At 38.0% G+C, this 60,948-nt stretch overlaps 2 protein-coding genes and 1 pseudogene across 7 annotated transcripts; 1 reads left to right on the forward strand and 2 right to left on the reverse strand.

Moving 5' to 3' along the window:
• Positions 1-7,100: 7,100 nt before the first annotated feature.
• Positions 7,101-9,373, reverse strand: LOC104591969 (uncharacterized). Its single transcript, XM_010251127.3, has 2 exons — positions 7,574-9,373; positions 7,101-7,479 (listed from the first exon to the last, which is right to left on the reverse strand). Exon 1 carries the CDS (start codon positions 8,727-8,729, stop codon positions 7,704-7,706), a length of 1,026 nt encoding a protein of 341 aa, XP_010249429.1. The 5' UTR covers positions 8,730-9,373; the 3' UTR covers positions 7,101-7,479; positions 7,574-7,703.
• A 31,262-nt stretch (positions 9,374-40,635) lies between these two features.
• LOC104594913 (adenosylhomocysteinase pseudogene) lies at positions 40,636-41,248 on the reverse strand (annotated as a pseudogene).
• A 1,586-nt stretch (positions 41,249-42,834) lies between these two features.
• LOC104591976 (suppressor-like protein) lies at positions 42,835-60,408 on the forward strand. 6 transcript variants are annotated; one of them, XM_088899690.1, is made up of 7 exons: positions 42,836-44,050; positions 45,671-46,009; positions 48,301-48,422; positions 49,383-49,549; positions 52,149-52,398; positions 59,851-59,946; positions 60,116-60,408. In XM_088899690.1, the coding sequence occupies exons 1-5, from the start codon at positions 42,861-42,863 to the stop codon at positions 52,326-52,328; spliced, it is 1,998 nt and encodes a 665-aa protein (XP_088755816.1). In that variant the 5' UTR covers positions 42,836-42,860; the 3' UTR covers positions 52,329-52,398; positions 59,851-59,946; positions 60,116-60,408. The 6 variants fall into 6 exon arrangements, with proteins under 6 accessions (XP_088755819.1, XP_088755816.1, XP_088755817.1 ...); XM_088899691.1 differs by having other exon boundaries at positions 59,870-59,946; XM_088899689.1 differs by having other exon boundaries at positions 52,149-52,351.
• Positions 60,409-60,948: the final 540 nt, after the last annotated feature.

Genomic DNA, 60,948 nt, shown 5'->3' on the forward strand with positions numbered 1-60,948 from the left:
CACTTATGTTCTTATCTTCTATCAATGGATCAGATGTTGGTTCAATCCAATACAAATTCATTATGAATGGATCAGGTCCAATCCAATATGTCATATTGGTTCGTCCAATTCATCCAAATTCAATGTCTTATTGGTCCATCCAATCCGTTCGAATTGATTTTGATTTGAATGGAGTCCAACCCAAAACCGGTCCATTAATATTTGATACCCCTAATTCTACCAATTACTTTCGTAGAAGGCTTGTTGCATCCTATTGCTCATGCAATAGGCTTAATCCTCTCTAGAATAAGCGCTTCTTGTGTTTGCATGAAGTTGGATAGAGATGGCAATTTTCCTTATTCCTGACGGGACCTGACTTCCCAATCCGATGGGGTCGGGAATGGGGATTGTTTTGGCGGGGTGGGGATGGGGACAGGGACGGGGTTGGGATGGAGATTGAGGTCCCCACCCCACCCCACCCCACCCCACCCCACCCCGACCCCAATTATATATATTAAATGTTATTTATATTAAATATACTATTATATTATTTATATTATATTATATATATCAAAATACATTTAAAATATTATTTATAATTTATAATTTTTATTTATTAAAAAAATACTATTATTTGAATACATTTTGGGGATTTGGGTCCCCATGGGGAATCCATCCCTGTCAGGGATTGGGGACGGAGGCCAAATTTTATCCCTAGTGGGGATTAGGGACGGGGATGGGGGTTAATTTCAGAATCGGGGTTAGGGACAGGGAATATGATCCCTGCCCCCAAACCCACCCCGTTGACATTCCTAGAGTTGGATAAGCACCCTACTTGGGTGTGGATAGGTGTCGGTCATAAAGGTCTCTAGAAAGAAGTGACCTATTGCATGAATTGCTACAAAGTAGGTCATGAGGCTGGCTCCTATAAACACGTTAAGAAGAACAAGCATTCAAGCAGATCTCAAAGTATAACTAGTTGATAGGTAAGGCCTCCTGATAGTCGTAGTAGAGATTTGAGATTTAATCCTACCTGCATTTGGGTTTGGGGATGGGCTACCCCCCATTGTGTAGCCCTTCAAAAATTTTAAAAAAGAAAAAAAAAATCAAGCAGATCAATCGGCGACCACTCATAGAATCGATGATGAGTCTGGCAATAGTGAGGTAGAGGATAGGTGTGTTTCATGGTTTCATTGTTGTTGAAAGGAAGAGAAGGGGAAGCAAATCTAAAAAGGAACAAGAAGTAAACTAGCGTGGGGCGCTCGTGCAGGGATGAATACCAAATAATTAGAAGAGTACAAAATGAAGAAAAAGAATAATAAAAACTATACTGCACTCCACCTCAGAATTCTAAATTCTTCTATAGATTTGCAACAATTCAAAATTTCAAATACCACCACCTATAACACCAATACCTGCCCGTGTATTGATATCAATTCCAAACCAGTACCTACCCCAACTCTACGGTGAAACTAAGATTTATTAGAATGAACTGAATAATAAAAACCCCAAAAGAATAGCATAACTGATTAAAAAATTAATTAAATTTATTCGATTACAAAGATCTTGTTAATGCATAACTCTTTTAGCATGATCTTATAAAAGTTGCAATCATTATTCACGATATAAATAATTTGGCAATATCCTATTCATAATTAATTATCTTTTTTATTAGAAGAGATTGCAACTTGTTAGAACATACTTTGGCAATGCTTATTGCTCATCTTATGCATCGGTGTGGAATGTAACAATTTGCTTCAAAGCAACCAAGCAGATAAATACCTCAATACCAAAAATTGCATTCATTTGAATTGCAGCAGTATGAAGGTTGGCACTTGATTGGTCATCGTTGTATAAGCTGGCAAGTTGCAAATAAATAGTCAAATACATTGCTTGTTTCACTTCTAGGGTTATATTTCCATGGTCGGACCTAAAGCTATATGTTCAAAAATAAAAACTAGATATCTGCTGCATTCTTGATGTTAATTGTTTCATTGCAAATAAAAATTAGCTTTTGGGGTGCCTGCTAAGTTTTGTGGGGAATAGGGTTGTCAGCAGGTTGAATCCGGGCTGGAGCCAGCTAGTATTGGAACTGACCCGAATGAAATATTAAGGATTCGGAACCGAATCAGACTTGATAGGATCTGTAAATTTTAAATATATTATACATTATAGCTCGGTTCGGGTTTACTGGGTCTATCGGGTTGGACCTGATTCATTGACAGCCCTAGTTGGAAAGGATTCCTGACTCGTGTGTAGAGTCAGGATCTACTACGACAAAAAAGAAAAAAAAATGTTCACATGGCATATGGCTAGGGGTGTCAATGGATCGGTTTTGGATTGGACTCCATATAGTCCAAAATCAATTTGGATGAATTGGACCTGATCCATCCGTAATAAAATTATATTGGATTGGGTTGGATTAAGCTAATATCTAATCCATTGATATAAGATAAGAACATAAGTGTCAATGGACCAAATTTGGATTGAAACCAATCTAAATAAAAACAAATTTGAACAAATCAAATGATCCAGACATTTAATTGGTCTGGTCTAAAATACTCATTGATTTGAATTGGACCTGGTCCATTTAAAATAGACTCACATTGGACTGGATCGGATTTCACCAAATTCAGTCCAATTGACACCCCTACATACGGCTATACATCAAAAATATTATCTGTGAATGTATGTTAAATTTATGAGGACATGATCCCATACTTTCACGGTGTGCATATATATATATTTGCAAAGGTCCTGAATGAGTGAGGTGGGAAAAGCTGAAGTTTAGTTGCAGAAAAATGACTAACTTGACTCTTAGCCTATTTAAATGAAGACCATTAGGACAAAGGTGAAATGGGTTAGCACAAGTGACATGTGGACTTTGTAAGCAGTATTCCTCAAAATGGCTTGTAGCTCTTCATTGTTAATAGTGTCAATAGAAGCATTGTGAATTTGTGATGACAATTTTCATTTTCCAGTGTTCCATATGACATCAACAAATGGTGGGGGATTATTCTTTTTTAAAAACTTGTAGGTGGGGGATTTTTCTATTTTGGTTCTTCAAAAGTCAAAAGTGTTTTTGAACTTTTTTGCTTTTCAAAGATCGTTTTGATGTACTGGAGGCTACCTTAGTTGATCATTTATCATTTTTACAATATACTATTCCTAGTTCGAATGTACCCTAAACCACTGCTACTTTTTGGGGATCAATCCTCAACTGATTATTAATTATTAATTTGAATAATTAGATCAGTCCCGATCAGACCTGATTTTAATTCACATTTATAATAATCTATGACGATAATAATTTGGAACTTCATTTTTATAATGTAATCTTAATAAAAAATGATAGTAAATAGTAAGTTGTTTATATGTTGATAAAATAAGTGTTTTTAACCGAAATTATCTTAGATCTTTCACGAAAGTTACCCTTTTAGATATACAATATAAATAACATTATAATATAATTAGGAGACCTTTTATATATTTTTAATTATGAATTATTTTTTATCTTAATCGATTTAAAATAGCAAGAACGGGTTCCAACTCTTGAGGTTGTGTCTTATTTTTCAACTGTTGGATTATTTTTAATTTAACGCTGGGTGTGCTCCCTCTTTAGGTTAAAGAGGGTTTTGCATATAAAACCTTTTTTTTTGGTACGTAGAGTCATGTTTTTGAGAGAGTGAGAGGTAGAGAGAATGTGTAAAAGTGAAAGTTTCTGTTATTTTTCTTATTCGTGTTGAGAAGAAAAGGAGAACGGGTATACAAGGGTTAAGGGTTGGTTTGGGTTGCAAGCCACAATGTACCCGTACTATTTCTCATTTTCTTTCATGGTAAACAACGGTTTTCATCTCTAAATCATTTGTGTTCTTAATGGTGCTTATTTTTATGTCTTTACTTGGATTTTGTTATTATGTTGCTATTGTATTATTCTTTATTGTTATTTTTTATATACTTTATGGTTTTGTTCTGTGAGTGATTTGTTGTGATGGCCCAACACCAACCCAATTAGGGATGGCAATTTTCCCCATCCCTGATGGGGACCTGACTTACCCGACCTGATGGGCTTGGGGATTGGAATTGGGGTCCCTTTCCTGAACCCGATTTACTATTATATTATTTATATTATATATATATATATATATATTTAAAATATTATTTATAATTTAAACTTATTTATTTATTTTAAATAAATTTACTTTATTTAAAAAATAATTTTATTTGAAATCATTTTGGGGATTCAGGTCCCCATAGGAAACCCATCTCTGTTAGGGATCGGAGATGAAGGAGAAATTTTATCCTCATTAGAATGGGATTAATTTTAGAATCAGGATCGGGGACAGGGGATTTGATCCCTGCCCCAAACCCTCCCCGTTCCCATTCCTATACCCAATTTTCAATTAGGGCACAGGCCACAGAACCATTGACAGCTCTAGTCCTACCAGCACTAACCCCACTAACTGGGTCCTGTGTGTTGCATCCTTCTCTTAATATGGGCTCACAAAGCTGGTTAGTTTTCTCCCACTTTTTGTTTACCAAAACAAATCCTCAACCAAGAAAACTCATGGAATCAAGATTTATGTAGAATGTTGGTACGTGGTATATCCAGATCAACACAAAGAAAATGGAGGCTTCTCTTTGGTTGGTTGGTCTTCTCTAAATTTTGCATTGATAACAGATCTTTTCTGCTATTTATAAGCTTTTGTTTGCCTAAAAAAGGCTATGATTCTTTTTTTAAGTCTCAATAAACCTCTACTTTTGCTGCAAAGTTGAAGAGACTACTCTATTCCTGTATAGTAACAGTCTTCCAAGCAGAATGTTTAAATGTTGGGGTTGATGCCAATAAGCTGGAAAGTGACAAGAACCTTGGCTGGACCAATAGTGACAACCAGAGAGGACCAGCTGCCTCAGAGCCTCTCCCATTAGTCATCAGTTGAAGCTTTGATTGTGATTTGCGGAATTGATCACAAGCCCATATTCCTTGATTTGTAGCAGCTTGGCAGTTTCCAGAGGAATTAATGAGCTTTTGCTCTGTTGTCCAGGACAAATTGGACCCACCCATTGTCCATAAAAGTAGATGTAGTGGTGTTTGATGGTTGGAAGATTCTGGGCTTAGCTTGCAAGTAAAGTCTCCATGCGTCTTATGCAAGAGTCGAGCTGGGATAGTAGCTCAGCTTCACTCCTGACCCTATCCACTTTTATTTTATTTTTGTCCACTTTTAATCTGATTCCTGACTTTGAATCACTCGGTTTTCCAATAGAAATTTCACGTGTACCAGTTAACTGGACGGTTTTCAGGCAGAATGGTCCGACCATCTTGGTCAACACTATTATTACCAAGGCGTGCAACTAAGCTTTCATTTAACCAATGTCCAGACCTGAAACATAAGTCTTACTCCAGGTCTATAGGGCCTGGGCCAGGCCCGGCCAGATTTTGGGCCAATATCTTTCATATAAAATATTACATATCTATAATGTTTTATATTAAATGACATAATATGCATATAAATTTATTTTATACATTATATAATATATAATATTAAATATATTATAAATTATATATGTCATGTTATAATATTTATATATAAGTATATAATCCAATGTAAAATAACATGTATATAATCTAATGTATAAGTTTAAATATATACAGACCGGGACTGAACACAAAACCCAGGCCCAAGAAACCTCAAAAAAAAAAGCCTCCACTAAAGTTCTGTGCCTGTTGGAGTCTTAGGGGATATATTATATTAATATATTAATATATTAGACTCAGAACCAGTTCTAAAATTTGCGAACCTGATGTGGAAGGCCTAGAAGTTCCGAGTCGGGATGAAATGACCACCCGCTATTCCATGTACTACTAAAAAAAACTGCAGCTACCCCCACAGCAACCCCCATTTTGTTATTGTTGGACCAAAAATGTTGGTCATTTATTTTTCCGAATGTACCCATTTTACCCTTATAGAGTTATATCCGTCACCTCAGATGCAATTTACTAAAATACCCCTAAAAGAATTTTTTACTTTTAATAAAAAGAATCACCCAATTCAGATAAAAAATGTTAATCTACTGAAGTCTTCATAAATCAAAGATAGAGGGAAGGTAACTTCATAATTTTGTGAAACCTTGGGAGAGAGAATTATGATTGTAAATTGAGAGGGAGGTTTTTATATTTTAAACTTGCTTAATATGCGTCACAGTTCAGTTGACATTCACTTGACCTTTTGGTTTATGAAAGTATTGACCCGAATCAATCAATTAAACGATTAACTAGTTATCCAGCCGAGCGTGAGCGGTTTGATTCTTCAATTCTTTTATAATATATAATAAATACAAATTCAAATATGTATACTTCACTAATCGAATTTTTCTGTTCAGACTTCAGGCTCATGTACATGAATTAAACTTGTTCATGAACAAGTTTTACTTTCGATGGCCATAATACCTTGATTTTTTTTCATTATTTTAGCGTAAATAACAAAAAAAAAATAAAACACAATCATTGAGTTGGGACAGCAAATTTGAATTCAATTGACACCCAAATGTAGGGTATATTAAGTTATTAACTGATCTTCTCTGTATTATTACTTTATCGCCACATACGACAATGAATATCATAACATATTACTTGGAAATTAACACTAATAATCTATTTGCACCGAAAATATCGGATTTAATCACGTTAGATTCAAATCCGATATCTCGATGTGGGTGCATTGATATTGAATTCAATGGGCCTGGAGTTGAGCTCACAACATAAAAAACTGTCCCAACATGGTATCTGTGTCCGCACATCCCATGATCTTACCATGAAACCGGCGAGAACGGTTTTGCAGAAGTGTATTAGAAACATATCCGTAATTGTACATTTTTTTAATGGAAAGATATTCCCAACGCACGTATGCAAAGGACTATGAGGACGGTCCTGCCAGTACCAATTCCGATTTCCAAACGGGGATTCATCATAAGACTGGGACCCAACATATAATAGCCCTATGCACACCCACATTCCACAGTCCCCAAATTTGGATTTTGGAACCCTATCTGTGTAGCCCAAGAACAAATAATACAGATTTTTTCACCATAGAGCATCCATATTTTCAATATCACACACAATGAAAGCAAAGGATTGATAGATTGAGTTCAGACATCAGAGAAAGAAAGTGAGAACACTCAGAACGAACATCCAATAAAACTATAGAGGGTCGCATTCATTAACTTACATCATCATCAGCAGACGGACAGCTCAAATACACCAGACCAGACATCACAATTAGAGACGGGGCCTTCTCAAAAACTGTAACTGCATCATCCACACCAATACAGCATCAGCTGCTGCTTTCGTGCCCTTTTTACAGTAATATGAAGGTCTTCAATTCAAAAGCTCCAACCATCATCCATCTATCAATCCAAAATGAAAATTCTTCCATAGAATAGAATCCACTTGAAAAAGTAAAATTTTCGGGCATTATCTACCATCCTACCTAAAAACGGGTCCTGCATTTGAAAACAGAAACAAAAAAATTGAATCACTCTAAGTTAATGTCAGAAAGTGATACAGAGCACAGAAAGAAAATTCATGGAAATTTACCTGCAGATGTGGGATTATCTTCTCTATGAGAGAAAGAGAGAGAAGAGAGAAGAGAGAAGAAGAACAAAAGGGTAAAAAAAATAGCATATGAGACCCTTTTTTGTAAGTTCAAAAATTCTCTCTCTTCCATTCAATAGATTCTTCGATGGACCGTCTCAGACTCCAAATAACGCCTGTATGACTCCTGCCTCTGCAGTCTGAACATCTCAATGAACGCTTCAACTCGCCGATTCAAATCGTCATGACTCATTAATACCTCCCTCCTCAGTCCCCCACTCCTCCGCGAAGAATCCGACCCAGACGAAGCGGATGACGCTGACGACGCAGTGTCATTGAACGTCTCTGACTTCCTTAGCTGCCGTCCACCAGTCGTCGTCACCGTTGATTCCGACTCTGCTCCGACCACCACTCGAGGTGGCGTGTCCCACGTGTCACTCTTTCTCAACTGTCGTGCAGTCGGATTCCGTCTGTCTGCGATCGATTTCCACGTTGCATCCAACGTGTCGTTCTCCTCCCGTTTTGCCTCGCTCCCTATACTTCTCACCTTCTTCTCCACCGTCGCCTTCACAACGCGCCCTGGATGTCCCAAAGGCTTTGACTCCGTCGCAGTGTTTCTGGCGGTTTTCAGGTAGGTCCCCGTTCTTTTTACAATGGCGGAAGAGGCCGAGGAGTTCAGCCCCGATTTCCCGTCAGAATCGGTCACACAGGACACATCCGACCAACCCCCCGGTGATGACTCACCGGATTTTTCAACAAAAACCATTCTTTTCTCGTCTGGCTCCACTTGCATTTCTTCCATTTCGTTAATCTCCAACCAAACTCCTTGCGAAGCCTTCCGCCTCTGCTTCTCCGGTCTACTCTCAGCTTCTTCACTTCCGCTCTTGTCCAAGAGCTTCTGTTGGAAGTTAGACAAAGCTGCAATGACTATGATTATAAAATTGAAAACGACAAAGAGATAAGGACGAGCCAGCCATCTCTGGAACGAGATCCATAGACGAGGGAGCGAAGAGATGAAGAGATTGACGGAGTAGGGGATCGCACGCTTCAACAAAAGAGCGGTCGAAACAATCCCAAAAAGCAGGAAGCCCAGTTTCACGGTCCAGATCGCCGTATGGAACCTGTTTTTGGCCGACGAGTAATGAAATGAGTAGGCCATTGCTTCACAAACCGAAGACCGTAAAAGAGTATTTCTGGAGTGAAACCCTAGATATTGATCAGATTCTAACACGAATAGAATTAGAAAAGAACTAGTTCTATTTCCAAGCCATTGCTTCCTTGATCCCGAACAGCATCTAAAACAGCCATTACTGAAGCAAAAACCCTAACATTTAAAAACCAGAAAAGAAATAGAGAAGAACAAAAACTACAGCTAGAGAGAGATTGTACGCAGAGAACGCTAGAAGGAAACCTGAGCCTTAAAAAGTTTCATGAGTGCAAGATCTGAAGCTTCACAAATCAACGAAAGCAGGATAGGATTTAAAGGAGATAGAACGAAAAGAAGGAGAGAGACAGAGACGAAGGGGGGTGGGGAAGAACTCTTGATCTTCTACTTGGCTATCTTTTTTTATCTGAAAATGTTACAGCTCACTCGGAAGCGGACATTAGAGATCGCTTTCAGAGACAGCGAAGCCGTGAGACCGGAACCCAGAGAGTTCAGATTCTCTGTCGTGGAGAAAAGGCGAGTTGCAGAGACGCCATTGTCGGAGATTTGAAGCTTTGTTGGTTGCAGAGCCGGCAAAAACAAAGACGGTTCGAAATCGGGGCGCCTTATGTAGGGGACACGCTTAAACCTCTTGCAGCTTTGGACGGGCATCAAGGATCCCTTACCGTCCGATGCATAGGAACAGCTTGACAGATAAGGGACAATGGATTTATTGCAATTTTAGGTGTTTACAAAAGGGTGCGTCCGCTGCCCAGTTTTATCAAAATTTGGACGTGCCGTTATCAGCCCCCTCTACAAAATTGTAAACCTAACCCTACAGTGCAATAATACATTTAATGACTACTTCACCCTTGAATTTCAAATTTAGTACAGTTAAGTCTTGTACGGTTAGGGGGCCGAGACAAAAGACTGAGTGAAATACGACAGACACCATTTTCGTCTAGAATATACATATGCCACCGTGTATATAACGAAAGCGGATTTTCTAGATTTCGAATTACATCCGATTCTTAATTACTGTGTATAATAAATTGGTGAATGTGGATTGGTTCATGATTAATTCATATAACAACACAGTTCATATTAGTTCATACTTATATTGTCATATTTTGTAGGCGTAGTGTGATCAGTCCATATCATACTTTTTAATTTTATGTATCTTATATATTTATGAATAATCTATACTAACATTTTAAAAAAATGATTTAAAAATTGAATCGTTCTGACCACCAGTTTCGAGGTTGATAGTCCGGTCGTCTGATTCAAACGGATGGCCTGTTCTAACAAACAAATTAAAAAAATAAAAAATGATAAAAAATCAGTGAATGGGTCGACAGTTTGATCGCTATGGTCAATGGGTTATTGACTTTTTCAACGGTTTTTGACCAAAAATCGAGTTTAGGATAAAATGGAACCGCTTGCCTGGACGGTTTCCGGGTAGAACGGTCCGACTTTCCGGGTCAATGGCGGTTCGAAAACCTTGATCTACACAGTTAATCATAAATATCTAATTTTTGCATTTTCTATGATAAATATATTAGAAAATGCATCAATAAATTAATATTAACAAATAAATATTAATTTTTTTATAAAAACAATAGTAAAATAAATAAAATTTCAAAAAATATATTTTACATATTTAAAATATAAGCTTATTGATAAAAAATTAAAATAAAAAAACTAAAAAATTAAGTAAAATAAATAATATTTTATTGACAAAAATATTAAAATGTGAAACAAACAATAGAGTAGCCTTTCAAGGAAAGTGTGAAGTAGAGGATAAAAAATCAAGTTTGGACAGTCCCTAACCACGAGATTTTACTGTAGATGAGAAATTGGGGTGTGAAGGGGACTTGTCCACACTATATTAGGGTATAGACAAAACCGGTCCCATCCACTCCCAGCAAAATGCAACCAAATTACAAAGTTCCAAACACTGCCTAAAGGATTTCAAAATGACCACCAACTTGGACGCGCATAAAAGATTGAGTGTTGAATTGACAGAGTATTGATACCTCGACATGCAAAAGCATAAATAAACGAGAAAAGAAGTCATATCTAATATACGGTTCTCAGTGGCTAGAGTTGCTCATGGGCCGGGCCGGGCCGGGCCGGATTTGGGTAGGGCTCTTGCCTCTTTATAAATAGAAAATGACAGCCCGAGTAAAACCCGACTGGTTAGCGGACTTAGATTTTGAATTCGAGCTCAGCCTTGCATAAACTCCAAAGCCGGATCTTGACAGATATTTTATATTATATTAATTATATATTATATATTTTATAATATTCTATATATTATAATACATAATATTTTTTGCTTATAGTTTTATTATTATATAATATATTATATATTATTAATATATGATGAATCAATTTTTTGTGAAGTATTAATTTTTCGTGCTAAGTACCTCATTATTTGGTCCGCTTCCAAGTGACCGATGACTCAGAGGCCGAAGTGAACTTTTGCTGGATGAGGACCTGGATGCCAAGTTGACCAGGCCGAGATGGGGGCAGATTAGGTGCCGATTTAACTGGGCCGAGCTGGGCAGGTTAGGTGCTGAACTGATTGAGCCGAGCTAGGCAGGTTAAGTGACGAGCTGACTGGGCCGAGCTAGGCAGGTTAGGTGATGAGCTAACCAGAGTGTCGAGCTACCTATTAGGTGCCGAGCTGCCCATTAGTTGTCGAGCTGACCAGAATGCTGAGTTGCCTATTAGGAGCCGAGCTGACTAGAGTGTCGAGCTGGATTGATTGTTGAACTTCTAGAGACCTGCGAGGAACCGATGTCAGAGGACCCAAAGTGGATAACCCGGCGAGGTCACTCCAATGCTTAAGTCATTATTCTCATAGTATACTGCGAGTTAAAAATCACAAAGTATGAGAGGTAGAATATGCTTACTTGCCCCCTATGTCATTAGGGTTGGTGTCTTTATATAGGCATTGTTTGGCGTGGGCTTCACGCACCGCATCTGAGATTTCTACGAGGTCGTCTAAGTGGTCCAAGATTCCCGAAGGTAACTGCCATGCATGTTGACCACCCTCCGGATCGTTCGGCATGTGGGCCAACTTCCAAGGATCATGGGAGTGTTAGGATATGCATGCCGAATTCGTCGGCGAGCACGTCTCGCAGGTAGCCAGGTTCGCAACTGTGCTAGGCCGCCAGGTGGGACACCGTCAACTTGGCTAAGGCAAGTTGTTGCCTAAATGGTTCTAGGTGTCACCTAGTTGTTCTGAGGTGTCATGTGTCGCAATATCATTGGAGGGCCAAATCCGCCCTCATCAATATATATTATATTTTTATTATATATAATATGATTGAGTCAAACTCAAGCTTAGGCCAAACTTAATTGGGAAAACCCGAGCTTGGCTCAAAAAATAGTTAGACCCAATGTTTAGAACTCAAACCTGTGGTCTTAAAACTTTATCCAAACCCAATTTAGAACGGATTAGGCCGGACCAGCCTGTCAGGCTATCGACCATGAACAAAGTATATCATTGGCAAACAACAATTGCTACGACAGTGTCATACTTCTATGCTGAACAATTGAAGTAACAAAATCAAAGCCTTGTTACACCCCACCTTGAATTAGATGAAGTGATGATATCTTTGGTGCTACCATAAATCCGCAATACATCAAGCACCTTGACGGTTCTAGCCTTGTTCTACGATACTATTATAGCAAAAGTGAGCTCTGTCGATGGGTATATAAGCTGCATTTAGCATTCCTTATTTTAAGGACTTATTTCTTTTTTTGCAGTAAAAAATTCAGAATTCCTAGAGGCATTTTAAGATAAGTCCTTAAATGAGGAAGTACGTCAAATGCAGCAAAAATTTATTTAAGGATAACACTTGATCACATTATACTCAATTGCTTTTGCTTTTGAGGGTCAGCCTTAAAAAATAGGGGTTTTTATAGATAATTCCGGGTAGGGGGACCAATAACAACACAAAGGGGATATTGTAGTATAGGTGGGGGTTTGGGACAATACATTCGAAATAACAATAAAACATTGGCAGGGATAATACATCATAAATTTTCCTATAAAATATTTAACTAAAGCAAATAAGAGAGTAAAGCTTCATGCATAAAGTTTGTTCTAAATACCACCTTTTGGTGTTGTTTCACCAAGGCCTCAGTCGATTTTGGGTAAGTTATTTACCTGGGTAAATCCAGTTACCTGGGTAAGTTTTTCCTGGGAAATACTTATCAGGGTACTTACATTTACCCATGTTCTTTTCTTTCTCATGTAAATAAGGCAATGGCTATTTTATTCATAAAAATCCATGATTAAAAAGGGCACTTTTGTCTCATTCAAGTGTTGGCAACTTTTCCCCTAGGTGGGAAAGTTATTTACCCACCTAGGAGATGGGTATCACTTACCTAGGAAAATAAACTTTCCATAGTCTGCACATAAATCTGAAAAAAGAACGGTGAATGGGAACCAAAATCCCATTGATCAACATTCTCCCTTGTCAAAATCCAAAAAAAGAACGCCCCCAAAGGATAGATAAAATAGCGTTGGCTATTAATGAGGGGTAATTTGATCCTTCAATGATATGATGACACATGGCATTGTAGAATAACAGAATGACACCTCGGCACCACATAAGCAAACCGTAAGAGCACTTCAGGCACTTTGTAAAATGCATTAGTAACCTCGGCACCACCCTGTTAAGCCGAACTGTGAACAGGTAGGCAAGACCTTAGGTCAGCTTAAGAGGCGACATGCTTCCACCAATCTGACATGTTTCCAGTTAGCGACCTACCTAATGTGCCGAGTGACCTCCCCCTTAAGTGGGCTATTGCCTCCGAATTCCCCGGGATCATGATGCCAAATAGGAAGAATTGGTTATGACCCCGCCTGCTTCGGGCGAGGTTGCATAGACATTACCTGCTTACACGGAGTCCATTTCTAGGCGTGAAACCACTTCCAAACCCGATGGACCGGAGATCCCGAGCATGTTTCGTGAGACTTACAGTGGCTCACCTATATAAGGGCCTAATCACTCTCACAAACTCTCTCTTGCTTTCTAACTATCAAAAAGCACTAGTTTGCTGACTTAAGCATCTGAGTGCTCGCACCAGGTAACGTAGCCTAAGTACTCTGATCTTCTCTCTTTCTTTACAGCTCGACCAAACAACCTACATAGTTCAACGCCTGAACTGTCCTCCAGCAAGAAGCTTTCAGATTGCACACCATCAACTACCGACATAAATACAAAGGGAGAAAAAGGTCTTATTATAAGACTCGTAAAAAGATGAAGGACTTTACAAGTGAAACCATCAATAAGGAGTTCATAAGAGATGAATACTATGCATTGCAATATCACATGGCCTACATATTTATTTGTTATTTTTGGGTGCAACTCAAGTGGATGGACCAAACTTAACCTTCAACCTAATCAACTTTAAAGGTGTAAACCTCGGGCTTGGTCTTGACCCGACCCAAATTTAATAAGCCTAAGTTCATCAACTTAGGCCCATCTCGAGCCTAACCCAATACAACTCAGGTTGAGCTCTAGGCTGAGTTGCGTTACTCATGCTTGGGCGAATTGGTTCGATTTAAAAGAATTTATGCTTATATTTTTTATATAAACAACTTTGATTGGGCTTTATGGCCTTTTTTTTGGTAGAAACGTTATGGTTCAATTTTTAATTGAAAATATGAACAAGTTTCACTTACAAATTCATATATGCATTAAGTACAAAAAAGTATATATTATTGTATAAATAATGAAATATAATTCTTATGTATTTTTGCATTTGTCCCAATAGGCTCAGGCTGGATCAAGCCTAGGTTGGGTTAGGCACTTAGGCCATGCATGAGTGAGGCTTGGGTTACCCTAGTTCAACGGGAGTTTAGATTAATCTCAAGTTTTTTTTCAACCAAATCCGGCTCACAAAACAAAAACGTAGGCCCAATCAATCAATGCAAGCAAGGTGCCAATCGATTGATTGGTAAGATCTCTTATTGGTTATAGTGGAGACTTGGGATTGAATATCGTTAGCACCAAATGGGTTTATGGGTTTGGGGACTGGGCTATTAGATCCATTTGGTTGTGTAACCCCATAGAGCAAAAGAAAAAAATGTAGAACCCAAATTGGATTCATGTTGGGCCCACCCAAGTTGTACCTCTAATGACATGACCCACTTTACTATAAAGGACCAAGTCTCGTTCCATTATTTCCATAACTTGCTATAGGCGTGTCGTTCAGTTCTATCGTAAACCTTTTTTTTTTGTTTCATATCTAGCTTGATAGTCATATATTATTATGCAATGTCATTTGTTTGTTTTTCCTTTTTTCGGAAATATATATAGCAACTTATGAGTAATCAATCAATGGAAAAGGGTTTTCTAGTTGTAGATTCCAATGATATTATACTAACAAAAAAGAGAGGGTTTTCTATCAACTTTAATTTTATGTTACATATAATATGGTACATAGTTTTGAAAAATACTTTGGGTGCATTAGTAACCACCAACTACTACATCAATTATCACATCACAACAAGTTGATAAAAAACAACCCTTTACCATGTCCGTGTTTAGTTGGCACGAGTTAATAAAATTACCAAATCAAAAAATAGATTGGGTATGGTTTTGCATCCATATATCTTGTCCAAACCTAGGATGGATTTGGATTTGGGTTTGGGTTTGGGACCTCTATCTATTTTATAAAGTTTTGGCAATTTATATTAGTTGTTATCTATTTATAATCAACAAGAAATCAGTAAAAGTGTGAGTGTTTTGTGGATTTTTTTTTTGGACTAAAATTATCCTTTATTTCTTTGTTTGAGAAAGGGTATAAAAGTCATTTATTATAATTTTAATGCCACCTTTAATGGCTAATATAATTGCCATATTTGTGTATTTGACCCATCTCTAAATGTAAGGGTTGAAAATGTAACTTCAATTATTACTTTCTACCTCATTTAATCCTCTCTCATTAAGTCTTATACTTAAGGTATTAAAACCAATTTTCTCTTATTAAATCTTACATTTTAAGTTTTTTTTTTCACTATAAATGCACTAATTAGATTTATGTCAATATTTTTAACAATATAAACTCATATATTTTAAAACTAACTCAAATTGATCAACCATCTAAATTAAATTGATCAACTTATGAAATCGTAGTTAGTTTACAAAAAATGTAGGAAAAACTAGACATATTTATGATATTTTTATTAATCAAATTAGAAAAATAAGTATAATAAACAATAATTATTTTTATTCATAATGAAAATGAAATACATAATTTAGAATTGACAACAAATAAAATATAAAAATTAATAATAAAAAATTCAACTTTGGGGTCAAATGTATTAACCTTTAATGTCATAAATAAATAATAAAAATTAATAAAATATAAAAATACATAAATTTTGCAAAAAAAAAAAACATTTAGGCACATGCATAATATCATGTATTTATCATATTAAACAAAAAGTAAATGTGACATATCGGAATTATGTTTAAACAAAAAAATACAAAAAAAAAATATAGAAAAAATTGAACACATATAATTCTATATTTACACTTCCATGAAAAATATGAATGAGATTGTAGAACTTTCTTTTGGATTTTAATTTGTAGGTCAATGGTTCAACCATCCATTTTGAGCAAGTCAAATCGGTAAGATGTAAAATATAATGTAACTTTTTATTTTGACCGTTAGATTAGGATTACATTGTTATGAGAAGGGAGTGTGAGACTTTGAGAAGGAGGTGGCTGGGTAAAGCTGAGAAGTTAAAAAAAGAAGAAGAAAAAATAAGAAAAATAAGAGAAAGAAGAGTCGCCGGAGGTGGTTGTCACCATGTTCACCAATCATTCTTGCATAACTATTTTGCTTTTGAGAAGAAGAAGAAGAAGAAGAAGCCATAGGCGGCTATCTCCATGTTCATCACCATTGTTGCTATAACACCGTTTGCACTCTTCTTACATTTCTCTAAATTTTTCTCAAATCCCATATCATTTGCTTAATTAGTTACTTGGTGTATCTCAAATTTTAAAATAAAATCTATGTTTAATCTCTCACCTCTTGCATCGATTTTTTGATTTCTTCATTGGAGTTGCATTTTTTTTTGTTGATATTACAACTTAAAAATAAACATAGAAATGAGAAAACTCAAAATTAAAATAGAAAAACTAAAAATCCTAACTAATTTTGACCATTGGGATAATTGAACAAGATTATGAGATATGAAAGTTTTTTCTTTCATTTTTTATTTTCTAAATAATAATTTAAAATAAATAAAAAAGTGGAATTAGTTTGAAAGCAATACGAGAACCGTTAATCGGGTCGAACATTTCAAAAGTTAAACTGCCTCTGACCATTTCAACAACTTTTTGTAAAATAGTGGTTCAGGGCCAAAATGGAACCAATGGCTTGACCAGTTCCCCGGCCAAAATGGTTCGATTGTTCAGTTTGGTCCGATTTTTAAAGTACTGACTAAAACGCCCATTTTTTAATTTAGTCCCTATTTAATTGTAATTGAATTATTACTTTTTACCTCATTCCCTATTTTAATCTTTCATTTTTTTTATAAATGAACAAAATGAAAAAGATACAACAAATTGATAAAACACTACAAAAAGAAGAGTTTAGCCAAACAGGTAGGCATGTCAAAATACTCGAACTTCACAATTTGATATGATTACCACATATTTGGATGAATTGTTTATGTAATCAGATTTGAATTTTACAATTTGCATCTGATTAATAATAAAAAATAAAAATAGATAAAGTTTATAGAAAATCTTAGATATATTATTACTATTATTATCGTCATCTAGAATCACCATGTATAAAGTACATGCACACTTAATAGTAAAAATAAAAGGATCTTAATTCATTAGAATTTAAAGATTAAAATATTTGAACAATTATAAGTATTGGCATTACATAGTACTATTAATACATTCTGATTTGACTTTTGATGCCTGAACCTAACCAAAATATCTCCCTTGCATGATGGATTTCTTAGGAATGCCTCAATTTTTTGAAATGTCATAAATGATATTGCATTTCTAAGAAGTTAACAAATGGGTTATGCTCCTTACATCCTTTTTTTTTTGGTAAATATTTTCAATGAATCTAAAATTTTTGATAGGAAATAAGAGAGCAGCAAATAATATTAAGGAAAATTTATCATCGAGTTTCATAAAATTAAGAAATTTCTTTCAACCATCTCTTTCTCTTTTTATTTTCGAATTCTTGATCTATGTTTTTTATTTTCCAAATTTGATATACTTATGCAATGTTTGGGAGTGCTTAAGTTAAAAATAAGTGCTTATTTGAATAAGCACTTATTTGCATTTGGCACCCAACTTTTTAAAGTGCTTATTTTATATTGGCTGTTTGGTAGTCTTCTTCTCTAATAAGCACTTAAATAAGCATTTTTAACTATTTTTTCCCTTTATTTTCTTTCAAATTTTCAAAATATACCCTTTGAAAGAACTTTTATTAAATTACTTTTACGAAATGTAAAAGTACTTTTATAAAGTTCATTCATAAAAGTGCTTTTATAAAAGTATTTTCTTAAAAATGATTCACAAAAGTGTTTTTATAAAATTGCTTTTACAAAAATAATTTCAGAAAAATACTTTTATAAAAGTGCTTTCGTAAAAGTACTTTTATAAAATTCAATAGAGATAATTTTGGACGAAAAAATTGAATAAGTGCTTATCGTATAATCACTTAAAAAAGCAAAAAATTTGGACTTAAAAAATAAGCCATTATTTTTAAAATAAACACTTATTTTGAGCTTATTTCTCAAATATCAATAATTACTTAATAGCCCAAATAAATAAATATTTTTAATAAACATTTATTTTTAAATACTCCCAAACCGGATTTTTTAAAAAAAATGTAGGATAACGGTCATTATAAATGGAGAAGCTGGCAAGAACTTTGGTTCCTGCCTTGGGGAGCAGCGGCCACTGTTCCTTGTCACACCACACCGCTCCAAACGCGACGCGCTCTCTCCGGGTCTTTGAAAAAAGTATTGCTTTATTAGTGGTATGACGAAAATGTCCCCATCTAATGCAGTCAACCGAAGATTCACGAGGGCATTTTTGGGTGAACGAATTTTTGCACCTGGAATATCATATCCCTGCTCCTCAGTCCAGTGCTCCCTAAGGTGTACAGTGACAGGTGTGCCTCGATGACGATCCAAGACAGTGACTGTGGGACCCACAGTCCGTCCCATGTAGCACATCGGCGTTTGGTGGGGTCTGCTGCAAAATCTAGGGGTGATGGTTTCGAATACAATCAGCGGAATGCCGTATGGAGAGAGAGAGAGGTTTTTTGGTTGTGATGGTGGGTCATCTGATCCAAAGGTGGGGATGTGATGGAATCAATCTGAGATTGTAGGGTGCTTCTCAGGTGGGGGCCACTATGGGGAATTTATGCCGGGGCAAAAGTACATCTTCGTCCTTTTGATAGATTGGCCAAATTGGCATCGGTACCAAGATTTTTGCTCTTTGGCTTGTGTCAATTTGACTTTCCCTCCGGTCACGGTATGCAACAAGGGCTGATTGTAGTTTGTAGACCGTGCTCTGGCCGATCGATTGGAATACTTTGATTTGTAATTGAAAATACAAACCATTTTACTTCAATGTAGATAGAGTTATCAAAAACATATCTTTGCAATACAAACAGTTGGTTGAGATTTGTATTTATTTGTTTTATGATTTGCAGCATCATCCTTACCTTACATCATATAAAATTTTGTATTTTTTTGTCTCATTTATACTTATTAAAAAATACACATTTGGCTTTCCAAAAATTGATATAAAATCGGCAATATCTATGGTGCATCTGCTGCACCATATAGCAGAATACTGAATTGGTCGAAGTTGAACGTGATGATAAATAATCTTGTTAGACGTAAAAATATATTATAAAACGTGAATCAATGAAAAATAAATACAATTTTATCGTAGTAGATTTAAATCTGAATTTAACGTGCAGTTAATATTGATGAATACAATGTAGATGAATTTATAAAGCTCAGTTTGGAAGGAGTACAAATATAAATATGTAGAGTGCAAAACCTTGTATTGTGTATTATTTTATATGTATTTGTACTCCTTCTAAACTGAGCCTAAGGTTGTGTTTGGTTGCAATGCAAAAAAAAAAAAATTATACTAATGCAAAACCATGGCAGTGCAAATGATTTGAGTGAAAATTTTGCCTTATTTATGTTTCAAATCTTAGCTTATTTTGTTTGATTGCAGTACAAATGAAGTAAATTAAGACATGAAATAGAATAAAGTAAAATTCAAAACAAAATTAAACAAGAATTTGCATTTTTTACATTTGCACTCCCATACATTTGTACTGGTGAAAATAAATTTGCACTGCAGCCAAGCACAGCCTAAAGTTTTAGGAATATAAAATTTGCACCCCTTACCCCATAAAATGAAAATCACATTCTTTTACTTTCTATTTTATTTCTCCCAAACGATCAATCTTTTTGAGAAAAAAATAATAAACCAAAATATGCATTAATATAAATAAAGTTTGCATTACAAACAAATAGACACAGGGATGCATTCCATTTATTTAAAACAATCTTTTTATTTCTCGTTTCTTTTTAAAGTTTTTTTTTTTTTTTGATGGGTCCAACCGAAAGAAACACCCAAGAAAATATGGGCTCTGGGAATAACGTCGGAACATGGATCTACTGTATGCTTGTGGATTAGTCTATCTTTGTAATAAAAGCAGACAACAAAGCAACAGTTCTTGAGCATAATGTGGTCGTGACACATCTACAGTGGGCTGCGTTTACAATCTACTTACTCTCCTAGACCTATAACTACATGAGCCCTAGGCATGGGTTTACCAAGTTTTGAAAATGCACCATGATTGCTTTATTTCCCCCACTTGATTTGTAGTTTTCTTTCTTTGAGCTGAATGACTTGAGAAATCATTGAACTGAATCTTTGAGATCTTTTAGGCCATGTATTATTTATTTATTTTTGCTAAGACCATTTGATGGTCTCCATTCACCAAACCATTCCTAGCAAAGAGTAAACTATCGCACATTGGGTATCTCCATTTAAATCATAAAATTTATCAGCAGTTTTACAATGTTCAATTTGTAATCCATATATGGAAGATTTTTTTTACCCAAAAAAATTCAATCTGATCCAATAAATTAATCAATTGCTTGATTTAAATTTTTTGAATTCTTTGAAAAAATGATCTATTCCTTTGTATAGCAATCAAACTGCATGTTTTTGTTTAATAGAGCACCCATGGTTTTTAAAATCGACCCAGAGATCGAAACGGTCAAGGTCCGGTTACTGGTCAGCTTTGTTCTGACAAAAAGTAAAAAAATTAAAAAAAAAGAAAACCGGTCAAAACTGTTCAAACGGTTCGAATGGTTAACCGCTTGGGTCAGTGGTTTACTGACCCAAATCAATAGTTTTTATGGAAAATTCGGTTTTGGGGAAAATAGGAACCGGTCACCTGATCGATTCCCGATTTTTCTGGTCTGAACCGGTTTTGAAAACCATGAGATAACCTACTTGGAGTCGTCAATGCATAAATTCAGATGCAAAATAATTTTTTGACTAAGTATTTGGAATAGTGGGCGTTTATTCGCTAATGTTTGTACTTGATTTGTTTGTAAAATCGAGAAAAACAATAATAAACCCGTTTATTGACACTTAGTTACCACTAGACACCATTAGTCACAACATAAGCAAAACAGTGAATAAATACCTAGCCATTGGGGGAAGCGCTAAAATGAAGCTTCCCCCAATGGTAGGCGCACATAAATCAAGACTTGAGTTTGCAATTCTCTATATGTACGAATCTGCATAATAGGGAAATGCTGAAGTGATATGCCTTTGTGGCAGTGTTTATTCAATAAATTGTCGCCAACGGTTTCAAACACCATCTAAATTAGTTGAAATAATTATTCTAGAAGAGAAAATCTTGATATATGTATTTGGAACAAATAGTTAGAGCTTGTCATTTGGTAGAATGAAACTTAACTTGAAGTGATACAAATAGATAGGCAAAGGAAAACAGATATCAAAATAATTAATTAAAATAAAAAAAAAAAAACAAAAAAGAAGATGGTGGAAATATTTTTGATTTTTCTACACTTCAAGCCTAAAAAAGTAACATACTTGGAGTTTTGCACTTTGTACTACAACCAATAGAACCTTAGCCTACTTTCAGTTAAACCAGACACAAATTGATGTCATCACTTGTACCACAGGCATCACCAACACATAGTTACATCAAGAAGTTTCTTATGCAAGTTCATGATTCATCCTCCTTCCCAAATCCATCGTATAAAAGAATCCTGGTTTTGTTGATTTCACATGGGGTTTCATTCAAGGACAATTACTTATTTGTACTTGTACTCCTTTCCTCTTGTATTCAAAAAAGGGATAAGGAAAGAATGAAAATTTGAGTGAAAAGACAAATTAGGGGTACTCTATAGAACTGCCAATGGGTCGGATTTAGTTTGGGACAGGGTGGACCAGTCCCAAACTGATAAAGTGATAATTAATCGATTCCATAAGATAGACCTTGAAATCGAACCAATTATTATTGATTGGGTTAATCAGATCTGACCCGATTATACTTGGCATGATTATTTCTGATAATCTACTTGGTATGAGTATTTTAAACATTTTCATACCTCTTTTTAGAGTATTCTAAGAGAGAGAATCTACTTGGAGCTATATCAAAATTTTTTAAGGGAGGTGATTAAAATTACCAAATTTCAGAAAATATTCCAAACAACCATAAACTATTATGTATATTATAATTGGTATAGAAAGAACCATTGACTAACCATGAGCATGATGAGAGAGAACCCATTAGCTTTTCATGGTTTGAATTAATGAGAGCTATTTGAGCTTTCTCATTACATCATAACTCTTCGATGAGTCCGTGGGCAGTGACAGTTCTGCTGCGCCCCAGTAATGGCGTTTCCTGAAAATATAAAAAGATTTATGGTACAGAATGTTGGCCTCTCATAACTCATAACGCCACAGCCCTGCCACAGTAACAATAATAGATTTTTGTCTTCTTATACATTTTCTATTGTAGGCAATAGAGAGATTTGAATGTAGTCCATCAAAGCTTTCATCAGAGAGGAACTATCGATACCCTCCTTTCCCCAAGCCTCATCGGCTCTTTACCCTCCCATTTTTGTGAAAATCTTCCTACCCAGAAAAATCTGGTGAATGCCCCAAATTTTGACATCGGAGAACCTCCCAAAAGAAGTGGTTTAAGTTAGGTGTTCGGCGGAGGTTGGAATGGTTGAAAGCTTCCCTGAATAGAGGTTGAAAAAGCAAACTTGGGTCCCTCTAAGGCTCTAACCATGTCGTTTAGTCCTCTTCATTGAGCAATTTGGTCAAGCAAATCTATGAGAAAGAGCCAACCCAGAAAGCAACCTATCTAATTCAATTATTTTGGTTGGGATCTGTCAACCTGAATCCCTGATAAATGAATGGATGAATAAATAATAGGTCGGCGGGCTGCTTCAATATCTACCAGCAGTCCTAGTATGTGGAGGATGAAGATATGTGGCTTTTTGATAAAGCTAGCCAACTTCATCAATTGCATCGATATTTTAAAGATGGGGAGTAGCTCATGCCCTAGTGGCTCTATTATGTGGGGGTCCCAGTGCTTGTTTGAAGGGCTTTCAAAATCTTATCCCTTCAGCTGTGCTTCTTCTCTTTCTCAGTTTTTCTTCTTTTCTTCGAATGCAGATCTACTACCCACAAAAATGCCGCACTTACACGACCACACCTATGACCTACCCATAAGACACTGCAGCTGTATATGGAAAGCATTTTTCATATATACCATTCTTGTGAGTCTGGATCTGCTTATCAGAGAGCATTCCTCACACCCACTTCACAGTATGTGTTGACCGCACATCGAGAGCATCTCTTGTATTTTTATTTATTTTTAATCTTTTAAAAATAGATTCAGAACTAGAACCATTTTGGCCACCGGCTTTCGGGTTGATTGTTCGATCGCCTGGTTTGAATGGATGACCCATTTAAAAAAATAATTAAAATAGAAATGGCCAAAAACCATTGAACAGATTGAATGGATCGACTGTTCAACAACTTGAGTCAATGAATTATTAACCAATTCAATGATTTTTAACTAGGGACTGGATTTGGAATAAACGGAACTAGTTGCTTGAACGTTTCTGATCCAAAACAATCTGACCGTCCGAATCAACAACAATTCGAAAACATTATGTATTATTCATGGGAAAATGTTCCCAATGCATGATAGGATGTGACTCTAAGGTCGGTGTGAGAAACAGATTCCATTTTCATTCTTGTGAGTAATAGATTCAAGTTCTTTTTCGTTTTTTTTTTCCTTTTAATGAAAAGGAAAAAAAAAAGCATTATTTTACATGGGATATTTTAAATGGCCACATAAAAGGAGTTTAGGGCACACTATGCTTCATTTTGGCAGACCAATCAGATCATGCTTGGGGTGGAAGATTAGGGCATCCATTATTGAAAAAGACTAAGCGGTGCACGCTTGGGTGGCAAGCTTTTGCCGTTGGCCACAAAAGGAGGGGGGCGGGGGGGAGAGCTTGTGCCTGGATGGCCCATATCATCATTATTCCATAAGCATTCAAAAGTTAAACACTCGTAACTAGTGGTGTTACTTTAAGCACTTCCCTTAGCTTTAGCCATGGTTGAACAACACGCAACCCATTTGGGATCGCTGAAGCGCAGCGTGGCTCCGGCTTAGGCTTTAAGAGGTGGGCTCTGCACGAACAACCTGTAAGTTATGTTGGGTGAAAACTCTGGAAAGCCAAAATCGGCTATCAGTCAGTGGGCTGTCCACTTCAGCCTCTTTAAATAATTTATTCAGAGTGCTTCAAAGCAGTTGAATCAGCTTGTTGATATTAGTAAAACCCTCATCTGCATCATCTATCTGAGGTGTCGACAAGAACTTGCCACGTGTATCTGCATGTCTGGCATGATTTGTCCTCAACCCCAAATTAGTAGTGCGCCGCAAGCGCACTATTTTATATAGGTCCATAATTAAAAGTTGAGACACTAGACCTTCAAAAATATTGGTTGGTAGGTGTTTAGGGCTTCTTTCTTTCAATTGGCATGTAATACCAAGTGCCTTGATAATTTATTTGTTAATGCAATGATAAGAATCTAATCCTACATTTAGGCACCTAACACCTGATTAAGGTTTTGACTATTTTTTAAAAAAAATTCACTTTTGATATGACACTGTCGTAACATTAGGCTAAAACTAAAGATCATGGCCTTAGATATATTGCAATGGCCCCACCAATAAATCACTCCTTCATGGTGAGGCTGTGGCTATGTATCAAAGATTTTGATTTAAATTGTTTCAGCGCCGCGCTAGTGGCAATTGGCAAATGTGGTTTGCTTTTAAATTACCCATACTAACCAAAAAGGGGCATTACTCTTTTTTATTTCCTTGCTTTCTATTCTCTTACTTGTTGGGATCAGGGACAAATGTATAGAAATTTGCATTATAAAATTATACTTCATTCATAGCGAATGTAGGGTATTTGGTAGGTGTCCTAACATTTTAAATATGCCTCCCTTGGAGAATTGGCAATGAATGTAGAATAATGGGAAAGGAGTATGAGTGAGTTTCAAATGGACCTCTTCCCAGGTTGGACTTTGGGACTTTATATTGTCCCGGGTTCGGATTTTAGAGCATGTCTATTAGAATTTTGGCAAAACTTAAACTCGAAACCCAGCTTATGACAAGTCTATTAATCATTGTAAAGGGCTACATAAAAATACGGGTTTTAATGTTAGAGCAGCCACTTTATACAAAAAAAATGTCAATACCTCCCCAGATCCAGCATTGTCGGGAGCCTCGTACACTGGGCTGCCCTAACTGGAACATTGGAAAATGACCTGGGTTGGTCAATGTGAATCATTTTCTAATTGGTCATTTGAATACGATAAAGTTATGCAATCAGACCCCCTACAGATCATGACGCTATGCTGAAGGGTATCCTTTATCTAGGTTCCTTAAAGCGAGAGTGTAGTTCAGCAAACCACCCAATCAGTCTCCCCTGCAGTAAACCGATAATAAAATCCAGATTGAATTGAATCAACTGATCCAGCTGTTTGGACAGACTGGAGTGCACTTTAGGCCGAATAGGTCCACTATACATTATATGGTCGACTTTGCTCAGTTTGACTAAATTTTATGTTGATCCTGTTAGGTCCCTGTGGGCCAATTCTGATAATTGAGAGAGAGAGAGAGAGAGAGTTCCAACAGATCATCACTTGTGGATAATCACTTTGCGGGAGATTGTCTGATGACTCCAAAAACAGAAGCTTGTAGATTTATGGACTTTTATCCTGAATTGATTCAATCAAAATATGTTCTAAGGTGCAGTGTTGCTCAATGCGCAAAGGAAAATTTTGTAGTGTATGGATGTCAATAGGTCAGGTTAAGTGGTGAACCTGTATTGACTCAACTCTATGGGATTAGGGTTGGTCACCTTGTAAGTTGTAACACACATTGAACCATTTGTTAATAGAACCCCAAAATCTATAGTTGCACATTGGGAACATCTCTTATAGTAATTAGTGTTACCCATGGCGATATATTCACAATGCAACCGTGATGTTAGATGCATACAGATGTGGCCAGCTTTTTGTGATCAGCAGATGCATGATGGAATGAGGCTGGAGAGAGAGAGAATAGAAATAGTAAGAGTGCAATTATAAATCTTGCCTCATCCTTTGAGACAAAGAGTACTCAGACCAGACCAGCGCCCAACTAGAAAAAATATGTCCTCGACCACTTTTGACACTTGTCAAATGCATTAAATAACCCTAAGATACAACCCATGTTTGCTTTGGTGGTACCTACCATAAGATTTGTATTCTTTTGTGTCTGTCCAACACTCTTCAATGGATATTATCAAAAGAGCATGGATAACTGGATAAGTCTTGAGAGAAAATCAGGTCATTACAAAATATTTTCGGTCATTTTAATCTCCTGGATTTAACAGAAATAAATAAAGATCTGCTTATTGTAATAAAAAGTAATTATCATGTTCCAGATGAAGCATGGCTTGTAGAAATCACTTTTAAAATTAATTTGAATATGTCTATCCTTAATGGTAAAATACAAAAACCTCCTCTCAACCTTCCCTATAGTTTCATTTTAACAAAAATCTCTCCTGGATTTTTAAAAAATTGACAAAAAGCTCCCTTTCTATTACTAACTCAAATGGAAAATGTTTACCGAAGCATATATTTTTTCAAATACCCATTTTACCCATTCTAAAATAGCTTGTGTTCAAGGTCAAAATTTTGTCATGTCAGCCACCATGAGCCACGCGTGAATTTCGTCGCTTTGGTATCCAACTCCGTTTAGATTTCAGAAGTATCTCTCTTCTCTGGTTCCTAGAAATCTCTTGCTTAAGTTTATATTTAAGAGATAGGATCTAATCAATTCGAAAGTTTACTATTCATCTTCTTTGTTGAGAGAGCGGCGGAGAGTAGACTTTCCAACACCAAGTAACAGCGGCGACCCCCTCCAACTCTCTCTTATCTTCTCTCTCCCTCTCCCTCTCCCTCTCCCTCTTCCCCTCTACCTTTTTTTCTCTTTCTTCTTCTTCTTCCCACTCCCCTCCAATGTCACCGCCCCTGTTTCTTCCCCCAATCATCGTTGTTGCAATTCTTAGCAGTGATAATTTGCCATCTCTTCCTCCGAGTTTATCTACTTCTTCATTCTGGGCTCTCTCTCTCTCTCTCTAATCCTATTCTCCTCCCCCTTTCGTTCTCTATCTCTTTCCCGTCTCATCACCGTCGTTGCAACGGTGGATTTGAGCTCGACGGCAACCTCTCCTTCCTTCTTGATCTCTTTTCTCTCCTCTAGTCACTTTATTTGTTTTGTTTATTCGCTCTTTCTTTCTTCCTCATTCTTTCCCTCACTCCACCAATGAGAATCCCCGATTGGTTGTCCATCTTCTTCGTTTGGGGGGCGGCGATGAACAAAGCTCTCAATATAGAGTAGCAGCGGGAGTTCTATACGAACGTTTGGGTGGTTGTCAAAACTGGTAATGGAGCGGCTACTGATTTGGTTTCTTATGAAAGCTTCGACACCACCCAGTCTCACCATTGTTTATTCATCGATGAACCCGTTTCGAATTTGCTAGAGAATGGATCCCCCCTATGTAATTTTCTAACAGAGGGAGGTGGAGGATCTTGGGTCAGGGGTGAAGCAGGAGGAGGAGAAATCCTGTGGACGAAACCAATGGAAAGTCGCCGATGTGGAAGAAATCCGATGTTAGGAGTCAATTCGGTCACAGAAATTAAACCTCCCATGAGTTTAAAGATGATAATATATCGATTGGGGTATTTTAATAAAAATTAATTTATAAAAGGGTAAAATTGGTATTTGAAACAAATTTATGCATCCGTAAACGTTTTCTGTTTGAAATAATAATAGAAGGGAGATTTTTGTTACTTTTTTTAAAAATTCAAAAAAAGTTTTTGCTAAAATGAAACTACAGAGGACGCTTTTATGATCGTCAAAAACTTGAGAGGCTTTTGTATTTCACCCTTAAAAAAAGGGTTTGCCTATATTCCATTATTAATTATTTCCTTTTTAGCATGTGATTGCTGTATTAGTTAGGCAAACTAAAAGATATATATGATGGAGCTCTCAAGACTAAAAACCTTACATATTTAGACTATAGGGCACTAATTAATTCATCCATTGAGCTGAACTAATCCTCTATCCCCAATTTGGTGGGCCATACACATAAATGAACTGATGTGAGGATCCTTTTCTTTTCTTGATTCATGAACATATCCCCATCAGGATAACCATCAAGCACAGTCTTGTTACTCTTTAGAATTTTAAATATTAACCAACAGATTAAGTTCGTCTCATCTATTTAAACTTATAAAGCTGACCCCTATGATCTCACCATAGGCACAATAAAAAACCCTAAATCAGACGGCTAAGCTGTAGCCTACATGTTTGATAATGCCACAAGTTTACCTAGCACTCCATGTAGATCCACTTGAGATGCATCCAAGAGAATTTGACAAAGACCTTGGAGTATGGGTTTTTAGATTGGTTACGCCCCAATAATGTAGTTTACTGGAATAGTGAATGTAGGATTAAAATATTCTGTCACTGGGTTTCAATACATATAAAATAAAGAAAAGAACTCTATCACCAACATGTTTAGATGCAGTATAGCAGCTGGGTTGTTATATCACTTGGACCATTAAAAAAAAGCACTTGTATTAGCTTGCTTGCATGCAAGAAGAATGATAGAGTAGGAAAGCCAATCATAAACTATACTTAAGCATTTAAAATTCTATCTATAAGCATAAGGGATTGATCCCTATAGATTATAGTTTTTGGATGACACAATAATATTCCTATATATAGGGAAAATGTGAGGGTACACTCCTATACCATGATTAGGAATATGTCAAAATGCTATTGGTCAGATTTCTCCATCAAGGAAGGGAATTATCTCTTGGTGTAATGGTATTCATCTTGGTCTGACAAGCATAAGAATGTGGGTTTGAATATGACATTGCATCATTGTATAATGACCCTTCTTCTATCAGATTTGTTCCATTATTGAATCCATATGGTTTTCTTGGGCTGCATTTGGGTGTGATATAAATCAAGAATCGATGTAAAATTTATATTGGTTCAATTTTGTAGGCATTTGAAAAGAGGGTGTAATTATTTTTTACGTAAAAATTCACTCCGATTTAGTTTTGTGTGCATTTGGATGGAGTGGGGTTTTACGTCGACAATCGATGTAAAACCTCATCTGATTTAAAGTTTTACATCGATAATCGATATAAAAATTATATCGGTTTTATCGATGTAAAACTCTATATTCTTCCACCTATCACAATTTTCAAAAAAGCAATCAGTGTAAAACGTCATCTGTGTATTTTTACACTGATTCCAAACGCAGCCTTGTGGTTGGGTGATACAGAGATGATGAAATGGTCCAAGTGCCTTGATATAGTCCAAGTGAATTTAGCATAGCATAAATCCAACAAGAATTGATCTCTATAGATTATAGGGTCCTTTTGGTTTGCAGTTGGAATCGGAATCCAAATGGTTTATTCTCATAGTCTGTTTGGTTCAGACAAGAATGGGAATATGAATTGGACTCAGCTGGAATGGGATTTAATTCCCAAGGGAGGGGTGGAGGATGCGAATTCCCTCAAATGTGGGAATACCAATCCAGCAGGAATGAGATTGGGATTCCAATTCTGCCCAACCAAATAATTGGAATCGAAATAGCCCATTCCGGTTCTGATTCCGGACCCTTATTCCTGTGTACCAAAAGGGATCATAGTTTTTGAATGACACAATATTCCTGATGGTGCGCGATCTAGTCACTCCTAGCTAGATGGCAGCTCAGACGTCGGTTGCTTGGTTGGCGAATCGAGCTGCAAGAAGAGGAGAGCTCAGAGAACACGGGGTGGCTAACCCGACATGGTCACTCCGATGATTAAATCAGTAACTGGTTGTGTTGCGAGTTGAATGCATGTAAGTGTGAGAACTAGTAAGCAAGTAATCGTGTGTATCTTTTCCTCCTTTATGAGGTTGGAGGTGAGGCCTATATATAGGTGTTGCTTGGCGTAGGCATTACGCACCATGTCCGATATCTCCAGGAGGTTGTGCCTAACCAGCCTGAAGTCCTCAAAGGTAGCCGTGCACGTAGACCAATCTTCACTCCTTGTTCGGTTTCCTCTAGAACACAAAGCATTCGGTAAAGGGACCAATTTCCGAGAAACCTGGGAGTGTCAGGATATGCAAGCCAAATCGGTCAGCGAACACGCCTAGCAAGTCGCCACCTGGACCTCAATTAGGTCGGCAAACCCTCAAAGGAGGTCGCTCCTCAAGTCAAAGTCACTTCGGCTGGTAATGAGGTGCCACAAGTCGGCCTTGGACAAGGTCGCCAAATAGGTTCCCATTAAGTTGACAGGGTAGGTCTCCAGGTCGTTGGTAGAGGCAAGCCTCCAAGTTGGTAGTAGAGGTAGGTTGCCAGGTCAGATTCCGTCACTTTGGCTAAGGCTAATCATTGCCTAGTTGGTGCTAAGGTATCATCTAGTTGTTTTGAGATGCCATGTGTCATGATGTCACTAGAGGGCCAAATCCGCCCTCATCAATTCCCATGCATAATGTATGGGTAGGCCCTTATACTCTGATTAGGGTTATGTCAAAATGCTATTGATAATCAATTTTTCATTGCATGATGCAATAGTAAAATCTTGGTATGACAAGCATAAGAATATGGGTTTAAGTCTAAGATTGTCAAGATGTCGGATAACTGAAAACACCATTAAACCATAATGGCCCTTTTATAAGATTTTTTCCATAATCTTTCCATTTTATCCTTGTGCAATGATAAAGTACATGTTTAGCATCGATGTTGCAGATGCAATAACGTTTTCTCAGAAAACAGTGCTGCTGACGTGTGGTTGGAAGTGCCTTTACTTTTGTTTGGAATCGTTGCTGCCAGGTAGGATGTTTCCTGGAACAACAACAATTTTTTCTATTTGGTGTCATTGCTCCAGGAAACGTTTTCAGCACTGGTACCCATTATCCAGTGCCACATCATTGTTCTGTTGGCAGCAGTGAGCTGCAACTCTAGGAAATGCCAAATTTGTTGTTACTCCAAGCCATGACTTCTCAATTTTCGAGGCATAACTTAGAGTACCGTTTTTTATGAAAAACCGGTTCCAAACAAATGCCCATTTCCTAAAGTATCATTTTTTTCAATGTGACATTGATGTAACGTCATTGCTCCAGAAAACGACAACAATGCCAAACAAACGCAAAATCTTGGGCTAACAAGCATAAGAATGAAAATTATCAATATACTAAATAGGAGAAACGTCACTGGGTAATAATGTTCTGGCCCTCTGTCAGTTTTTTTTTTTCTTTTTTGGATAATAATGGCTATTTTCTATCATATTATTGCCATCATCTAATCCATTTTATCATTGTGGATGGATTATCAATTAAGTAACTACTAACATTGCGCTCGATTTCATTAAAAAGAAAGTTGGAGACAAGCCCACGTCCTCCCCTCGAAGGCCCATGCAAGACCAGGCCCATACGAGAGTGCCATTGAGAGTCGAGTCACGTAAACAGTAAACTAGCTTCTCTCATGCATAATGTTTGAGTTGCAGTCAAACGAATCGGGATCTGCTCGTTTACACAAGGCGCCTCAAAAACGATATCGCAGGCACATCCCACCGTTCATTGGTAACATTTCACGTAATAATATATAAGTACGGGAGAGTGTTATCAATCCACAGTGGAATGTGTATGTGAGGTCTGTGTGATGCGCCATGTGTAAGGAGCAGATCTTGTCTCCATTCAAACACTTTTTGTACGTCTTATCTCTCATACATTATCTTATTTTTTCTTTTGTATTCTTTATGCCTCGTCGCAGGAGATCACATCTGCACCCCACATGCACATCATGTATTAAGAATATCTTCCAAAATTGTCAGTGGAAGATGTTTCCAATAGGAGTCAGATCTGCGCCCCACAAAAAGGAACCCCACAGTGTCCCACAGCACATCCTGGCCGTGCATTGGGAACATCTCATGATGATGACATCATCGATACTGGTACTATCATCGGGAGATGTTCCCAATGCATGGCAGGGATGTGCTGTAGGACACTGTGGGGCGCCCGCTTGTGGGGTGCATATGTGAACTCTTCCAATGCACCTCTGTGGAGTGCAGATGTGAATTCTCCTTGAAGTCGGGGCCATTTGAGTAGCCCAAACACCACACTTATAACCCCCTCCTCAAATTTGGCAGTAGCAGCATTCAAATCTTTGCCTCTACTGGGTAGTTGGTGTTTTTTTATTTTCAAATTGTAATAGCTTATTTATGTAATGTAACAAAAATGTTTTTTGAACTGCCATTGACCTAGATGGTTGGACTGTTCTGCACAGGAACCGACTAGGCAATTGGTTCCATTTTACCCCAAATCCAGTCCCTGTCTAAAAACCGTTGAATAGGTTAACGACCCGTTGACACAGGCGGTCAATCCATCAACCCATTTGACATATTCAACGGTTTTTTATTGTTTTTTATTTTAATTATTTTTTTTATTAAAACGGGCCATCCATTTGAATCAGACGATCAAACCATCAACCCAAAAACCGATGGCCAAAACAGTTTCAATTATAATTCCAAATCATTTTTTAAAACGTTGGTAACAATTTAACAAACCTCATTTGCATGCTTTACGCGCTTTTGGAAGTATAACAACTGATCGATCACCTGGGCCATTACACTTCCGGTAAGAGAGAAACTTAGTAACAGTTGATCTTGTTGTTCTCAGAGTTCATATTCCAGGACAAGTGTATGTGCTTCGTTGCACTGAATTTCCTTCACTTTTGGTGAGGAGCCATGATAGAGAGTCGTCCACAAATCGCATCACTTTGTATTGTGAGGCAGCAGATTATGATTCAGCATAGTTGAAGAGCTCGTGTTTGAATTGTTAGAGTTCGTGCTAGTAGTTGCCCATCTTCCAATGGATTGACCCAGCCTTCAATTTTACATGGGCTGGATTTTCAGTCTTGGGACTGGGCCTGGCCCAAAAAGTTAGACTTTTATTTTTTGAGATGGTCCCAGGCCTAGCTTTTATGTAGTTTGAATTTATTTCCTTTGAATTTATCTCAAGTTATATACATACATAAATGTATATATTAGATACATATTTGCATATATATAGTAAATCATATATATTTTTTATTTACATTGGTAGAGTCAAAAACTTTTTATGAAGGGACAAAACTTATGAATAGGCCATACGGAGGGCCAACCATTGAATGGGATATGAGGGGAGAGAGAAAACTTACATGAAAAAAGATATTAAGTGTGAAGAATTCTGGACCATATGGGGGGCATGGTTCCCTGGGTCCCCTGGCTCCGCCCTGATTTATTTATATCAAATTTTAGTACGAACCAATTAATCAATTCAAGCCCAATTACATCAAATTTCATTACCGACTACGCTTAGGTTGATCAAATCACGTTTGACCTTAGTTCTGCCTGAGTAACACCCTTAGCCCTCATACCATTAACGATCCCAGAAGTTTGTATTCTCCTTCAGTTAGTTTCACAAATTAGGCTCAATTTGGAAGGAGTACAAATATGTAAAGTGTAAAATCTTGTATTTTGTATTAATTTTTACGAAAAAGTATGTATTTGCCCAATGCAGATTTCTGATTTACACTGCGGGGCTATAAGCATTCAAATGAACTGATACCCACACTCTATGCACCCACGTCCACTCATAAATTAGCATCAATTCCGAGTTGACACCTACCTCGAGTGTATATTAAACTTACAAATTCTGACACTGAGGTATCGGTCATTCTCCCTATTTTTCATGTGTTTGTACTGTGCATATTTGTATAATTTTTCTAAACTGAACCTAAGAACAAAAAGAAAAATATTTATATTTGATTGATGATAATGTGTGTCTAAAATATCTCTTGGCTGTTAGATAAATACGCTGTCCGTAGGTTGTTAATTACATAAAGTTACTATAGATATCAAAACAACTTTAGATAGAGTCGTACATAACCACCCTACCTGTATTGATTACTCGGTTCATGCATGTCCTTATCGGGCTGATGTATGTTGGTTGGGATTGATGCAAGGTTTGTAGTCAGATTAGATTCAGTAAAATTCGAGTCCGATTCGATTATTAAAAACTTACATCCAAATCCAAAATCCGAAATTTAAAGACCTTGGATTCGAATTCTAACGGATTTGAATCAGATTTAAATTTAATCTGATTTTATTTTTTTTTTCTAATATAAAAAAGTAAAAATTTAATTATTTTTCAATTTTTATATATAATAAATTAATATAGTTATAATATACTGAATTTACTATATATAAATCCATACATAATATAATGTATAAAATATTTTTTTTATAATTTTAAATATAATTAGATAAAATTTGTATATTAAAATCAATGTTCAAAATATCGATACAGTCCGATATGCCAGTAGGGCTGTATTGGCCCTCGCTCCTCGTTTTTTTCCCTTTGTAAACCTGGTTCAGAGGGGTCGGTCTAAGGCCCTTCTACCCCCTAAACCGGGTTAAACCCCGAAACACCCCCTGTAGGGGCATATGGGGTGGCTACCTATACAATACGCATCGGCCAATATAGTCCAATACATATCAAAATTTTGAACCTTGATTAAAATTAATAAATTTTATAATATAATTGGACCAAATGGGGTCAAATTCGAATTCAATCTGATTATTTATTGTATGTAGATTGTAGCATCCAAATCCAATATAATTATAAAAAGGGTAAATTTCTTAAACTACCCTTATGGTTTAGCTAATTGAATAAGTGTACCCCTACTATTTAAAAATTGACTGATGCTATCGCTACTATTTTCGACTATTGACTAGCTCTACCCTTATCATTTGTATCCGTTAATATTCGTTAAATTCGTATACAGGTGACATATTTTTTTAAACCCAATTTTACCCTTACCATCTTCTTCCTTACAACAAACCTAACTGGTTTGGTCCTTAACTTGCCATTGTATTAGCCTCCTCCACCTCCGGCTACTCTCTCACACACACTCTCTCCTTCCCCTCTGTTCTCTCTCCCTCTTTTGTTTCGTCTCCACTGTTGCTTGGCTTCCCAATGTCAGAAAAGGATTGCGACCAAAACAGGGTTGTTGAACTTGGTTTAGAGACATACTTTCTTAAACAAAAGAGGGTCGTGAGATCGGTAGATCTAGAGGGTTTGAGTTTCTCATTTTCTATGATGAGCAGTGCATGAGGATTCTGCAGATCAAGATGGTTTGGGTTCATCATTTTCTAGATCGATAGATCTAGAGGGCAAATTCTCAACGACATAAGCATCACTGTCAACTGCTAGACTACCGACAGAAGAACAAGGAGGTCCAGGCGGCCTTTGCCTTTTCCCGTTGCTACAACCTTCGGCATGTTCTCTGTCACCAAATCAGCCAAATGATTTGAATTTGAAGGAATTGAAATCAGCCTTTTCTTGTTGCTACAACCTTCCACCATGTTCTCTAGCACCAAATCAGCCGAATGGTTTGAATCGGTAGATCTAGAGGGCAGATTCTCAACGGTAGATGCATCACCGTCAACTGTTTGACTACTGGCATAAGCACGGGGAGGTTCAAGCGGCCTTCGCCTTTCTGGCATTAGCACTCATCGGAAATCTTCTTTTCCCGTTCCTCACCTTCGCCTTCTTCTTCCGACGAGTACAGGGAGGCTTAGGCGGCCTTGGTTGTTTGATGAAGTTCTTTTCCCGTTCCTCACTTTCGCCTTCCTCTTCCGACGAGCACAGGGAGGTCCAGGTGGCCTCGGTGATCCAATGAAGTTCTTTTCCTGTTTCTCACATTCGCCTTCCTCTTCCAACGAGCACAGGAAAGTCCAAGCCGCCTCGATAGTCCGATGAAGTCCAGTAGGTTATTTTAGGAGGCCCCAAAGATGGGTGACTTTTGCTGATGTCGTCAGTGCTGCCTTTGAAGTGGAGTGTAGGGGTAGCAGTTCTAGTTGTTCTCAAGGAACCCAAATCTGAGATCTGAGAGATACTCTGAATTGAGATCCAGTCATCATCTACTGTTGCGGCAGTTCCAGTAATTCCAGTGAAGAAAATGAGGAGAGGGAGAGATACGAGTAATTATAGTGGAGGGTAAAATAGTTTTTTTCACATTTCCGTTGATGCACGTTAATGACTAAGAAATATTAGTCAATTGTCAGAAACAATAAGGTTAGCATCGGTCAATTTTCAAACAGTAAGGATACACTTGGTCAATTAATTAAATCATAAGGGTAATTTAAGAAATTTACCCTTATAAAAATACATTATTCAAATTTAAAATAATTGAACCGAATGTCGAATCTGCTTGTGTTTGCGGGGTGATCATATTCTTCATTTGTATTAATATGCATAATATATGGGTTGCCACTATTGATAATATCTACAATCTTTTCATGGAACTACAGTTCCCAACAAATGGCGGTAATGTATTATGGGTCTTGTGTGGGAATTTGGGTTGAATTCATGGATAGGAGGTAGGAAGTAGGAAGTAGGCATGGACATGAAAAACAACATGTGCTTGGATATGGTTTTAGTCATATCAGTAGGAAGTAGGAAGACAGCTCTAAGGTGAGTTCCCACTTAATCCTGCTTAAATGGCTAGTTGAATTCCCTTCTTCCATATAGCAAATGAAATCTCTCCTTTCCCTTCCTTTCATTTAGGGGGTATTCTTTTTTTTGGATTTTGAGAGGGGGAAAGTAGGTCAATGAGATTTTGGTTCCCATTTACCAAGAATTCAATGTTTTTTTTTAGATTAATGTGGGGACCACGGAAAGCTTAGTTTCCTTGGTATCATTTACCTGGGACTGATACCCATCTTGTAGGTGGGTAACTAACTTTCCCTATGGTTTTAGTCATATCAGTAGGAAGTAGGAAGACAGCCCTAAGGCGAGTTCCCACTTAATCCTGCTTAAATTGCTAGTTGAATTCCCTTCTTCCATATAGCAAATGAAATCTCTCCTTTCCCTTCCTTTCATTATTTTTAGGGGGCATTCTTTTTTTGGATTTTGAGAGGGGGAAAGTAGGTCAATGGGATTTTGGTTCCCATTTACCAAGAATTCAATGTTTTTTTGTTTAGATTAATGTGGGGATGAGGGAAAGCTTATTTTCCTTGGTATCATTTACTTGGGACTGATACCCATCTTTTAGGTGGGTAAATAACTTTCCCACCTGTGAGGAAAGTTTTCAACACTTGAATAGGACAAAAACACCCATTTTAATAATAGATTTTTATGGATAAAATGGTCATTTCCTTTTTTTACTTGGAAAAAAAGAACATGGGTAAATACACTTACCTGGGTAAGTGTTTCCCAAGGAAAATTTACCCTGGTAATTGTGTTTACCCGGATAAATAACTTACCGAAAAGTGAATGATGCCTTAATTGAAAACTGGATACCATGCAAATGAGCATTAGGTAAAGTTCATATTGTAATTGTTTATAAAACAAGGCTTCCCAGTTTCCATCCACTAAACTTCTGAATTAAAATAATACCATATAGGATGAATGGCGTTTTCATCTTCTTTGAATTATTTCTTCACTTCACTTGGGCTTTAAATAATTAAAATTCTAGAAATTACTATAAAAATTTTTAAAAATATTTGAAATAAAATCTATAATTTCATCTTTCATGCTTTATTTTAAATTACTATGTCTAAGCATACACTCTTTTTAGTACAATTTTATATGTACTAGTACAAATGCATGAGAGTGTAAATGAAAAAAATGCAAATTCTGGTTTAAATTTATTTTGGGTAAGGGTGGCCACGAGCTGAGCTTCTCGCAAGCTATTCGAGCTCAACTTGTGAAAAGCTCGGTTCGACTTGGTTTAAACCGAGCTTTGAGCCAAGCTTGAGCTCAATATATAGGCTCGTTTGCTAATCAAGTCGAGCTCGAACCCAATGAAGCTCGACTCGTGAGGCTCACAGGCCTAATTGAGCCCAGTATAATAAATAAATAATTTTTGTTATATGCATACATACATACATACATACATACATACATACATACATACATACATACATACATACATATAAATGTATATATAATAATAAATAAATTTTATTATGTATAATAATATTTTTTTATGTATAATAGTAATAATTTTTTCTATGTATAATGATAAATAACTTTTATAATTCTTAATTTTTTGTATGTAAAATAAAAAATAATAATTTTGCATGTATAATCTTTTTTTTAGAAAAAATTTTAGCTTGTAGTCAAGCTCTTGATGATCCGAGCTCAAACTTGTGAGCTTTTGAATCGAGCTGAGCTGAGCTTGAACTCAAATCTCTAGCTTGAATTGAGCTCGCACTTGAGTTTAACATTATTTCTGTGAGCTGAGCTCGAATAGCCAAGTAATTGCTTGGCTCGACTCGAATCCGCTCATAGTTTTGAGTTTTATTTTATTCTGCTTCATGTCTTAATTTAGTTCATTTGTACTCCAATCAAACAAAATAAGATAAAATTTGAAAGAAAAATAGGTCAAAATTTACACTCAAATCATTTGCATTGCCATAGTTTTGCATCAGTACGAATTTAATTGCATTGCAACCATACACAACCTAATGGATACATTTGGATGACTCTAAGATTCCAACACTTTGCCCATGTTTTGCATTTCATAACTTCAAAAAAAAATATTTTTTTATTCATAAATACCCTTAAATTCAATAACCAAGCAAAGACATGACGACAAAGTTGGGAGTCCAGATCTCCTGCCCATGAGAACTCTACCCACGTTTATCAGAGCCATACATGGATAACGTCTCATCCTCTGCATGATATTATGTGGGAGGAAATGTTCCTAATTCACGGGGGGTAATGTATTGTGGGTAGGCGTGGGCAGAGTTCTCGTGGGTAGGTGATCCTGACTCCAAAGTTGGCACTCGGCAATACAACCACAACACAAAGAGTACTACTCAACAAAAAACACCTGTAAAAAAAATACAAGCATGCCAAATAGTTGACCCCCTACTAATACTAGCATAAACCAAACACGACACACAACTTCACAAGTGCACCACTAATTGATCCACATGCATACTAGGGGCCTCAAAGGATAATTCAACATATGTCGGTAAGCCGAGCTTAGGTGGTGTTTGGCACATCTTCCCTTTTATGGGAAGATCAAAATACCAAAAAAATGGTATTTCGGTATTTCCCCATTTGATATCACATACATGGAAAGACTCAGGACAAACATGGGGAGAAACCCAAAAATCTGAAAATAAGGAATCTTCAAATGAAGGTTTTGGTCTTTCCACATTGAAAATAACATTTTCCGGCTATTTTTAATAGTTTGATAGACTATGATGTGAACCAAACAGTCTTGGTCTTTAAATACAATACCCCAAAAGTTCTATGCATCTTATTGTCTACTGGCTTGTTGAAAGATCTACCTATAAAGACTTGTTAAACAGCTCCTTAGCCACCAAGTGGACAGTTGGAAGATCTTTTACCCCTTCTAGAAGAAATAAGAAAACTATCTTCAAATCTTCGCACAAATGTAAAATATCATTCATGTGGTTTGTTTCTTCTATATAAAACTTCACAGTCCTACCATTGGTGGCCTTGGCCACAAAATCTCCGAGGCAACGAGTTTAGACTTTAGACAGTAGAAGGAAGAAGCCCAAGCAAAGCAGAGATGAAAATTTGAAATACAATAAGGGATAGAAGAGTCACAAGGTATGTTTTAGTATGTGTTTGGGGTGGATGTTGTTTCCTCATAAGATAGTGCCATGTCAGCGTTACATTATAAATCCGTTTTCTAAGAAAATGTCTGTTGTTTGGTTAGTTTAAAAAAACGTTTTCTTTGACCATGCCTTGGAAATCGAAAAAGGTGTGGTATAAGAAAATGCCCTTTTTTGTGTTTTCCCGTTTTTTCTAGTATTGTTAGCAAGTATGCTGATGTGACACTGAAAAATGCCTATGTGGCGGCAATAACAATGGTACTAATAGAAAATCTGAGAAAACATCTAAGAAAACACAAACACCGCCTAAAAATCCCTATCTTTATTACTAAGGGCAAGTCCATCTAGATCCCTTGTGACCTTGTCCTCTCAATCTTTATTACTTCATGTTTTTAATTTCTACAGGATGTGTTTGTTTTAGGTGTAAGTTTAAATTTACACCGATGGAAAATGTAACCCTGGTTTAGTGATTAATGGAAAATGGAACCGAGATGTTTTGGAATTTTTCTCTCATGTTGTTGGGTTGTTCCCGTGTAAAAGTGAAAGGTTTCTCACTCCTCTTTTCTAAAACTCTCTCTGTCCATGATCTGGTAACACCTCTTGACACCGGTGGTTATCTCTCTAGAAACACCGACCAATATGTCTTTTATCTTGTTATACTTCATCGGATCCATCTTGAACTCATCTCTAATTATCGTGAACATGATTTGGAACTCGATATTGTCTGTTGATGACGGATCTAGCAACTTTCCGGTCTTGGCATACTCTTCTTTTGCCTTCACACTCTCGTGTATGAGCAATGTAGTGCCACCATCGTCATCAACGACGAGATTGGGAACACCTCCAAGACCTTAGTTGAGTGCCCTCTTGGTACAACACCAGTAAAGGGTCTCCCCCTTCCATGTGAATACGAAAGCGTTGTCACGAACGATGGCAACTATGGCGTGGTCTTGAGTGGCGAAGATGTTGCAAGAGCACCCATGGATCTTGGCACTGAGGGCGATGAGGGTTTTGATCAGAATCACAGTCTGGATCATCATGTGGAGCGAGCTGGTGATCTTGGCTCCCTTGAAAGGCTAGGAAGGGTTGGGAGAGGCTGAACTCCCTTGAGGCCTTGACCTTGTATTCATAATTGGAGGAGGTCTTCTTGATGAGCTGCGACATGGTTGCAGATAGATTTGAGATTGAGATTTATTGTCTCTTCTTTTCTCTCTCTAGCGCTTTCTCATCGGAGGATGTGTGGGCAAAATGAACTAGACATTCCGTCGGCTTCAATGACGGTCATCACGTTTCTACTGGCTATTGGACGGAGGAGACCGTTACAGGACAGAAAGGAGCAAAGCTTGTTCGTTTAGAGAGGAGACCATTGAATTGAATGGAATTTTCACTGATTTTGGATGTAAATAATAACAAGAATGGACTTTTACATCGATTTATGGGGCATATGAACCCCTCTACCAAACAAACGCTTGTAAAATTGGTCCGAGATGTAAAATTTACCCCGATTTTCGTATACACCTCAAACGCGGCATAAGAACAATAGTAATGCAAGTATTATCAATCACTTATGTAATACTAAATCCACCTCCAACAATTTGAACTCCAATATTAGCATCCGATACAGTCAAATCCCATAACATTATTGGTAGAATTTCCAACACATAAAAAATGAATAAGAGGACATTTGGATCATCTACTTATCATGTGCATATTTAAACACTTCTATAACCTCAAAATGTCTTTATATCATTTTATGAGACCATCATGTAGAAAACTTTTAAAATTCATAAAAAATAAAAAAATAAAAGAAATGTAGGAAATTGTGGAAAATGCACATGCAAAACACAACAAGAAAAAAAAAAAGGAAAATGGAGCAAAATACAAGAAAGCAGGAAAAAGTTGTAGAACGTACAACAAAGAAAAAGATGAAACATATAAAAAAAAGAAGATACAAAATACTAAAATTTGCAAAAAGCAAAATTAAAAATCAACAAAAGGAAATTAGTAAAATATAACATAAAAAGGATATATACATTTTAATAATTTTATCTTTTTTCTATCAAGTGGTGAAATTTGTCACAATTAAAGGGGCTACTGTCACTCAGACTCACAACTCACTACCCTATCTCTACACATCATTTCCAATTGTTTGTATTTACATCTTTTTTATAAAGTAAATTTTTTTTTTCTTAAAGAAAAACACATCTTCTATTAAAGTATTTTCTTTTTCAAATTACTAATAGACTCCCGTACATTGGTAATTAGATAATGTGCATGCTAGAGGTGTATAACGGGCTGTGCCGCCCTCCCTTGGAATAACTTGGGGGGTCGGCCCGGCACGGCCCACAGTCCAAGCCTGTATAGGCCCGTGCTATGCTGTGGGTTGAATTGATCCGTAAATCGAGTCAAAGCTATTTATTTAAAAAAATTAAAAAAAATCTAAAATTTTAATTTTATATGAGTTTTTATATATACAATTACTTATATATATTAATTAAATAAATTAGTATTTAAAATATATATAAGTAATATATATGAATTGTGCCAGCACACGGGCCGCGGAAAACCCGACGTGCTTTATTATTCTGTACCGGCTCGGCCCACGGACTTAAAACCCCAGGCCCTCAGGCCCAGCACGATCCACACGATCGTACGGGCCTGATACGGCCTACGGACCGTCGTGCCGGGCCGACGCGGCCCGAATTACACGTGCATGTGGAAACTTGACCTACTCCTAGTTCAAAACTCGTAGAACTTTCAAGAGCAGCTGCAGAAGATGGACGAAGTAGTAGAAGCCGAGCCCTCTCCCTTCTCTCAAACCAGCTCTAGCAGGACCCCTGAAGATTCCGTCTTCTACGCCATCTTTCCCGATTTCTCCATCCACTCCTCCAAAACCCTAAAACCCACCGCCACCTCCAACGCCTACGACTGCCTGAATCAACTCTCTTCTTCCTTCCCCTCTCTCCATGTCCAAGTCCTCGATGCAGTGTCCCCTTACCTCTCTGATTATATTTGGCAGCACGAGGCCTTTAATCTCTCTCTCTCCTCCATCCCCAAACCCAACTGTCTCTGCTCTTCCCAAATTCCTCATCTCCATGGGAAGGTCCGCTACGGCGATAACCTGGAAGATGAATGGTTCGTTGTCTTCCTCCTCTTCGAGATTACTCGCAGATTCCCCTCTGTTTCGGTTCGAGTGTGGGATACGGATGGAGAGTTTCTATTGATTGAAGCTGCTTACTCTTTACCTCGCTGGATAAAGCCTGAAAACAGTTCCAATCGGGTGTTCATTAGGCAGGGTGAGCTTCATATTGTACCAAAAGAACGGTTTCCTTCGAATCCGAGCTTGTACGATTCATTGAGGTTTCTGGCGACTGCTGGTGTGGAATCTCGGGCATCGGATTCTGTTCAATCCGTTTTGAGAAAACGGATTTCAGGTTATCCGGAAAGAGCCCGGGCAAATATGCATCAAGTCAGGGTTAGGGTTCCGGTCTCTGTGGCTCAGGTTCTGAAACATGAGCCTTGCTTGATTTCGTTGGCAGTTGAAGGTTTCTACGATCGCGACATTGATACAATGAAGTATGCTGCTCGGATGGAGAAATTTCTAAGTGGGGGAAGTGGAGAAGAACTTGTTCAGATATCCGTTCGAATGTCAAGAGCAATGTATGGGCAGCTGGTGCAGCAGACATTTCAGGCGCCCAAGTGGTACCCTATGCCGCCCAGGACCGATGCGTCTGCGTATATGGAAGCGGAACTGGGGATGAAGATAGCGTGTGGGTTCGAGATGATGTATCAGCAGAGACGTCGCAATGGATTGGAAGGGAAGGGGAGCACCTGGGATGTGTTCCTAAAGAGCCTAGAAAGTAGTGGGTACTTTGCAGGACTTCTTCCTGGATCAAAGGAGTATCGTAGACTAATGGAAAGTGCCCAAGAGTACTACCGAAATAGTTCAGCATTTTCTAGGACCAGGTATTTGCTTTGCGATTTATGTTTCTCTCTATACTTTAAAAGCCAAGGTCTAGGATCAGCGGCTATAGATCCTCTGTAGAGATCACTACGTTACAATATATCTTTTTTTTTGCTGTATATATTACAGGTCTCATACAGTAATCGAACAAATGAATTCAAATGGGCACGTGAGGTGTAAATTCAGTATATTGGAATCTTTAGTCTTAATTGCATAGCCTGTATGATTTAGCTGTGCAGATTCACTCTATTCTATCAATTCCCATGATAAAATAAATCGAAGTTGGTTCTTTTTCTACTACTTTTGGTTCAGATGATGGTCTATTCAACAAGGACCCTGATTTTGAGAGTATATATGTATGTTCTAAATTCTAATCGTCATCTTAGACTTGAAGAATAATGGATTTTCAGGACAGGGAGCCATTATTTTATACGGAACCTAATTCAGTCTTTAGCTAAGGATGTAGTAGCTACCTTTAACTGGGGTAGGAGATTAGTAAACGGGCTAGCTGATTATATGGCTAAACAGGGAATGCATAGAGAAAATTAGAGATCAATTGTTTTGGGCTCGGTTGTAATTACTGTTATTGAATTTATGGTGTCTGGATACCTATCCAGTAAACTTGTAATCTTTTTTCCTTGATCAATGGAATCAGTTGCTTATCAAAAAAAAGAAAAAGAAAGAAAGAAGAATGACAGAAGGTTGATTAATAGTTTCTGGTCTTGTCTTGTTGCATACTGAGTCGCGTGCTTGGTGATGAATGATGTGGTACATGCAAAAGTCTCTAAGAGGGTAATGGAATGAATGAACAGGACATTGGTTGGCATAATGAGAACAAACTTTCCGGATGTGTCTGTTGATGGAAGTTATTGCTATACAGGGTAGAATAGACAGGACTTGTGTAGATGATCCCACATAGTTGGGGTAAAACTTAGTTGAATATTTGAACACATCTGCTGGTTCATTTCTTGCTGCACAATAAAATTAAATGGATCCATTGAAGATTTTTTTTTTTTTTTTGTCAGAAATCAAATAAGTGGTATGGTTAGACCTACCTAGTCTGCAGTATCCTTTTTGGGGCACCAGTCCTGTTTTTAACTTCAGAAGAAAGTATGATAGAATATAAGTTGGACAGTTAGATTTTTTGATTGGTCATGTAGGTATGAATGCAACTTGAGTCAGGCTTGGAGTTGAGCATTTGGTAAATTTTGAATGGGTCCAAGTGTAAAGTCATTGACATTCTTTAAATCTGGTAACTCAACTTGCATCCCTACATGTAGGTTCATGCCTTGCATGAACTTGTGTGCTCATGTACTCAAATAGGGGGTGGGGGTAGGGATGCAAGGATGGTTTCATCAATTCTTAATGTCCAAGGTATTCCCCTGCCAAATGGGTTAAGCGTTAATTCAGACTTGTTATTTGGGGTTTCTAGTGGTAGTCAATTTGACTTGGATGTGCTTTTGGTTTTTCAGTGAAGATCAATTTTTCTTCTAGCTTGTCTAGGTGGTTTGATACTTTGATTTCCTATTTTGTTGTTTATGACAATCAGCTAAATTGTTATTCAGTTCTAATTTTTTATTTTTTATACAACTCAACAAATATTATCATTATTATTGTTGCAGTGAAATGATGAATGCTCCAGTGAAACGCATTGGTGAAATTCTTGCTTTACCCCATTCTGCTGATGACTTCAAGGGTGTAAGCCTTCCTCCTTCGGATGATGATTCTTGGCTCTACAGTGGAGAGGATGACCTAAACTCAGCTATTCTAGAGAGGCAGAAAGAAATGGAATTTTATGAATTAAACCGTAAGAAGAAGAATAAATCAAGTGATCAGCAGGAAGCTGGTTATTCTTCCAGCATGCAATTGGATGATTTTGATCTTGGTGATATAACAAGAAACATGAAAGCATTTGTTAACAAGGTCTCTAGTTATGAGGGAGCAGAGGTTCCTGAAAACAGGTATCATTCAACTTATTGTTGTTTCAGCCTTTTACAAATTATCTACAACCTGGCTTACAACACCGATAAGTGGTGTCTAACTTAGCATATGCAGAATCATCAATATAGGCTCTTTCATATATTATGCAATATGCTTATATGCCTCTAATATAATTTAGTTCACTTTGTGAGGATGTTATTACAAAGAATATACTTAAGTTCCTATTATTTGAAAATTGGTTAATATTGGTAATAAACTCTTGTCTAAATATGCAATACCTATTTAGATAATTATGTTGAAATACATATTTAGATAATTGCATGATTTAACTTTTATGGGTGGTTTAGATTTAGCCTATGGTTACTCTGCTTGAGATATGTTTTCCTAGCCTGCCCCTAGCTCATGGTTTTGATGAGATATATTACCGAGGTGATCCATTTCAGTTAGCAAAGAGTGAATTCTTCCCATAATTTTCTTCAGAAGTTCATCAACTCAGTAACTTTGGTTCTAGAATACTCTCTGATTTGTTTCCTTCCAAATGCACCAGGAAATAGCTGTGGTAATAGTACTCCAAATTCTCCATAACTTCCTTTTCCACTTAGTCCCCTCACCTTCCAGGAATACAAGTGACCTGTCATATTTTCTGGAAAGCACCATGAGAGATTGAGCAGGTTGCAGAAGTGAGTATGTATCTATCTCGCCACTGCACACTGCACAAATAAATGATAAGTAGATTCTCTGTCTCTCCTGCTGATTACACAAGTTTCTGATTGTATGCTTACACCTCTTCTGAGAAAATTTTCTCCAGCGAGACATCTGTCTAGCACCTACTGACCACATCAGAAATGCAACTCTGGGAGGGATGTTGATCAGCCGGACTTCCTTGTATGGGAAAGCTGTATTATGGTTACTGGTTAGCTGCTTGTAAAATGATTTGACAGAGAAATTCCTTGACTTCTCCCACCTCCAATTTTGTGTGTCCTCTTGATATGGATTTGTGCAGGCCCTTTTTTTTATAAGTATTTGGGCAGACCCTATTGAGTGGCCTGAACTGTGATGGTAGCTCCTCAATTTCCCAAGCATTCAAGTTCCTTCTTATGCCCCATTCATTTACCGGTAAATAAGAGGGGGAAAGCTGGTCAATGGGTATCTCTTTCCCATTAACCAACTTTACAGGGTTCTTTTTGCAATAAGTACTGGGCCCCATTCATTTACCCAGGTAAAACTTACCCATCTTCCAGGTGGGTAAGTAGCTTGCCCACCTGGGGGAAAAGTTTATAAAACATAATGTGACAAGTTTGTCCTTTTTAACATTAGCTTTTTATGGGTAGAATGGTCATTATATTACTTGGAAATCAAAAGAACATGGATAAGGGAACTTACCCAGGAAGCGTTTACCTGGGTAAGTGCACTTAACTGGGATAAGTGGGAAATTTGTAAACGAACGGGGCCATAATGTTGGGCATCAAGACACTACCCCATCTTAATAATCATATGAATCAAGCACTCCAGCATCTCTGTTTTCTGCAATAATGTATAAGGAGGGAAACCTCTCTATCAAGGCTCTGCCTTCACACAGCACATCTCTAATTGATTTTTTCCTCCTTACCCACTTTCAATTGAATACCTTGGAGAATTTATTGTGGAATTTTCCAATTCCTCTCCAAATTAAGTAGCCATAAGGACCCTCAACAATACTTGGATCCCAGTTGAAATTTCTAACCCCAAACTTCTCTGAAATGATCTGTCTCCAAAGATGTGGGGAATTTCTGCAATTTCTGTCGGGTTAGGGAATAAATGAATAATGATAGAAAGTAAGTGGGCAACTGAAATAGGATGCTCTTCAATAATGTTTTCTTAGCCCCACTGAGAGATATTTGCATTTCCTTGTTGTTAGCTTTCTACCCATCCTTTTTTGGTAGGCAAATGGGCTACAAAATGGGGGATGGCCTCTCCCCCGAACCCCAAGACTCCCCAACCCTGGGTGAAATCTGGGTTCAATCTCAAGTCCCCGCTATGAACCTGCCAGTGACCTTTACCAGAAAGCTAGCTGGCACCTTTTCTTTCTACCCATCATTTCAATCATTGGGTTCCATATACTCTCTGCCGTGCACTTGGGTTCATATAACCAACCCTATATGGTTGAGGCAAGGCTTTTGTTGAGATGTGTTTTTGAATTTGTATTATCACTGAAGATCTGCATGTCTTGTAACTTCAAAGCTTGGAGCCTTCCAGTGTCTTTCTGTTTAGCTTTTGTGGATTAACAGTTGAGCACAAAATTTGATGTACTTTTCTTTTTATCCTTTTAAAGCAACTTAAAAGCAGTAGATCTGAATGTGGAACGCTTCATTAAAGATATGGAATTAGCAATACGATGTGCCAGTTCTGAACAAATGAACATCGAAGAAGGATCATCATCTGATATGGACTTTGGTAATTCCTACATCCTTGTCATAGAAACTTTTTTGATTAAAGCCTTTTGATCGTATAGTTATAAAGTTATCACTTCTTAGCATTTGATAACATATTATGTCTTATATCTATATCTAAATTATTTAGAGGAAAGAGGGAAACCAAGGGTCCTGAGGTCCTCTACCCCCCACCCCCCCCAAAAAAAAAAAAAAAAGTCAATGTTTGTAACTTCTTCCCTCCCCCATTAAATATCTCCTTTCCTCTTAAATCTCTATAAATCCCTTTTGACTATCTCTAATAAAGCAGGGAGTATAAATTAGATGGGTTGGACTGGTTTAAGGGCCAACCCAAGACCAAACATGAACTTTGACCTCGACCTGGACCCAGAAGAGAAGTCAAAACCCAAATTTCTGTTCAACTCTATGCATTGCATGGGTTTACTTTCTAATAATATTAAATGTCAATACTGTGCTTTGTTGTTTGGTATTGAGTATTCTCTAGCATAGGTTGTAAATATGTGTATGGTGCATCTTATCTGTAACATTTTACATAAATGCATGCAGAAAACCACAAGAATGTTCTTTAATTATTAAATATATCTAAGAATACATCCTGTAATTTTAGCTCCTTATTATTAGAAAGCTTTATTATTTGTTTTTCCTGAATAATTAGATTTTTTTTTCCATATTTGTTAGAAGTATGCTTTTTGGTATTCTTTCCCCCAGAAAAGGAAAAAAAGTGATTACTTGTAGTGTTATACTCAGATTTACAACAAAAAACTTATTCACCATGTATAACAATGACTAATATTTACTATATGAGTGGCCTTGACTTTCTTGAGAATTAAAATCTTAAATGTATTAGCATCCATCTGACGTCCATATAATTACATGGGCATACTTATGTTGTATTCAGAATCTGAGTTGTACTTCTTTTCCTTCATATTTCATGAGCTAGTTATTATTAAATGGTTTCGTGCAGATGACTCTGAAGATGAGAGTGATATTGAGAATCCTCCTGAGGATAATGGGGGTAGAGAAGATGCATTTATGTCTTCCTACTCTGCTGCTCTAAATGACGAACTGAAGTCCACCACTCTCAAGAAAAGTTTCATTCGCACAAATGAACAATCTTCCAAGAATATTGAGGTTTCTGTTATTTTTTTTTCTGCTTTTTGGATTTGAATGTGGCAATTTTTTTCGCTGCCTTATATTTCATAAAGAAATCTGCTTCTTCATTCTCCCCTTTCTAGAGGATACCTATGTGTTAAATAGATCTAATCCATGACTTCAATGAAGAATATGCTTGATATTGCCCAAAGCCTCCATGGACTCTCCGCTTTTATAGGTGTTCAAGGGCAAAATTGAAGTGCCATATTACTTGCAGGGGCAGGGGTATTGATGTAGGACCACTTGCTTTGATACCAATTGATGTAGGACGTGAATGACCAAGAGATGTGTTTAGGAGTGTTGGAGATGATTTTAGGACTAAAGACAGGGATTGGTTAGGTTAAGAAAGGTTGCAAGGCTTAATTGCAATAATTGTAGATTTTTTCAAAATTGTAAAAAGATTTGAATTTGGAGAAAATAGGTCAAAGGTTAGTGTTTTTCATTGAAATTTTGTATGTGGATTTGTCCTAGATGGCTGTAAGTAGGGCTGTAAACTTCCCAATCAAAGTATCAAACACACATTGACTGTTTCAGCCCCCTTTTTGTTAATGTTGTTCATTCATCCATCCTAAAAAAGATATTTTTAATATATGATTAAAATTATAAAATCATTTTTTTGTAGGGATTAAGAATTTAAGACCCTAACATGGACTCATTTGGGCTTGCCTGAAGGAGTTTGGTACAGAGATGGATTGTAGAATTAGGAATGAAAGATATTTAACATCATATTTGCTATTTGAAATAATGCAATTGGGTAAGAAATAAAGAAATTTAAAGTTTAACATGATTGAATATGTTTTATATGCTATTTTTATTTTTACTTTTTGCATTTTTGCTTTGAATATGCTTTATATGTTATGTTTATGAGCTTTGTTTTAGCTAATAGGCTTTTTAAAACTTTACTTTAAAATTAAAGTTTGATATATATTTTTATCAATGCTTGATATTTTTAATAGATACTTCTTTTAATGTTTTCTTAATTTATTTTGAAATTTGTACTTTTTTTTCATTTTTCGATTTTTTAAATCTTGTGCCTTACTTTAGAAAGGTGTGTACCTCACCTTGCACCTTGCACCTTGCATCTTGGGTGCAAAATTCCCTTTGTGCTTGTTTTGCATCTTACGCTTTTAAAACATTGGTTAGCTTTCTTTAAAAGGATTTTGCTAACTGAAATTCACCAAAAAAAAAAAAACGGATTTTGCTAACTGAATCTTTAAGTGGCCCCCCAATATCGCAAAATGGTCAGAGCCTGTTGGGATTCTTTCATCATCAGCTCTCCACAATACAATTTTCAGCATTCTTTATTGTTCTTTGAATTGCAATTTTGAACTAAGGGTTAGTATTACTTGAGGAAGGCTGACATGGGCCAGGGTGAGAGGATGCAAACACATCTCCAATCTGCAATGTCACCATATCTTATCATTACTTGGTTTGGGCACATCATCACTTTTTGATAGATCATCCAGTTAATTGAGCTGCTTTGAAGAGCTTCTTTTAATCAATCAAAAAAATGTTGTTGCAATTTCAGCACATATAGAGAATGAAAGTCTTTGACCATGGTGAAGTGCTGAAGTCTCAGTTTGGTAGGATCACTAGTCATTTTGTCCAAATGCACTTAAATGTTGTTGCCACTACAGCTTCCATAAGATCCACTTATACCAGGTGATGATCATTCCTTGAGAGAGCAGCCATTGAAGTTGATCTTCACTGCTAATTGTTGACAAGGAGGCTCTTTAGATTTTTTTTTTCCGTTTTTATTTCACGTTTTATTTTACTTGTTTTGAAACGTCATAAATCTAAATTGAATAGGTTATTTCTGAAGTGATTTATGGCTCTTCAAGCCACATAGATGAAAACTAAACTCACTATATTTCTTTATATTGGCATTAAATAACCTGAATACTTTATAATAGTAAGGGTTTTAAAAAAAGCCCATTGATATGATCTAAAAAAGAAATGACGAATACAAAACTATGCCCTAATCAAATTCATTTGAATCTGATAAATCATATGATTCATGAACCAAATAGTAAGAGTTTTCCTTTAAGGTACCCTATTGTATAATTGAACCCTTGGGAATCACATACTTGAATTCTGAGCTGTGAAAAGCATTGCTCTGAAGTCCCCACCAATACCTAATTCCTTGGATTTCCCAAGGAACAGCTATCGAAATTAAGTTAATTGCCTTGGGATGGAAGGGATCATGTTGACCCCAAATGCTGTTCTGTCTGGCCCAAATTCTGTACAAAATTCCCCGGTTATCAAACACACTGACATGGCTGGTTTTCTGCATTACTAGTTGCTCCTTCAGTGCCTGTTCGCCGGAGTTCAATACTTACATTGCATGCAAGGACGATTGTCGATTACTATGGACATCTTTATGTATATTATAACTGACATTAAACAGTGTGGAATGGTAAAACAGGATTCATGTAGCCGATCCCATATAGTTGTGATAAGGCTTAGATGATGATGATGATGTATGATGAAATCTCATGCCCGTTTGATGTACATTGAGTGTCTATTAGATTGCTTTATTGTTACACAATGGTGATATATTTCATGTCCTCAACTGCAGGGAACGTCAAATTCAATGGAGGACATGGATGAAGAATTTAGTCCTATTGATGTGGATGTGAATCTTGTGAAAAGTGTTTTGGATTCCTTCTCCTCTCAACAAGGTCTACCTGGTCCTGCTTCCAGTTTGCTTGGACTTATGGGTCTTCAGCTCCCTCAGGAAACACGAAAAGACAAATAGAATCATTTAATCATCCTATGCTTGTGAGTTGTACCATTTTACCATTCAAGGTTTTCATGCTTCATGTGAGGTGATCTTTCAGCTCCAGTTTCCTTGTCTGTATTTGTAGTAGTAAATGTGACTATTACATGTCTCTTTGCACAAGAATGTATAATGTTACTTTATACTGTAAATATATTATTAAATGTCCTGAGCCTGCTAGGTAAATAGACGGTGGTGAGAGCTATCAGTTAATAGTGGCTTCCAAGCCACTCTAACTCAACAAATGAATCAGATCATCAAATGAGCCATCACCGAAACCGTGCCTTCTTAAATTTGACCATTGTTATCCTGATTTTGTTTGTCAAAACAAAATCAACTTCCACATCAGCAAGGCAAAACAAAATTACTTTTCTGATGTGGCGGTTTTTTTGGTTTAGAAAACAAGGGGTTTTAAAGTAAAAATCACGTTTAAAAAACTAATATAAAGGTCATGCAAATTACAGTCATTTGATTTGTTAATTATCTTTTTAGTTTCTAATTCAAAACACTTCATTCACAATGTGACCTTTTCTGTTGCCTTGGTGCAAACAAAGGAGAAATTGAGGAGGATGTCACCCATAGAATTAGAGCAGGATGGTCAAAATGGAGGGGTGCATATGCAGTCTTACGTGATAGGCAAACTATCACTTGACTAAAAGGAAAATTCTAGAAAATAGTTGTAAGGCCAGCTATGTTGTAGGGAGCAGTGCGTTAAGAAACAGCATATTGGCTTCCCTGCATGGGTTGGAATCCTGCTGCCAAGTTAATTAAACTTATTGGATACCGATCAAAAAGAAACAGCATGTCATAAAAATGAGTGTGGAAGAAATGCAAATACTTAAAGATGAGTGACAAGACTGGTAAGGGAAGGATTAGAGTTGAAGTCATATGAAGGAACCTAGAAGTAGCTCCAATAGGTGTTAAAATGAGAGAAAGTAGATTGAGATGACTTGGTCATGTTCATAGAACACCATCTACAGCACCTGTTAGAAAAAATGATCTGTTACAAGTTGAAGGGGTTAGAAGAGCTAGGGGCAGGCTGAAAAGGAATTGGGTGGAAGTAATGAGAAAAGATTTAAACACCCATAATTTAACGATGGGTATAGCACTGAACCGAATGGAATGGAAAAACAGGACATGTACCCCATATAGTTGGGACAAGGCTTAGATGCTGGCGATAATTACTATTGAGTTATTTGATTGTGCTGTAGGTGTGCTAAAATGGTGGGTCCTAATCCCTTTTGGCATGGCGGCATAATAGTTTATACCAAATTCTCCTAAAAAGATATTTTTCCTAAGTTATTGTTTAGAATGTTCTACAAAGTCACATTTATGGGGAAAGGACCTAAGATAAATGGGTTTGGAATAGTGGATGAAGAATGATGGGGGAAGGCTTGGGAGGAAGGTGAAGGGGGAGAGGAAGGAAGAGTGGATGAAGAATGATGGGGGGAGTTGCAAAGCAGTGGTTGGTGAGGGGGAAAGCTTTTGAGGAGTTGTGGAAGTCTCGGGTTTGAAGGGGGGGAGGTATTTTTGTTGCCCTCAAGGTTGCGCTTAATGCCAGCCTTTTTCCGGTTCTGGAAGTTTATAGCCTGGTTTTTGTAGTGCAATTTGTACAGAGACTCAAGTTGTGGGCCGAGGGTTTTGTTCTGATTAAGTTTTTTGTTGTTATTGGTTTTGTATGGGTTGGGCTGGTGTGCGGATCTGGTTTTGTTTTTGAAGTATAAGTGGCCTTTTTGTGTTTTTGTATGGTGATTCCTTATCACCATTAGACCTGTTCATGGGCCGGGCCGGGCCGGGCTTTCATTCTGTATTAACAGATTTTTCTAAGGCCTGAGCCCAAGCCCGGCCCGACCATCGGGCCTACAACTTGGGCCCGAGCCCGGCTCTCGTAAAAGGCCCGAAGCTCGGGCCTGGGCCCGAGCCCGAAATTTATCCCATGCTGTTACTACTGCTGAATAGAGAGTGAGTGAGAGAAATTATAAAGAAAAAAATAAAAAAATGTATATATTAAATTATAAATATATATATTTCAATAAATATTATATTATTTATATATTTTATATAATATATAAAATACATATTATGTATTTTATAAAATATATAATGCTGAGTCGGGCCGGGCTTTTTTGACAAATCCTGAGCCCGGCCCGTAACACAGTCGGGCTTACTATGTTAGGCCCGAGGTCAGCCTACGGGCCTAATTACATGACCAAGCCCGACCGGGGTGCGGGTCGGGCCAGGCCATCGGGCTACCCGACCCATGAACAGGTCTAATCACCATATTGGATTGATGTATTTCTTTTTCTTTTAATAACAATTTTATTTTATCTTTAAAAAAAAGGGTTTGGACTATTTCTTGGTCAGGTGTTTTTCTCTGTCAAGAAATTCTGTATTAGAGAATTGATGGTGCGCGATCTAGCTACTCCTAGCTGGAGGGCGATCCAAACTCCAATTGGGCGGCGAGTTGGATCAATTTGCAAAACAGTGGATCAGAGAACCCGGGGTAGCTAACCCGGTGAGGTCGCTTCGATGCTTAAGTCAGTACTTATGCTGTGAATGCGAGCTGAATGCTTGAGAGATTGAGTGCTAGTGAGTAGAATAATCGCACGTACCCTGTGTCATTGGGGTTGGTGCCTTTATATAGGCATTGTTTGGTGTAGGCTTCATGCACCGCATTCGAGATTAACCGCTATGCATGTTGACCATCCTCCGGAACATTCGGTATGCGGGCCAACTTCAGAGAAATCTGGGAGCGTCGGGGTATGCATGTCGAATTTGTTGGCGATCACATCTCGCAAGTCACCGCCTGGTCCTCAGTTAGGTTGGCAAGCCCTCGAGAGAGGTCGCGCCTTGCGTCGAGGTCACTTCGGCCGGTGACGAGGTGCTACAGGTCGTCCCTAAACGAGGTGTTGCAAGCCGACCTAAGTTGTGATTGAGGTTGTCAGGTCAACGATAAAGGCAGGTTGCCAAGTCGGGGCGAAGACGAACTACGATCTGGGACTCCAAATCATCACTTAGGTGGCATCTGGGTGTTGCCCAACTGTTTTGGGATGCCATGTTGTCACAGGTGACTCCTTCGTCGCGCCATCAAGCACCTACAGTGAGCCATCCGAGTGCCAACCGCGTGCCTTCATGGTGTCAACATGTGTGTCATGGGTGGGCTTTGCTTGTATTTTGTAAGGGGGACCGCCAATGGCGTTATTGTAATTACTTAGTATGCTTTTCCATCATTTTGATGTTTCCTATTGTCACTCCCCCAAAAGCTTAACGTACTCTTTGAGGGGAGGTAGGTAGTCGAGTGAGCTCATAAGCGTGTAAAGGTTAAGCACGAGATCCCCTCGACACTGTACTGTGTGCTTGTGCTTACCACTGATTAATGCAATACAAGTAGCCTTTTGCTAATTCGTGTGCCATCTTGTTGCCTTTGTGTGTGTGTTTGTTTTGTTTCGTAGGCTTACTCGCCCATTTCGAGTGCCACACGGGGCCCCAACGATTACCCCGTGACAGTTGGTATCAGAGCAGGTGCTCCTACAAATACTCTGGACCGTCTTCGTCCCTACATCAACCCAATGAAGAGCAATCGGGGCGTTTCCGATGACACACCACATGGGCGGATTCAAGCCCACGACACTGACGAAGCTCCACTTGACAAACCTACCAAGACACAAGCCCCAAAGGGGCGTACAACCAAAGCTAGCAAGCACAACAAATCAGTCGACCAACTAGCTACCGTGGACATGCGCCTCCTACGTTGCGAGGTGATAGTGGGAGAAACCCGAGATCGGGTTGATGAACTCCACCTCAACCTAGAGACGGTTGAGAATGCAGTGGTGGAACTAGAAGGACGTTTCAATGGCGCCTTCAGAGACATGCACACCACCATACAGAATTTGGGAGTTGGGCCTTCCCAAAGCAGCCTACAGGGCTTGCTAGACAGATTTCAAGCGCAATTGGATGAGATGAGAGATGAGATGACTCTCCTAAAGAGGGCAGTGGCCAACACACCAAGCACTCCCTCCACCCTAGCTTCCATGAACATCAAGATCCGAGAGCCAACACCTTACTCGGGTGCCCGGGATGCTAGGGAGCTTGACAACTTCTTGTGGCAATTGGAGCAATATTTCTCTGCCACTGGCATCATTGACAACCAAACTCAGGTACGTACAACTGCTATGTATTTGACTGATATCGCAATGTTATGATGGCGTAGGTGTTGCCAAGACATTGAACGTGGAACCTGTACCATCGACACTTGGGTTGGATTCAAGCGTGAGATCAAGCGGCAGTTCTACCCAGAAAACGTGGAGTACTTGGCGCGCCGAAGAATGAAGAATCTTAGACATCAAGAATCACTACATGACTATGTCAAGGAGTTTTCGGCCTTGACGCTGGAGATCACTGACATGTCAGACAAGGATCTTCTGTTCAATTTTATGGACGGTCTCAGGCCATGGGCTGAGCTCGAACTCCAACGACGTGGGGTTGAGGACCTCGCCACCGCCATGGCCATAGTTGAACAGCTTGTTGATTTGAGAACACCTAAGGAAGATGTGCAAAGACCATCCAGCCTAGGTACCATGAGTTTGAGTGGGGGAGATCCACAATCAACCCCTACAAAGGAGAAGCCAGTGCCCGCGAACAAGCCCTACACTTACCAACAAGGGAAGAAGCCACAAGGAGGCCCAAGCTACCAGGGCCACCAATCCACTAGGAGACCTCCTCCTGCGCCGTGTTACCTTTGCAACGGGAAGCATTGGACGAGTGACTGTCCAACCCAAAAGAAAATAACTGCCCTCATCGCCAAACTCAGCGATAGTGAAGAGAGTGATGAGGAGAAACCCACAGCGGCGCCCAGAGTAGGCGCCCTCCAACTCATTAATGCCATGGTCAAGAAAGAGGCCACATCAAAGCGGCCCACCAAAGCCCACAAGGGGCTGAGTTATGTAGACATCACCCTCAGCGGGAGGCCGACCCAAGCCTTGGTGGACACTGGGCCACCCATAACTTCATTTCGCTTGCGGAGGCAAAGCGACTCGGCTTGACCACCACCAAACAAACTGGGTGGGTCAAGGCTGTCAACTCCGGGGCCAAAGCAGTAGAGGGCACGGCCCGTGGAGTAGAACTCCGAGTTGGACCATGGAAAGGACCCATCAATCTATCTGTGGTTCCCTTGGATGATTTTCAGGTGGTTCTTGGAGTGGAGTTCCTCAAGCAGGCGGAAGCAGCACTTATGCCACACATCAACAGTTTGCTTATTCTGGACGAACACTCCCCTTGCATGGTTCCTGTCTCATCAGCCTTGCATATACTTGGGAAGCAGCTTTCAGCCTTGCAGTTGTACCAAGAAACTATCAACCATGAAGACAGCTATGCGTCAACAAGGAAGAACCCCTGTCAAGTACCTCTCATCGACACTGGAACTGGTTGGGAAGTCGTCACCAGGAAGAAGTCACCCCCAAGACAGTTCCATTTTCAGCGCCAACAACAATGCCAGCGCCCAAGTCAACACCAGCAGCAGCATCAGCTTCAGCGCCAATCACATCAGCAGAAGTCGACTTCGCAGCAGAAGCCACAAGTGCCCGCAACTGGTGGGCCCAACAGAAGAAGACCCAAGGCCGTGTCAAACCTTGCCCACATCTACTACCACAACCACCGGGGAGAGCGAGTGCCACCCAAGCCATCTAGGGACCACATTCACATCATCCCTAAGGCTAGTTCCCGTAGTAGCTCGGTGAGATACCCTTGGGGAAAAATGCATGGGAATCCACACCTTAATAATCCAAAACACCATTTTGATCCTTACTTGGCCCAAACCTACCCCTTAGCCAAACAGAACCAGCCACTAACATACCTTGAGGCTGCCAGGAAAGGACTTAGCCATAGGAAACCCCAACAGAATGAGCCAACCCGACCATGCCACCAAAATATACACCTCGGCCTTGGACGACAGTCGGTTCGGGGAGCAGCAGAAGAACCCTCCTTCCGCAACAGTGACTCTAAGGGACCAGCCGAAGCCGATCTCCGAGGACGTAGATCGAATTGAGTGGGGGAGAATGTCACAGGTGACTCCTTCGTCGCGCCATCAAGCACCTACAGTGAGCCATCCGAGTGCCAACCGCGTGCCTTCATGGTGTCAACATGTGTGTCATGGGTGGGCTTTGCTTGTATTTTGTAAGGGGGACCGCCAATGGCGTTATTGTAATTACTTAGTATGCTTTTCCATCATTTTGATGTTTCCTATTGTCACTCCCCCAAAAGCTTAACGTACTCTTTGAGGGGAGGTAAGTAGTCGAGTGAGCTCATAAGCGTGTAAAGGTTAAGCACGAGATCCCCTCGACACTGTACTGTGTGCTTGTGCTTACCACTGATTAATGCAATACAAGTAGCCTTTTGCTAATTCGTGTGCCATCTTGTTGCCTTTGTGTGTGTGTTTGCTTTGTTTCGTAGGCTTACTCGCCCATTTCGAGTGCCGCACGGGGCCCCAACGATTACCCCGTGACAATGTGTCATGAGGTTATTAAAGGACCAAATCCGCCCTCATCAAGAATGATGGAATAGAAGACGGTTTCTTTTTGATCATCTGTTGGGTTGTATTAAAAAAATTGGAAACTCAATATTAGGGCTGTTCATAAGAAGACCCAACCAGACCAACCCGGACCGACCCAACCCGAGTTGGTCAGGTTTTCTTCAGCACCGGTCGGTTTCGGGTTATAAAAAATCATAAGTTTTGGTTTTCATGTGTGAAAACTGAAACCGACCCAAACAAAACCGACTTAGTAGTTAGTTCCTAGTTAGTAGTTACAACCTACTTAGTTCCTACTTAACTAAGTTGTCTCTATCCTAGTTACAACCTACTTAACTAAGTTGTCTCTATCCTAGTTACAACCTACTTAACTAAGTTGTCTCTCAAACTCTGCTCCCTCCACAACTGGATCCATGGATGGGATACAAAACATTAAAGAAATGCTGGTTTCCTTTGGAAATGTAGAGCCAGAAATGAACACTTGAACAGCAATCAAGTCACTACTAAGTAGAGCCGAAACCGACCCAAACCAATCAGGTCGGTTTTTCTTAACACAGGGTCGGTTTTGGTGTTAATTTCAGGTAACCTGACCAGATCGGATTTGAAAAAACATCAGTAAACCGATCAACCCGACCCATGAACAGCCCTACTCAATAAGTCAATATCCTATCTTGGTTTGAACTGTTCCTGTGGAGGGTCTTATAGGTTGCAGAGAAAATTAGCTAATCTGGGGATTACTCGTGAGAAAGTTTGCCCAATGTGTCAAAACTGAAAGTCAGGGTGAATCTAATTTCCATTGGTTCTGTTCCTGTCTTTTAGCTTGGGCAATCCCATTTGCTAGCCTGCGGTGCATCAGGTGGGAAGATTACGAGGTTTCAAGTGTTATTATTCAATTTATGAGAAACTTGAACAGACACCCAGAAAAATGTATTCTTATATGGCTTGTTGTTTCTTCTTATTATATATATGGTATGCCAGAAATGGTTTGATATTTCAGAATGTGAGGAGATGTGGAGTGGATTCTTCAAAAATGATCAGATGTTCAGTGGATGGCTCAACATACAAAGGAGCTGAGTGAGTCTTCTTCAACTAATTATTTATATCTGCAAATAATTTTTACCATAGTGTATCAACAAAAAACGTATATATTATTTGTTGTGATGATGGTATTTATTGTAAATGACTTGCTCTTTTTGGTGTAGTGGTTAGTTCTAATTTAGTTTTTGTTTTTTTGCTGATACAGATGCATTATTGCTGATAAAAAATGGGACTTTGGAAGTAGAACTTTTGGCAATATATGATGCAGTTCAGATAACATGGGGGTAAAATGTGGAAAATAAATTGTAGAATCAGATTCGCTATTAGCATTTCAAGCTCTTAATGGTTCTGAATAGAGTTGCTCATGCGGTTGCTCAAAGTCCAAGGTTTTTGGTTCTGTCTCTTTGGTGGGATGTGTCAATCTGTTTGGCTTCTATTAACTTTGTAAACTCCCGTTTCTGGTTAGTTAATATTATGGCATATTTGTCTAGGCTCTTATCCGTTGGATTTATATGGGATTCGAAGACATAACAATTCTGAGGTCTCTTTGATAGAGGACTTTTGATCTGAATTAACCGTCTCTAATCTTTGCTCAAGGCTCAGTTTGGCAGTACAAATACATACAAAATAATATAAAATGTAAGGTTTTGCACTCTACATATTTGTATTTATACTCCCAAACTGAGCCCAAATATTCAATGGAGAGCGAAGAAAGTGGCTCTTGTATTAGCTGATGAGACCAATTATTTTTATTACTTGTTACTATTCCCGAGGATTTGAAATTTGAAGGGAAGAATAAGAAAAATCCAAGAGTGGCTATTCTAGGAAAACCCCTCAGCTATAAAATGAATATAATTTTGATTGGTTTCTTTCCAAGTAGCTTTATTAGTTACGTCTCGATTGATATGGCTTAGGACTATCATACATGGTTTCGTACCCAGCTGCATCATCCTACATTAGAAACCAAATAAGCTTATTCAACATTTTTTTTTCATCCTACATCAGATACCAAATAATAATTCTCAAATTTTCAAACAT

Source organism: Nelumbo nucifera, chromosome 3 (assembly GCF_055504915.1).
Source record: "Nelumbo nucifera cultivar China Antique chromosome 3, China Antique-T2T, whole genome shotgun sequence".
Lineage (NCBI taxonomy): Eukaryota > Viridiplantae > Streptophyta > Magnoliopsida > Proteales > Nelumbonaceae > Nelumbo > Nelumbo nucifera.

Excerpts from the sequence above, each read along its gene's own strand:
- LOC104591969 (XM_010251127.3), bottom strand. The coding sequence starts at position 8,729 with ATGGCCTACTCATTTCATTACTCGTCGGCCAAAAACAGGTTCCATACG.
- LOC104591976 (XM_088899688.1), top strand. The coding sequence starts at position 42,861 with ATGGACGAAGTAGTAGAAGCCGAGCCCTCTCCCTTCTCTCAAACCAGC. Across the intron at positions 48,423-49,382 it reads ATCATCTGATATGGACTTTG|ATGACTCTGAAGATGAGAGT; the intron begins GTAATTCCTACA and ends GGTTTCGTGCAG. Across the intron at positions 49,550-52,148 it reads AATCTTCCAAGAATATTGAG|GGAACGTCAAATTCAATGGA; the intron begins GTTTCTGTTATT and ends CCTCAACTGCAG.